Source organism: Cervus canadensis, chromosome 21 (genome assembly GCF_019320065.1).
Source record: "Cervus canadensis isolate Bull #8, Minnesota chromosome 21, ASM1932006v1, whole genome shotgun sequence".
Classification (NCBI taxonomy): Eukaryota; Metazoa; Chordata; class Mammalia; order Artiodactyla; family Cervidae; genus Cervus; species Cervus canadensis.
In genome coordinates, this window is record NC_057406.1 from 9835061 (window position 1) to 9895664 (window position 60604).

At 56.2% G+C, this 60604-nt stretch overlaps 4 protein-coding genes across 9 annotated transcripts; 2 read left to right on the plus strand and 2 right to left on the minus strand.

Annotated features, from left to right (window-relative positions):
• The first annotated feature begins 351 nt into the window (after positions 1–351).
• SOX10 (SRY-box transcription factor 10) lies at positions 352–10884 on the plus strand. The gene is made up of 4 exons (XM_043439833.1): positions 352–572; positions 1090–1610; positions 6427–6695; positions 8939–10884. Exons 2-4 carry the CDS (start codon positions 1174–1176, stop codon positions 9640–9642), a joined length of 1410 nt encoding a protein of 469 aa, XP_043295768.1. The 5' UTR covers positions 352–572; positions 1090–1173; the 3' UTR covers positions 9643–10884.
• A 3543-nt stretch (positions 10885–14427) lies between these two features.
• Positions 14428–22980, minus strand: POLR2F (RNA polymerase II, I and III subunit F). Its single transcript, XM_043439838.1, has 5 exons — positions 22849–22980; positions 22282–22351; positions 19423–19553; positions 15101–15172; positions 14428–14618 (listed from the first exon to the last, which is right to left on the minus strand). The coding sequence occupies exons 1-5, from the start codon at positions 22866–22868 to the stop codon at positions 14528–14530; spliced, it is 384 nt and encodes a 127-aa protein (XP_043295773.1). The 5' UTR covers positions 22869–22980; the 3' UTR covers positions 14428–14527.
• Positions 22981–23045: 65 nt separating this feature from the next.
• On the plus strand, positions 23046–31221 carry C21H22orf23 (chromosome 21 C22orf23 homolog). Of its 3 annotated transcripts, none has more exons than XR_006264121.1 (7): positions 23046–23218; positions 23520–23631; positions 24554–24616; positions 28505–28687; positions 29865–29996; positions 30135–30320; positions 30468–31221. XR_006264121.1 is itself a non-coding variant. In XM_043440158.1 (7 exons), exons 2-7 carry the CDS (start codon positions 23529–23531, stop codon positions 30537–30539), a joined length of 654 nt encoding a protein of 217 aa, XP_043296093.1. In that variant the 5' UTR covers positions 23046–23218; positions 23520–23528; the 3' UTR covers positions 30540–31221. The 3 variants fall into 3 exon arrangements, 1 of the variants encoding a protein (XP_043296093.1); XR_006264122.1 differs by having other exon boundaries at positions 30168–30320; XM_043440158.1 differs by having other exon boundaries at positions 30220–30320.
• An 807-nt stretch (positions 31222–32028) lies between these two features.
• Positions 32029–59701, minus strand: MICALL1 (MICAL like 1). 4 transcript variants are annotated; one of them, XM_043440155.1, is made up of 16 exons: positions 59193–59701; positions 54905–54953; positions 54295–54436; positions 49922–50010; positions 48715–48857; positions 47070–47515; positions 44855–44912; positions 43809–44167; positions 42037–42452; positions 38724–38858; positions 38045–38171; positions 37814–37904; positions 37586–37659; positions 35054–35168; positions 34835–34881; positions 32029–33775 (listed from the first exon to the last, which is right to left on the minus strand). In XM_043440155.1, the coding sequence occupies exons 1-16, from the start codon at positions 59336–59338 to the stop codon at positions 33654–33656; spliced, it is 2559 nt and encodes an 852-aa protein (XP_043296090.1). In that variant the 5' UTR covers positions 59339–59701; the 3' UTR covers positions 32029–33653. The 4 variants fall into 4 exon arrangements, with proteins under 4 accessions (XP_043296090.1, XP_043296089.1, XP_043296091.1 ...); XM_043440154.1 differs by having other exon boundaries at positions 49922–50013; XM_043440156.1 differs by lacking the exon at positions 59193–59701 and adding an exon at positions 56118–56949 and having other exon boundaries at positions 49922–50013.
• Between the last annotated feature and the right edge of the window lie 903 nt (positions 59702–60604).

Below are 60604 nucleotides of genomic sequence, written 5' to 3' on the forward strand. Positions count from 1 at the left end.
AGAACAGTCACCTGCCTTCTCCTCTGCCAGCTGCCCATTCCGACACCTGAGACAGAGGTTGGGGGTCCCAGGTGGGCCCAATTTTCCCCCAAGGGATAAGTTGTGACCCTGCCCACCTGCCTCCACAGGCTATCCCAGCCTGACCACCCCCACTCCGACACCTTCCCAGGATGGGCCTGGGGGCAGCCAGCAGCGCAGGGAGCTGGGGTGGGGGGGCCTGGCGGAGGAGCCCAGAGTGTTGGGGATGAAGGAAAGCGCTGGAGGCTCCACCTTCTGCCCTTCCCTCCCTCCCTCCCCTCCCCCTCCCCCCTCTCCCCCCTCCTTCCTTCCCCAGCCCTCGGCAGCAGCTCAGCGCTCAGTCAGTCTCAGGCTGTCCGGCCAGGGTGGTTGGTGGTGAGGATTCAGGCTCCGTCCTGACGAGGCCCGTGGCCTGAGGCTTGGGGGCCCCCAGCCCCTCCCAATCAGCCCACCAGCGTCCCCCACCCCCAGCCCCCGAGCTGGACCGCACACCTTGGGACACGGTTTTCCACTTCCTCAGGACAAGCCCTAGACTGGAGGAGAGGTCCGAGGAGGTGAGTGAGTGCGCAGCCCGCTCCTCCCTTCCCGGGGCCCAGGCTTGGGACCCTGCGGTGGGGCGTGGGGCGGAGAGAAGCTGACACAGGCGTCTGCCCCCAGCCCAGTTCCTCTTCTAGTCCCCCGTCGGGGGTCAGGCGGAAGGGAAAAAGGAAAGGTGAGCGAAAAGGTGGGAAATTCCAGGAGCCAGGATTAGAGCAAAAGAAAGAGTCCGTTTTTCTTCCTTTCCATCAACAAACCTCCACCCAAGAGGAGGTTTTTCTTTTTTTAAAAAAAAAAAAAACCAAACCCGAACCCACCCACAGCAAGAGGCGGTTGGGACCAGGTGGGGGGAAGACATGGAGGCGGGAGCTAAGAGGCCGAGCCCAGGTCTGGCATGTGCGCGGGCCCCAGGGGCTGCGGTGGGTTTAGGGGCAGCCGGCCGGCCCCACCTTAGGGCTGTGCCTGAGTCGCGTGCCGGGCCGCCGTCGGGGCTGCGCGCACGCCGCCCATTGCGCCCTCCTTCCCGTCGTCCAGGTGAGCGTTGGACTCTTCGCCAGGACCCCGGCGGCGGGCCCCGGGGAGGCGGCCGAGGCGGCGGCGGCGGCGGCCGGGGGCGACATGGCAGAGGAGCAGGACCTGTCCGAGGTGGAGCTGAGCCCCGTGGGCTCCGAGGAGCCGCGCTGCCTGTCCCCGGGGAGCGCGCCGTCGCTGGGGCCCGACGGCGGCGGCGGCGGCGGCGGCGGCTCGGGCCTGCGAGCTAGCCCGGGGCCCGGCGAGCTGGGCAAGGTCAAGAAGGAACAGCAGGACGGCGAGGCGGACGATGACAAGTTCCCCGTGTGCATCCGCGAGGCCGTCAGCCAGGTGCTCAGCGGCTACGACTGGACTCTGGTGCCCATGCCGGTGCGCGTCAACGGCGCCAGCAAGAGCAAGCCGCACGTCAAGCGGCCCATGAACGCCTTCATGGTGTGGGCGCAGGCGGCGCGCAGGAAGCTGGCCGACCAGTACCCGCACCTGCACAACGCCGAGCTCAGCAAGACGCTGGGCAAGCTCTGGAGGTGAGCGACCCCGACCCGCCTCCGGGGAGCTCCCGCCAGGCCCTCTACCCGCGGGTGGAATGGGGCGAGGCGCTCACGGCCTGGGCCCTTCTCCTGGGGCAGCCACCTCCTCGATGGGACTGGACGGCCAGCTGAGGGATCGGGCCCGCCCTTTCCCCAGTACCCCCTTGGGGTTGCGCTCCCGCCGATCTCCAGCGGCCTAGGCCCCGCTCCCCAGCCAGGGCACCGGGCTGGAAGGCGCCCCCTCGCGGTTGGAATTCTGCCGGTGGCAGGAGCTGGGGCCTGGGCTTCTGAGGAGTGGGCAAGAGTGAAGGTGGAAGGGAGAGAAGGCTGGTGGAGGCATCCACACCATAGTGGTGCACTAACCCCATTCCCGCAGGTGCCACTCAAGGGTGCCACTGCCCCCTGGTCAAAGGGGATGCGAGGGAAACGTCTGGGAAAGAACTGAAGGCCTGGCTGGAGAGGCAGGGAAACTGAGGCAGCCAGGTGGAGAACTGCAGGGCTGAGATGGGGGCAGACAAGGAATTCAGGTCCGGGTCTTTGAAAGGGTGAGGGATGGAGGCCAAGCAGGCCGCTGCCGGTCCCTGTCCTACCCCAGCCTCCTCCTCTGCACCCTTCTGAGCACCCCTCCTTCAGGCCCAGGGCTTCTTCATCCCCCAGGGAAGGGGACGTGTGGAGAGGAGACTCCCCTTCCCACCGGGTCCCAGAGCTGCCAGGCTGGTCTCTTCCCCTCCCTCCCTCTCCCAGTCCAGGCGCCATCTTCCTTTCCAGGGCCCCACCCAGGATTGAGTAACCTCCTACCCCTCCAGCCCTGGAGCTGAGAGCCCTGGCCAGGAGGAACAGCTGGCCCCTTTCCTACCCCGGGTCCCTCAGAGTCCCAGGTTCTCTGGAAGCAGCTCAAACTTTGGGGGAAGAACATGCCCTTGAGAAGGAAGTCGGCCTCACCTCTGGTCTGGGGTTTAGGCTGTTCCCTTGGGAATACGTTGTTGACCAAGGCAACGCCACCCCCTCAAGAAGTCCTGGGCAGCTCAGAAAGAGAACAGGGGTTCCAGAAGGTGAAAGTCTGCAGAGGTTATCTGATTCCCCACTGGACTGTCCAGGAGATAGGCCCAGGAAGGCAGAGGGACTGCCCAGGCCATGTAACAGCTGGTGGCGGAGCTAGGGCCAGAACCAGGTCCCCTGACGCTTCAGCCAGTGGTCTTCCCACACACCATCCTCGGTGACAGAAGTGGGTCACACCTCCCCTCTACGACACGGTCCGGAGGTTGTGGGGTGAGGGCAGAGGAGAACAGGAATGAGGAGCATCCGAGCTGCAGAGAGTGTCAGGGGAGCCTGCCACCCCTCCCCTTGCCGGCCCCAACACAGTGGAGCTTGGCCTAGAAGGCCAAAGGCTTAAGGTGGTGGAAGGAGCAGGAAAACCCCCAAGAGACCGAGAGGAATTCACATCCAGCCCCCTGGGCCTGGCCCTGGCCATGTGTTTGCTAAAGGCCTGGTGCTTCTTCCCCACCCCCCTCAGCACTTGGCTCACCCCAACAGGCCCTGGGCTCAGTGGTCAAACTGCTGCATGGACTCAGAGGGTCTAGCCTTGCCCAGGAGCAGAGGTCGAAGCCAGCTCCTCTGCCCAAGGTCCATCCACATCATGGCAGGGTTTAGCCCAAGCCAGGACCCTTGGTGCCATGGGGCAGAGACGAGCAAGTCAGAGACAGACAACCAGGAGGGAGGCAGACAGGCAGACAGAACAGGCCTTGGGGACCATAAGCAGACCACAGTGTAAGCCCAGTGAGGGCATCAAAGCAAGGATGGACAGCCCCCCACCCACCGCTCCCCCACACTGTTGCCAAGGATATAAGGTTGGACCCTCCATCGTCCCTGTCTGTCCCTGTTTCCCCAGCCCAGAATCCCAGGTTGGGCTCCTTAAAGGGACTTGTTCCTGACCACCCCTCACCTCAGGCTGTGTGCACAGGGGCCCAAGGTGACCCCCAGCGGCCAACCTGAGTTGGGGGGGCAGGGCAGGCGGGAAACCAGGAAAGCAGGCACTGCTTACTCAGGGCCCAACCCCAGCGGTGGAAGGGTGACCAGACAGTGACAAGGATCAAAGGCTATGCCAACAGGGGGTGGGCTGCCTGGATCCTGGGTGGGGACCCCGGGAGACCTCTGAACTGGGTTAGGCTAGCCTGCCTCTCCAGGGGCTTCTCCTGAAATCTGCACCCCACCCCCACCCCCGACACCGGCTCATGAATCTCAGGCTATCAAGAAGGGGGATGGCTAGCTGGGCAGAACTGGCAATCAGGGGCCCTATACATGAAAAGAGAAAGACATGCAGACAGATTGTGTGGGACGCTGGAAGGGGGTCGATCAGACACACCAGCGTCCAGGTCCTGGCTCGCAAGTGGCTAGGGGAGTGTACCAACCACTAACCTTCAGTGCCCGCCCAGGAAAGGCCTGTTAGATGTTGATCTCATGGTACTGGGGGAGGCGGTGTATTGATTGACCCACCTGGGGAGAATAATTAGAGCCAAGAGACAGAAAAGGTGGGGTCACAGGCTGGAACCTCCCCAGACCCTTAGGTAAGCCCCCACGGGAGCAGGTAGAGCAGAGCCAGTGTGCCTCACCGTGGAGGTGCCCCCCTCCAGTTGGAGATTCCAGTTTGGGTGGGGAATCAGCCCACCGCCCCCCCTCCCCATTCCAGACCTTGGAGACGCAGAGGTGAAGAGCAAACCAGGTGTGTAGTTAGAGCTGTGGTGACACTGGAGTCAAGATGAAATTTGGGATTGGGTTTCTGTGGTAGGGGAGGACGGGTTTGGGGTCAGGAAAGAGCCTGAACAGAGCTGAAACTGAAGGTCTGGGTGCAACTGGGGTTGGGTTTGGGGGTGAGATTGGTGTTGGGCTCGTTAGGACTGGGGTTGGGGCTGGCAGACCCCACCCTCACCACCTCCCCCGGGTAGGTTTCTCTCCAAGTTAGGGCGCTGCTGGGAACTAGCGCTGGGAGGCGCCAATGAGTGCAAGTTGGAGTCTTCCCTCTCTTCTAGCCTGTGCCCCCCACTCGCACTCCTTGCCCCCTGCCATTTTCTTGTGGATTCACATCTGGTTGCCAGTGGGCAGAGGGCACAGGGAAGGTTTGGGGTGGGAGAGGGAGTGCAGAGTCCCCTGCCATCCTGGGAGCCTCTGTGCCGGGGCCACGGCTGGTTGAGGTGCCCCCACGTGCCACCTCCCCTCCTCACCAGGCATCCACCTTTGGGCCTTCCCCACCTACCCTGGGCTGGCTGGGGGCGGGGGAGAGGGCGCAGCTGGGGTCAGAAAGGCTGCACCCCACTCCCAACCCCTGATGGTCTGGGGTCCCCATCCCATCGCTCAGCTAGTGGGGCCCTTGGAGAGAGCTGGGCTGGGCTGGGCTGGGCTGGGCCATGGCCCGGGGGGAGGGCAGCCGAGCAGGCTAAGCTGGAGAGGAATGCCGCTGCCCGCTGCCCGCTAGGAGGTGCCTGGTATGACCACCCCCTCCCATCCTGGGCAGGGAGGGCCCCGCCTTCTCCTGACTGGGTGAAGAGGGCACCCACGGAGGAGGGGGGTGCAGCTGGAGAGAGAGGCCCTTTGGGCTAAAGGACAGAGCTGCTCCTGGAGAGTCCCTTATGTCTGGGGGTCCGGGAATCTGTTTCTTTCCCTGAGCCCCTCTTCGAGGCATCCTTCCTGCCCTCCTCACCAGAGGCACCCCAGCCCTGAACTCCCCTGACCCCAGCCCTGGCTGGAATCAGGTGGGTGGATGTACAGTCTACAGGGGCTGCATTTCACTGGCTGGGCTCAGACTGGGGAGAGGGTCTCAATGCCCCCGTCCAGGGTCTTGGAAGACAGGAGCTTCCTTTACCTTCTTTCCCTCCCTGGACAAGGAGATACGATCGCCCCGTGAGGTGGGGGTCCGTACGTAGTGAGGGGCACACGCATCCTGCCCGCCTCGGCCCCACCACGCTGGAATTCACAAAAATGACTCCAGAGTTGAGGGGTTCCACCGCAGGTCCTCTTGCCCACCACCCCACAGGCAGCATTAGAGTTGTACCTGTTTCTCAAGGTGCCGCCCCCATCCCCCCAATCCCCAGGTCCCATGCACAGTGCTTCACGCCATTATCTTGGCCACTCCCACACCTAGAAGTAGGTATTATCCTCGTTCTGTAGGTGAAGAAACTAAAGCTCAGAGAAGTGACTTGCCCATGGTCACATAGCTGGGAAGTAGCAGACACTGGGCTCTTCCTCCTGTTTGCACACCTCCAGTCCCAGGGAGCTCACCCCCTAACGAGGCAGCCAGCTCCACTTGCAGACGGCTTTGAAGAAAGAGTTTTTGGTGGCTCAGAGGGTAAGGCGTCTGCCTACAATGCGGGAGAGCCGGGTGCAATCCCTGGGTCGGGAAGATCTCCTGGAGAGGGAAATGGCAACCCACTCCAGTATTCTGGCCTGGAAAATCCTGTGGATGGAGGAGCCTGGTAGGCTACAGTCCATGAGGTCGCAAAGAGTCGGACATGACTGAGCGACTTCACTTTTCAAACTGACGGATGCTCTGTGCCTCTTGTAAGCTCTATTCTAACCCCATCCTCAGGGACTGCCTGGAGCGGCAGGGTGGTTCTCTCACACGCCAGTCCCTGAGAGGTTTGGGGGCAGAGATGGCTGCCCTCTGAGGCTGTGGTGCTTTGGGCTCACATCCTCCAGTCCCTAGACCAGACAGCGCGACTCCCACCTGGGACCCTGCCCGCCAGTCTCCCCCAGCCCCCCGGGCCTCATTTCTTCCAGGGCAGGCACTCACGGTGGCCCCTCTGCGCTCTCCCCACCCCAGGCTGCTGAACGAGAGCGACAAGCGCCCCTTCATTGAGGAGGCCGAGCGGCTGCGGATGCAGCACAAGAAGGACCACCCGGACTACAAGTACCAGCCGCGGAGGCGGAAGAACGGGAAGGCGGCCCAGGGGGAGGCGGAGTGCCCGGGCGGGGAGGCTGAGCAGGGCGGGGCGGCCGCCATCCAGGCCCACTACAAGAGCGCCCACCTGGACCACCGGCACCCGGGCGAGGGCTCCCCGCTGTCAGACGGAAACCCCGAGCACCCCTCAGGTGAGCCTGGGGCTGGGAGGAGGCTGTGGGCGGCGGGGAGAGCCAAAGGCTGGAGCAGGACTTGAGACTCGAGGCTCTGGGAAGGGCTGGACAGGCTGTCGTGGCCCAGCTGGGCTGCAGGGGCCCACTGGCAGTTCAGAGCGGGCTCAGGTGTCGGGGGAGGCGGCTGAGCAAGAGGGCTCTGGCCAGGACTGCTAGGAGGCGGCACTGGTTCGGGGTGAAGAGACCCGTGAAGGAGGCCAATGGAGGCCAGTGGGCCAGTTACACCAGAGAAAGGTGGGACAGGACGATTCTGAGAAACGGGAGGGCAGAGCACATTGCCTCTCCCCCACCTCCCAGTCTGACGGGGGAGACACGGCATGTGATGCTGCACGGAGAAGCCAGACGCAGGGCCTCCTGTTTCCTTCTCATTGGTGATGAGCGCAGCTCACGTTAATTGAGCACTTACTGAGTGCCGGGCACTTTGCTACTTGCTTTATGTATGTTCACTCATTCAGTCCGTCTAAACTGTGATGAGGCAGCCACACTGCCGCTCAGACCTCAACTGTGTGGCAGATCACTCTCATGCTACAGAGTAGACTCTACAGAAAGCTGAGGGTAACTTGCCATGTAGCTGAGGGCTCCAGGGCCTCTGCGGGCACTTGTGTTTGTAGCATACAGAGCACCATGCTTGGGGCCAGGCACATGGCAAGTGTCAGTGAGCAGAGCTCTGCCTTCAGAAGACACACTCCAAGTCCTCCTTTGTGCCAGACCTGGAAGCAGACACCAGGCGTCCAAACGGGACGCCACGGTCCCTGGAGCCTCCTGTCGCTTCCCATGGTCCGTGGTCCCTCAGGAGCCCACATCCCTTCTATAGAGGGATGAGCAGTGATGAAAACACGTGAATTAAGTACAGGAAGAATCAAGGGCACGTGAAGCCCATGCAAGACCCAGAGGGGGCATGACCTTTAGGGAGGAGTCACCCCCCGTCCACCCAGTCAGTCTCCAAAAATATCCAGCTGCCCACCAGACTCTGGCCAAGGAGAGCTTCCAGAAGGAGGCGATGTCCTCAGCTGCTTGGTATCATCTCTGTTTTACTGATAAGGAAACTGATAAGAGAAGATAGGGGGTCAGCCCAGGGTCACACAGTAAGTGACAGAGCAAGAATTCAAACTCAGAGTCCAGATCTTTTCAGCACAGGATTCAGCACTGCCTCTGGTCTGATGGAGGCGGCATAGGCCTGCCCTCAAGGAGCGCCTAGCTTGCTAGACCAGCTACTCCTCCTCCCCGAGCCCTTCCCCACGTCCCCAGGGCAGGGCAAGCGGCTTCCTCCACTGGTCTCCTGAGTCCCTCACCCATCCTCACCACAGCACCTGTGATGCTGCCCTCCAGCCCTGGGTGGGTCCCTGGATCCCCCCCACCAAGACCAGGAGCTTGTGCAGACAGGAACCATTTGACTTGTTTTGTATTCCCCTATGCCTGGCAACCGTGCCTGGCACTTAGTGGTGCCCCCTAAATGTTTGCTGAATGAACCTGGGAAGGGGCAAATGGGCAGACGAAGGAACGGGGTAGCACAGGTCACTCTCGTCAGTACTTTCCAGGATGGGCAGGGAGAAGGCAACTGGAGGGATAGTGGGGCCGCACGGTGCCTGATGGGAGCTGAGAGCGTGGTTGGGGGCGCTGGGTGGGAGGGAAGGTTTCCTTGAATAAAGGGCACTTGAGGTGGCCTTCAGGGCCCGGGGTGGCAGAGGTGTACAGATGACCCAGCCAACATGATAAGGGCCAGAGAGGTGAGCAGGGTGGGCAACCAGCAGAGGCCGAGTGTGCTTAAGAGAGAGCGGGCGAGCCAGGCCTACGGGCCAGACCCCATTGGGCTGCACAGCTGAGGAGCGCCGGGAAGGCACCCGACTTCAGCTGGTGTGAGGAAGCTCCTTCCAATGGGGAAAACGGAAACTTGCTCAAAATGAAGCAGGCCTCTCCAGGAGGGGGTGGGGGCGAGAGAGGGGAGTCCTATCCTGGTAGGAGAAAAGACTCATTCCTAGGACTGGGGAATTTCATAAATGATTGGACATCAACCCAAGATCATTACATAGCCAAATGCCACCGCAGGCCGCCCTGAACATGTTAGAACGAACAAGGCCATGCCGTGATGGATCCTCAGCCTCCTGGAGGCATCGCGTCTGAAAGTGAACCATCAGCCGCTGACCTCTGTTCCTGCTTCCTCTCTCTCTCTTTCTCTCTCTCTGTCTCCCTTCACCCTCTAGGCCAGAGCCATGGCCCGCCCACCCCTCCGACCACCCCAAAGACAGAGCTGCAGTCAGGCAAGGCAGACCCCAAGCGGGATGGGCGTTCCCTGGGGGAGGGCGGGAAGCCTCACATCGACTTCGGCAACGTGGACATCGGTGAGATCAGCCATGAGGTAATGTCCAACATGGAGACCTTCGACGTGGCCGAGTTGGACCAGTACCTGCCGCCCAACGGGCACCCAGGCCACGTGGGCAGCTACTCGGCAGCTGGCTACGGGCTGGGCAGCGCCCTGGCTGTGGCCAGTGGACACTCTGCCTGGATCTCCAAGCCTCCAGGCGTGGCTCTGCCCACGGTCTCGCCGCCTGGCGTGGACGCCAAAGCTCAGGTGAAGACGGAGACCGCGGGGCCCCAGGGGCCCCCGCACTACACCGACCAGCCGTCCACCTCGCAGATCGCCTACACCTCCCTCAGTCTGCCCCACTACGGCTCCGCCTTCCCCTCCATCTCCCGCCCCCAGTTTGACTACTCTGACCATCAGCCCTCAGGACCCTATTATGGCCACTCGGGCCAGACCTCTGGCCTCTACTCGGCCTTCTCCTACATGGGGCCCTCGCAGCGGCCCCTCTACACGGCCATCTCTGACCCCAGCCCCTCGGGGCCCCAGTCCCACAGCCCCACACACTGGGAGCAGCCGGTATATACGACGCTGTCCCGGCCATAGAAGGGGGCCCCACACCCCTGTCACCACCCGTCTCGCCCTGCCCTTTCCCCCAGCCCTCGCACCCTCTTCCTCGCCCATCTCAGGCCCGGTGGCGGCAGAGGAAGAGGCTGCAGAGGCTGACAGCTGAGGGGAAGGCCTTCTGTCTGGCTCACTGCCTTTGATGACCCCACCCCATCCTACCCAAGCTCCGGCCCAGGCACAGCCCTGGGCTACTCGGCTGGGCAGAGGAGAAGGAGGTAGCTTGTTGCCCCTAAACCGAAAAAGGAGGGGCTGTACCTTCCCCCCCAGGAATGACCCTCAATCCCAGGATCTGAGCAGGCCCCGCCTACCCTCCTCTGGGAGGGTGAAGCACCCAGGGTCGGTCGGATGGGAATCGGAGGCCTGGCCACCCCTGTCCTGTGTTTCCTCTTCTGCGAGGAATAGGGGGTCTGACCTAACCCGTGAAGCCAGGCCACGTGTCTGAAGAGCAGGGCCAACCAGAAACCTGCGTCAGGGACTGGGACGGGTTCCGTCTGCCCCTTAGGGGGCTGAGGACAGCTTTGAACCACCTCGAGGGAGTGGGGGTGGGATGGGGGCTCAGAGGGAGGTCTCCTCAACCCTTCAGTGCCCCCCTCCCCTCCTGAACACAGGAAGGAATTGGCACAGAGGCCCTCAGATCCATTTCGGTGCCAATAACCTCGTTCTTTGTCTGATGGAGCAAAGGGCCAGGTCCCACTCCAGGACAACCTCCCGACTTTGAGGCACACCCCGGACGTGAGCAGGCCGGGACCCCAGGAAAGGATTCGGAGACAATTCACAGAGCCTTCCTCCCGGCTCCCACCAGCCCCCCGCCCCCCAACCTCACCAGGCTCTGTGGTCCTTGCGCTCTCAGCCCCAACTCCTTGGGCTTCCCAGAGAGTTAGAGCTGCTCAGGCCCAAACCCTCGGCTCCAAGGGGAGACCCAGGGCCCAGCACCCTGGTTGCTGGCAGCAGGCTGAAGACACTAAACTCCTGACATGTACATGCTGCCCTGGCCTTTTCCCCTTTGCCTCCCAGTGGTATTTGAATAAAGTATGTAGCTCTCTTCTGCCCCCATTTTCCTATTCTGCAGCCCTCCACCCCCAAGTCCACATGTAACTCATTACCGCCCCCCCCTTATTTATCTCAGTAGCTCCCTCTATCCCCCTCCCCTCTGCTAGGTACTCCAGCCCCTATTAACTCTGCATTAAACATTCCACATAATAAAATTAAAGGTTCCGGTTACCTGCTTGGTGGGCCTGACCTGGTCTCTTATCCCTGCACCCTGCTTCTTCAAATGCTTTCTGGAAGTGCTAGAGGGTAGAATGCAAAGGACAGATAATCCAAAGGTCCCCTCTCTCTTGCCCAGTGCAGTAGCTCAGGACAGCTGGCATCACAGTGGGGTCAGCGGGTGCTCAGAACTGAGGCCTCAGACTGGAGCTCTGCCCCCAGCCCAGCGGTGTCCACACTGCAGGTGGGCCACTTGCCGGCTCAGCTGGGACTCAGCATGAGTGCCTTCCAAGCAGCCCGTTCTCAGCCAGCAGAGAAGGGGCCTTGCAAAGACTTCAAGGAACAAGTATGTGAAAGGTAGATCAGGTCTGAGGTCTTGCTGTCTGCAGTCAGTAGGCCTGGTCCTTTAGGACGGGTGAGTGGGCCTTCTCTCACTGTACCTTCCACTTGCGACCTCCCCCAGCAACACAAACACACACAGGTCCACACCAGGATCTAGCAGCTGCCCATGTCTAAGTATAAACTAGGATGGCAGACATACCATCTAATCCTTTGGGGCTTCCCTCCCAAAAGCTCTTTGCTCAGTAGAATTCCAACCTGCACTCTGGGACCCAGGCTCCTCCACCTCAGGGACAGGGGAAATCTTTTCTCTACGCTCCATCAATGGACAGCTCTGATGGCTAAAGTCTCCCCTTCCACCCAGTTCATAGAGACACTAATAGCTCCCATGTACTGGGTGCTCCCTGGCCGAGTGCTTTATATCCTTCTGGCCTATGAGGGAGTGAGCCCAATCGTTATCCCCATTTCCCAGACATGGACTTGACACTTTGAGAGGTGGGTGCTAAGAAGTGCTGGTACAGAATGTGAAGCCAGCTGACTCCAAACCTTGCACCCTTAACCATCGTCTCTTCCACCTGCCCTATTTCCACTTGTAATCTGAGGCCGTGCTTCCTTCACGGCTCCAGACCAGCATCCCCAGATCCAGTATTCATTTCTTCTATCTGTGAGCTCCAGCCCCTCACCTCCTAGTCAGGACCTCAGGTGGGGGAGGGGGCACCAAGAACTAGCCCAGTCCTCCAGGGTGGGCAGACCGCCACCTGGAAGCTGTGTCCTGCAAGCTCTTCAGGCCACTTTGCCAAAACCGCTGGCTCCCATGAAGCATAGTGGTAACTACAAATTCTTCCTCTTATAGATAAAACCTGCAGCCAAGCTGGACCACCCTGAACTGTATACAAGTGGTTTTCTGCTGCTTGGCTGTCCTTGTATTGTAGATAAATGCAGGATTTTTTTACTGGTCTTGAACAGATTTCATCTTTTTGCATTTGACCATTTCCCCACCTATGTTAGATCCTTTGAATTCTGAATCCCATTTATAGCTCTCCTGAGCTTCATGTTTGAAACTCAAATATCCTCATTCAGGTTACTAATGAAAAAAGATTGGAATGAGAGGGTACAGACCCTGTGTCCACCACCGAAAACCTCTCCATTCTATCATCTATACTTGGAAAGCTGTCCAGACAATTCTGAATCTAATTATGTCACCCTGAGGTACTTGCTTCTCTATCACAGTCACACAGACTGCCTAATGCCTTGTTCCAATCAAGATTCCCTGTATCTGTGGCATTCCTCCAACCAACCAGGCTGGTAACCATTGGAAAAAAGAAAATTTGGTTCACTTGGTGATATCCTTAGAAACCCCATGCTAGCTCCAGAATCTTTTTATTACCCAAGTGTTTTCAAATATGCAATAGCCTATTCTAGAATTTCATTAGGGGGTCAATCAGTTATGCGCTCCTACTTCTTACAACCTCCCTCTGCCTCTATTGAGAAGCAGGACATTAGTCCATTTCTAGCCTGTCCAGTGTTTCCTATGTGCTCCTGTGTTCTCTGGGATTGTGGACGTGGAGCGGGCAGGGCAGGTGGGAGGGGCTACATCAAAAAAATGAAATCACCACCTGCATGACCTCAACGAGACTGGAGAGTCACTGGGGACACGGGAGGAGAGGGAATGGCCCGCAGAAGTCAGAAGACATGGCTTGTGCTCATTCCTTAGACCTGAGATTCCAGATGAGCTCGGGCCTCAGTGAAGTAGTGGCTCCGCAGTAAACAGAGAAGGGACAGGTGTATCTGGAGAGGGTCGAGGAGATGGTGCCCTGGCCGGGCCAGCTGAGTAGCGAGGGCCTGACTCTGTGAAGGGGGAGAATGGAAGGGGCAGGTGGGAGGGTAAACACCCCTTTCTCCATCTCTCCTCTACACCCTATCCCCTAAGGGTTAACCCCCTCCCTCCCCCAGTCCCTCTCTCCTCCGCCACCCCAGCCCCATCTCCCTTTAATCACATCTGATACTGAGCGGCCCAGCAGGAACAAAGAGACCATTTAGAGAAACGGGGCCGAGAAAGTGACCCCCGCACTCTGGGGCGGCCGCCTGGATGCCAGCACAAAGGCGGCATTTCAGAGCTGAAATTTCAGCACCCAACTTGATTAAAGGATTCCACAGGCTTGGAGGAGGGTGGAAGGGGGTGCGAAGTCCACTGCTCCCTGAATTAACCCTTCTCCAGAGCAGCCAACACCCCTCCCGTGCCTGGGGATGCTCGTCACTTCCACCCTGTCCAGGGTGCACCCGCCCCAGGGGCCTCGCCACTTGCAGAGGTCAGGCAAGCCTGGCTCTTCCTCTTCCTGGAAGTGGGGGCTGGCAGCAGACTGAAGGTCAAGGCTGGAATATTCAGGGAGATGGGTTTCCTTCCCATCCCTATTGGTGTCAGTATACATCCTCTCCTTGTTGTCTGCCCCCGAACCCCAAGGGAGGGAGGAGCCAGTGTGATCAACTGGATTTAATGTCACGCCTTGAACCCAGAAGCCCTGCTGCCCTGCCCACCATTACCCCAGCACCCATCCTACTGAAGGCCCTGGAGGGATCAGGGTCTCCACACAGAAGGGAAAGGAGAGGGTATGGGTGTGGCAGACCAGAAGGGTGGGTCATGGAGAACAGACTGGCGTATGGGGAGTGGTCTGACAGGTGGGGAATGGGAGGGGTGGTGCGGCTGGGATGGGCAGGTGTTCGGCCCTTGCTCCAGCTGCTGACTTGCCCAGTAGGGCTCTCTTGGGGAGGGCAGGAGATCACTGCGTCCCCAAGCTTCCTGCTGGGGGCACTGGCTCCTGAAAGGGGATCCGAGCCCATGATAAGAGGCTCGAGGCAGGTCCTTAGGAAAACAATGGGTGGCTTGATGAGACCTGCTCTGTGATACTCCTGAGAAGGGAGAAGCCCCTGCAGCCAGTCCCCACTGGAAAGGAAATTGGGGGTTTCCGTGGCAACCAGTTCCCTGGGCACAAAGGCTCGTCTGTCTGCTGGGAAGGCAGCCGAGGTGTCTCCTGCAGCAGCCTCTGCTCTGGTGGACTGCTACATGGAGGGGGGCATGTGGGGGAGCCCAGGGGGTCAGGGCCCTGGTGCTTCTTAAAGAGCTGATGGTCCCAGGGCCATTGGGATGGGCACAGCCTCTAGGCAGCAGGGCAGTAACAGTGAAGACGGAGGTGGGCCTCACAGGCAGCAGGAGGCAGAGGGGGTTGAAAGTTGAAGAATTTACTATTTACACGTATAAAGACTATAAAAAGACTATGAGACGAGCCACGGGCGGAGGCCCAGTCCGGAGGCTGACTCCGGCTCAGTCGGTGATGATGAGCTCGTCGACACCCCAGTCTTCGTAGCTCCCGTCAGGCAGGTATCGGCGAATGATGATGGGGATCTTCCGGGCCCTGTGACCAGGGAGAGATAGAGGTACGTGAGGATGTGCAGCAGAGGGACAGCAGGTGCAGAAGGCAAGGGAGGAGAAGCCTTAGGAGCATCCTCTTGAGACCATGGATGTACTTTGTAGCAAAGGACTTTCAGCCAAAAAAAAAAAAGTCTCTACTTCTCTGAGTGTGGGACCAAAATCTACAAGGGGCCTGCCATCCCACGGCTGAAGGCAGAGGCAGAAAGCAGGGGGATGTTGGTAAGGCCAACTGCAGCAGGAAAAGGGACGCTGGGACAGACAGGGACGGTCCATGTCTTGTCAGAGTCCTCCCCTCCCCCTTTGCCTGTCCCCTCCTCCCCCTTGAAGGGCTGACTCCCAAACTAAGGGTCTACAGGAACAAGACCACACATCCTCAGCAGGGAAGTGGGGGAGGGTGTGCAGCAGAGTACCCAAGGGATGCCCCCCAGGGCTCTGCAGCCATGAACCAGGATCTGGGTGACTTACTTGAGCTCCTTCATGGCGATCAGTAAGGGATCTGTCTCCCCCTCCAGCTCCACCATCACGGGGGCACACATCCTGCAGGTGTAAGGACAGGTGTGGGGAGATTACACACACAGGAAGAGGGCCCAGCATGAAGCTGGGGAGAGTTTCACAAACAGGAGCAGATCAGCACCCCAGAGCTCACCTAGAGAGGGCACCGAGAGGGGACACCTCCCAAAAGTGGCAGGTGCGGAGCAGTGGTTCAGGGGCGCTGACAGCGAGGGCCCTTGAGTGGCAGCTGGTAGACTAGGCTTCAACTGTGCCTGAAAGACCCTGAATCTTTCTCCCAATCTCAGCATCCTCATTTGAAAACGAAGACAAAAAGCCCTGCCACTCCTACACAACAAGAACGCTAAAACAGTACTGGCTAATAAGCAAAGATTCACTAAGTGCCATAGCTGCTCTCCACCCTCCATGTAGATTATTTCATTTGTAGTAAGTACTACCGGAGAAGGCAATGGCACCCCACTCCAGTACTGGAAAACCCCATGGACAGAGGAGCCTGGTAGGCTCCAGTCCACGGGGTTGCAGAGAGTCGGACACGACTGAAGCAACTTAGCAGCAGCAGCAGTAAGTACTACTGCTACTTCCGTTTTACTTAGGCACAGGGAGGTCAGTCATTTCCCCAAGGTCACACAGCCAGTGAGTGGCAGAACAAGATTTGAACCCTGAAGACTCCTCTCTACTGTGCTGTTAACACCTCCCATTAAAAACCTGGTGATCCACAAACTGAAACCAGGTACTGTGAATGGGACAAGCATGCGCTTTCATTAGTGGGTCGTGTGACATTCATCACGTCCACTCCCCCGGCCAAGGACCTTCCCCAGGGCCCATGAGACTCCTGAGCCCACGGCCACAGCAGAATATCCCACACAAAGGACCACATGTGCAAGAGCTCACCCTCTGACCACCCGACTCAACCCCCAGCCCTGCCTCAGGGCCTAGCTCGCCTCATTTTCCTTCTCTGTCTTGGCAACACCCCCTGCGAGGGTCCTGCTCCTCCAGCCTTGACACAAGGTCTGCGGTCAGGCTCTCACCTGCTTACCTCTCTTCCTTGAGACCCCGAGGCCATCAGGCAGGCAGAACCTCATCTGGCCCCCGCTTACCTTTGCAGTACTTTCCCATGCTACCTGCCTCCATTCACCCCACATTTTCCTAGACAGCCACACCAAACCCCCACAGTTTCCTAGACAGGCCCTGTTGTTTTCCTTCTGCATTCTCACGTGAGTGCTTCCTCTCCTTATAGGCCTGTGAGAGGCTCAGACGTCTCCACCCTGAAAAGCACAGACTGAAGCCTCAGGGCCCTGACTCATTTTACACACACTTCTTTCAACACCACTGTCACTAAACTGTGACTACCCATCTGAAGTTTTCCAAATGAGACCTGCTGGTCCAGGACCCCAAGTTCTATTCTAGTGCAACACTTGGCCCACAGCAGAGGGTCTAAAAACAGACAGACCAGTTCCAGGCCCATCTCCTCTAGGAAGTCACCCTTACTGATTCCAACTCAAGTTTACACTAATGGACCCCAAACCTGATGATCATCCAGGAGAGCGTGCTAAAAATACAGGTTCCCAGGTCCTCCCCCAGACCCGCTGAATAAATTCTCTACTGAAGGAGCCTGAGAACCTACATTAGCAAAGCTCCCCTGGTGATTCGGATAACCAGCCAGTCCGAGAGCCACCAGTTTACAATAAATGATCTACTAATTCTATTGCTAAATATTCTGATGTCTGTTACTCCCCAAAGCCTGAAAATTCCCCAAGGGCAGAAACTGAGTTTTTAACTTTTTCTATATCTTCTCTCAATAATTATTTAAACTTCCCTAATTATTTAATGTTTTAAAGAATGTGGCAAAATGCTTTCCCTGATATGCATATGCCTTCTTTCTTTCAAGACATGAATAATTCAAGAATAGTCATTCATCCAGCCCTACTACATACACAGGAAATCTGAGAGTGTGCCCTCAACGTCTCCAACAGGGGTTCCAAGTGGCAACCTTCCTTGGGAAGCAGCCAAGGGGTCACAAAGAGTCAGCTACGACTCAGTGGCTGAGCAAGGCACAGCAGAGTTGCAACCATTCAGCCACCAGATGGGGCTACTGAGCTGGAGTGAGACTTCGTCCACAAATATCCAAGAAAACATGTTTCAGGGTCTACTCCTAAGTGCAGGATCGCAGGCCCGTAACTCAAGACAAGCTCCAGCCCTAACTGCCCAAGGCTTACAGCAGCTGCAAAACCACCAGACAGCGACTGAGCTCTTAATCTGAAGGAGTGCTCCAGCCCAACAAGGCTGGACAAGAGTCTTACCTCCAAAGGAAAACAGGATGCTGGGCCTTGTATGGAATGCCTGCTCCAGACTGTCCACCAAACGCACGCCCATCTTCTAAATGTCACTCAAGGGACCAGTGACATGTTTTCCAGTCTTGTGCCCCAAGCTACTTGCCATTCTTCCACCACAAACCACACATGCCAGCCTCCACTTTCCTAGTGCTATTTCTGGCACCTAGGATACCTTCAAGACGACATCACTTTATTCCCTTCTCTCCTTTTTTGTTTCTCTTTTAAAGCATCAATCTCGTCTGCCTTGGGTTCTGGGTATTTAGAAGAGGTCCCTCTTCCCTACTAGTCAGTAAACATCCAGAGGATTAGGGAATTGTGTCTTTAAACCTCTTTACATCTCCAAAAGGCAAAAGCACAATATCTCATTTGATGCTGAAAGACTTTAACTTGCATACAGTCTATTTGCTTAAAAAACAGTTTACGAATTATTCTTTTTGCTGGGTCGTGTTCAGCAGACATATTCATGTTCATATTCATATTCATACCACCCAACCCGCACTCTGCAAGGATGGAAATGTCCTCTAACTGTTTTACCTATCACAGTAGCCACAATGGCTACTGGGCACATGAAATGTGACTAAGGAGACAGAAACACTGGGCTCCTACCTAGTTTTACTTAACTTAAATTTAAATGGCTAAATGTAGCCAGCAGTGACCATCCCTGTGGGGCAAGCCTAGAGGGTCCTGACCCCAGCAACACTGAAATCACCATACGGAGTGTGGCTCTCAACTCACCCAGACCAGCAAGGGGTGCAACCAGGCCGGCAGGAGGCCAACCGCTGCCAATCGAGTGAAGAACAACGGTTTCCCGCCCCAATAAAACCCTCCACTGAGTGGTCACCTTCACTCCACAGATAAAAGCCCAGTGCTGTTTGAAAACTTGGGCAGGGGGTGGGGGTGCACAGATTGAGCATCATCGCTCCCCCAGCATACGTATCGCCCCACAACTCCGTGGCCCCAGCTTTTCTTTCGAGCCTGTTTCCCACTCCTCTCTTCTCGAAGCACCCCTCCTCCAGGTGTCCACCATTTCTCCCAGCAGCTGGTGAGAAGTCTGAGACAGGGCTCCTTTCCTCAGCCTCCTGTTTCCCTGGGGAGGACCTGCCACGAGAGCAATAGTAACACATCTGCTCTCTGCGTCCTCCCACTTAACTCTCACCAGAACAGAGGAGGAGCTCATCTGACAGGGGAGCCTGGCGGGGAAAGCCAGCACCTGTGGCCCAGCCTCTTCAAGAGCCCCTGCTTCCTCAAAGCCACTGCCCTCAGGGGGGCTGCTTTAGGGTCTGTTCTGCACAAGGCCCCTGCCCCCGCAGACACGGCCTCTGACGCCTGCAATGCCTGTGGCTGACGGGTAGACATGCAGGCATCGCACATTTTGACCTGACCTGACTTGTCTCCTGGCTGGCTCCTGAATCATGTTGTTCTTCAACAAGTTCCCAGTAGGGGAACTTGGGAGAACTTGGGAGAGAAAGGAAGGGTTGCTAATTTCAAACCCCCACACCCCCAACCACTGCTCTGTGCTTCCACGTTCCCAGCGCGGCCTCGACGTGGAGGGCTCTCTCACTCCTCTGGGCTGGTCCCAGTCTTCTTGAGTCAAGAACCACCTTAAGCCCAGTGAAAGCTGCTGCAGCACCCGCAACTAACGAGCCCACAAGGGTCTGGGTCTGATCTTATTTCATTTATTTTGGCTTCCCCACCTGACAGGCAGTCATCACACTCTGTATTCTTACTGTTACTCTTCTACTGCTTATGTCCTGTTCCCCCAGTGGACCACAGACTCCCTGAGGACAGGGGCCTAGCACAGTGCCTGGCACACAGGAACAGCACCGCCTTTGTTTAGCCTGTGAGAAAGGGAAGGGTCTGTTGTCAGGCTGGGCCATTACCAACAGCTTGGAGGCTCCCTGTGGCCTGATCAAAGGACAAGATGGTGAGGGAGCTCATACTCACGCAATCTGAAGGGCTCGGGTGCCCAGCACGCGGGCTCGTTCATACTTGGTCATATATGGTGTGGTGATTCGTTTCTGGTTGGCCTGCGGTCGCTCTCCAGAAGGGAGAATCTCAACATTCTCCTGGCCCTCCTGGACACCAAGGCAGAAAAGACAGAAAAATCTCAGGATGCATTATTGGGGGTGAGGGGCAAGATGACGACAACAGTGATTGTAAGCACCTCCACACTACTGCTTGCTACATGCCAGTGACCATGCAACTGCCTTAGTAACACCTCACTCAATCCTCACAAAAACCTTATGAAGTGGGGATTATAATGCTCATTTTAGAGGGTTGGACAGTCAGCCAACTTGGCCAAAGTCTCAGAGCTAGTGAAAGAGGAATCGTGATCAGGAGTCCAAAGCCAGCCGCCTCATCCAGAAGGAAGAGTTGGCCCCATACAAAGAAGTCCTTGAGCATAGACAACCTTACCCGAAGCAGGAAGAGGAACAACACCCCATCTTTAAATATGTATATATTTAATAATCACTTATTAGGCATCTGTCATGTGCCAGACATGATAAAGGTGCTGAGACGGAAAGAGTTTCTGCTCTCAAAGAATTCACAGTCCGGCAAAAAGACAAGAGTAAACAAAACACGAAGTGCTATGAAAGTGTGCCAGCGTGCCACAAACTACACAAGAAAGTGAGGGACATCTACCTCATCCTGGGGTTAGGAATACAGTCCAGAGATGAGACCTGGGCTAGTCTAGAAGGATGAGTACGAGCTGCCAAGCTAACAAGGAAGGAAAGACAGGGCATTCCAGGCAGGCTGAATTGCATATGTGCAAAGACACGGGAGGGAGAGAACGTACTCAGCCTGGACGCCTAATTGTGGGGTATGATTAGCACAAAAGGTGCAGACAGGGTTATAGACAGGAGAATAAATTCTGTAATATAAAATTAAGTCAACAAATATTTACTGAGTGCTTACTATATGTCAGATAGCATTCTAAGTGCTTGACACAGAGCAGTAAGACAGATAAAATTTCTTTCTCCCATAGAGCTTTACTATATAATACAGTGAAAGTGAAAGTCGCTCAATCGTGTCCAACTCCTTGTGAGCCCCCATGGACTATACAGTCCGTGGAATTCTCCAGGCCAGAATACTGGAATGGGCAGCCATTTCGTTCTCCAGGGGATCTTCCCAACCCAGGGATCGAACCCAGGCAGGTCTCCTGCATTGCAGGTGGATTCTTTACCAACTGAGCCACCAGGGAAGACCAAGAATACTGGAGTGGGTAGCCTATAGATTCTCCAGCAGATCTTCCTGACCCAGGAATACAGTGAGATGAACAATAAATAAAATTAGTAGTAAAATGTGCAGTATGAAAACAGAGAGAAAAGACAGAGAGTGTCCAAGTGTTGATGTTGGAGGAAGGGGCAAATGCAGTGATTTGAGATAGAATGGTCAGGGAAGGCCTCACTGAGGTGATATTTAACACAGACCTGAAGGAGGCTGAGGAGCAGATTGTGTGCATATCTAAGGGAAAAGGAAGAGGGGACAGCACAGTCAAAGGTCCTGAGCTGGAACTTCCCTGGCATGACAGGGACACCGAGAAGAGAGAAGGTCACAGAGGAAGCAGGTGGTCAGATCATGGAGGACGTTATGCATGTTTTTGGCTTTTATTCAGAATGAGATGAGAAGCGACCAGATGCAGGTTCTGAGCAGAGGAGAGATAGAGTGACTGAAGATTTAAAAGGATCACTCTGGATACCCTGTTGAGAATATTTCGTAGAGGGTAAGGGCCGAAGCAGAGAGAACACTGAGGAAGACCAATAGTAACCAATCATGTGGGTAGGAGAAAAAGTCAACTCTGGCAGCAGAAAAGCAAACAGCAGACTCAAGGCAGGAAAACCAGTAAAAAGTTTCTGCAGTAATGCAGGTGAAAACCAATAAGGATCTAAACCAGGCTGAGGCACTAGGAATAGAGAAATGGGAATAGGACTGAACTACATGGAGGAGGCAGAATCAACAGGAGAGAGATGGAAAGAGATCAGAAGGATAGAGAAGAAGGTTTCTAACTCAGTGAACAGGTAACCTCAGAGTGCCAGGCAGACAGGAAAACCCAAACAAAACAAGGGATCCCTCTCTCCAGAAGACACAAAGCACTTCTTCCTCCACCAGTCATATAGCACAGAAAACCCTATTTTATCTATGATGCCAGTAACTCATCCACCAAGCTGCTCAAGCCAGAAACACGGGAGTCATTCCTGTCATGTCCCACTTTCTTAGCCCCACATCCTATCCACCAAAATCTCTCGAATCTGTTTTCTCATCACAGACACTACCAGCACCCAAGTGCAAGCTACAGATGTCACCTGGATTGCACCCTAATTGGGCTTTCTTTGACTCTTATTCCTCCCAACTCATTCCTCACTGGATCATGCCACTCCCCAGCTCCCCAAAACTTGTCAGCAGCTTCCCACTACCCCTAGCCTACAAAATCTTGCCTGATCTTGGCCCTCACCTCTCCAGCCTTATCCCAGGTCACTCTCCCCTTTGCTCTTTATTTAGCCTCACCCTGCTGAGCTCCTGGTACATAATAAACATTCAGCACATGTCTGCACAATGAATGAAGGGGCTATTTCGACTCTGAGTCAACTAACTGCCCCAGAAGCCATGCTCTGTGGTCCAAGAGGACAAAAGCCTTTGGGCCAACCCTGTAGGACTCTTCCACTACCCAGGACTAAATCTCTCCTCATTCGAACTGGCAGTACCCTGACCACAAATGGGAGGCAGAGGCATGCAATCGGCCATCACTGGCGGGGCTATCTGGCAGCTTGGGCTGCAGAGGGGAGCCCAAGGCTCAGTACTGACCTCCTCGGCATTCTCCAAGTCATCGAGCCCTTCATCCTCCTCCACGTCATCAAAGTCGTCTCCATCAAAACTGCACAAGTGTAAGAAGCCCGTTAGTTAGAGCATCACTTACTAGAATCAAAGTGGGCAGAGATCTGAGTCTCATGTGATACGTAGGAGGCTCTCAATAAATATCCACCTAACCAGTGAATCATCCAATAAGTCAGTCACCTGACGTCCTCATCTTAACTATGGGCCTCTTCTAGAAAGAGACCCCAGCTGAAGAGCACAGACTATACCTAATACATTTCAACATTTGGTACTGACATAGAGCCCGACTCAGTGGAAGTTTGCTGAAAGGTACTTTTTTCACTGATCCTCTCTGGACCCTCAAGCCGGGGCCTTCTCCGCGCCCAGCCTCTGGCCGGGTCTATGCTCCTAGTTCCCAGCCTTTCCCTTCTCCGGCTCTGCGGGCCCCCTCAGCACCCCCAGTCCCCTCAACCCCTGGCTCAACTTCCTTCGACCCTGGCTCCCACTTCATCCGCCCCTTCTGAGTCTTCGCAAAAGTCACTTAGCTCCCTCACTCACTTGTCCTCGTTGTCTGACATGACGCCCGCGCAGCAGCCACCGGGTTCCCCGACCCAGACCCGCGCGGAGACCGGCAAACAGCGTACCTCCGCCTCGCGCGCTGCCAATCGTACTCTACGCCTGCGCCGTGACCTAGAGGTAATCACTTCCGGGAGGTAGGCGGGGCGAGAAATATGTACATGCGCGGTGCGGTTTGCGTTACCATGGTAGCCGGAGCCGCTAGCTGCAGGCTCTAGTGGCTGAGATCTCAAAAGTATTTCTGCGAGGGCCCAGGCGCGGCTGCTGCTTCAGAGCCTTGATTACGATCTCCGGAGCCCAGCTGCCGCTCTCTGTGGGGAGAGAGGCCACCCAGCCCGGGTCTTACTTTAGGGTGAGGTTTCCCGTTTGGGCGTATCACACAACGGGCACGGCTACCCTCACGCCCCTTTCCTCCCGAGGGGGCTTCCCTGCCACAGGCGCCAGGTCAGGATGAGGTCTCTGTTCGCGTGTGTATATCTGCCAGTGGATCTGTTCAAGGTGGAAGGATCGGGCACTGTCGCGATGTTGACAGGCGGCATCACGATTCTTTTGCGACCCGACACCTGCTCCCAAACTTTGGGTGGTGTTGAGGGTGTGAGAAGAGATTGGATCTGGGAGACAGGGAATGTTTCGTTGGGTTTTTCCCTCTTCAGAGCCCTCCCATGGCTTCCCAGGAGAGTGTGGAGACGGTGACTAAAGGAACAGGGTTCTGGCGCTGTCCCAAGCCGACCACTTACACCCCAGGGACCTGCGAGCTGCTCAGAGGTCAGTGGTGCATTAAAGGGCACAAGAAGAGCGGTGGTCACAGTTACCCTCTGTTTCTCAGTTCTCCCCTACATTACTTATGGCTTAGTAATTGTATTTTCAGTTTACAGATAAGAAGCCTGGAGTTCAGAACGGTTCAGGGGTCTGGGTCCTACAACTTGGAAGTGACTCAAAGTCAAAGAACTAAGAATTTCAGAGTGGTTAACTCCCATGAACCCCTTAGATCACACTTTCAGTTTCCCCAGGGAAGACTTATTTCCTCTCCACCCATCATCACCACAGTGGAACCAACTGTTATGTGTCTGCACACTACCAAATACCTTTTCCTTCACTGGGCTTAGTGCAACCTGTAATCAGATACCTAGTGTGTTCCATTGAATTAACGTTGAATTAACATTCAGTTCATGAACTCCATCAGGGCATGATGCCTGTTTTGGCTCACATTTGTAGCTCCAGTCCCTGGCACAAGCTTAATGAATACTTGTTCATTCACTCATTCATTCACTTAACAAAAAAGTTTTAAAGCCCACTGTGTGCTTGAGACATTGTCCCAGGTGCTGAAAAAACAGCAATAAAGAAAAGAAATAAGGAAAAATTATTTTTCCCTTGGAGCTAATATTCTAGTAGGAAAGTAACAAATAATAAGTAAGGTATATAGAACTTAGATGGTGATGAGTGGTATAGGGGAAAAAAATGTAGAAAAGGAAGGGAATTCCCTTGTGGTCCAGTGGTTAGGACTCAGTATTTTTACTGCCGGGAGACCCAGGTTCAATCCCTGTTTAAGGAACTCAAATCCCACAAGCCAAGTACTCAGGTAGCCAGAATGGGAGCAGGAGGTGATACAATATTAAATTTCAGTGGGGTGAGATGAAGGCATCTGCTTGCAGCCCAGGAAGCCTCACTGAAGTGCTTTGTCTTGCAGTGATGATGCAGGAATCCAAACTGACTAACTTCCAACAGCGCCACATCATGGACACCATTAAACGTAAGAGGCTGACCAGAGAGGTTTCTGGGGGAAAGGAATTCTGGGTCACATTTTAATGCTTTCTCCATGTTGAGGAGTAGGGGACCTAATTTTAAACACACACACACACACAAAAACAAAATTTGAATAGTATTTCTGACCCTTGCTCTCGGGGAATTGACCTTGCAGGGTCTTGGTCTTTGCTTCTTCCCAAGACATGGGTCCCAGCCCATGAGCCACTCCTGCAGTCCGGCTCTAGCCGGCCTTCCCAATAGGGCACCAGCCCATTTGAGACTTCCAGCCCAGTCAGACAGTCCAAACGCTGTCAAGTCTGCAATCTCTCCCACCCTCTTACACACATACCATATGAGCACTCCAGACGAGAGGCCTGTGTGTGTCTCATGCATGGTTTTATTCATTCATAGCTTAGCTGGCAGAAACACGATTAATGGCAGGCTTCCAACATAGAAAAACCATGCAAAACCTTTCCACACTTCACCTCTGACCACACACTATATTATTTGTTTTTAAGGAAAACAAAAAACTGAATGTACATGGACATGGTAACAAGGTGCCCTCTAAGATCTTTTTTTTTTTTAACAAACAAAACAATCTTTTATTAAACCATTTTTACTTTTATTTTTGCAAGTACAATTATTTAACCTGAAGCATTGAATATGATTTAACTCTAATCACTTGATCTGGCCTCTTGTTACAAAATGGGGTTTTATGTATCTTTTTATTTTACCCTCAAAAACTTACAGTTTAGGGAAACTGCTAATTGTGGAAGAAATAGAATCAGATATTTGAATAGTACTATGCACATTAGAGTGCTCCCCTGATAGCTCAGCTGGTAAAGAGTCTACCTGCAATTGCAGGAGATCCCAGTTCAATTCCAGGGTTCGAAAGATCTCCTTGAGAAGGGATAGGCTACCAGTATTCTTGGGCTTCTCTGGCGGCTCAGCTTGTACCTTCTAAGATCTTGAAAACAACCTTGCTTTCTGAGATTTAACTGAATCAGCTTTTAGGGGATCAGAACAGAGATCTGTAAAGTTACCTTTAAGAGGATACCAGAAGGTTCAAGCTTGCCAGGTTTCACTCAAATCTACCAATAGCTATTGCCTTTCAGGAAAGAAGGTGCCTATCGGGAGGCATCTGGTCAACCACAGAAACTGGGATGGGAGAGTCAGAGAGACAAAGACTGACTGCCCAGCACTGGCTGGGGGAGGGAGGCTCCATCAGGTCAGTTCAGAAGTCAGATCTCCTTCTTCTTTGTGGACAAGGACAACTCAGGCTGCCAGAGCCTAATACCACAACGCAGCTGAGTCACATAACTCAATCTCCATACTCAAGTCATCTACTAATCATTTGATGTCCCCTACAGATCCCCTGGAGAAGGGAATGGCAACCCACTCCAGTACTCTTGCCTGGAGAATCCCATGGACAGAGGAGCCTGGTGGGCTAAGTCCATGGGTCCCAAAGAGTCAGACACGACTGAGCAGCTAACCCTTCCTTCCTTCCTTCCAACATGACAATAAAGAGAATGTGCTAGGAATTCCATTAAAAGTAAATACCTGGAGACCAAGGATTGAGCCTGCCTTGTTCACCACTGTACCTTGACTCCTAGTGAAAGTGAAGTCGCTCAGTTGTGTCCGACTCTTTGCGACCCCATGGACTGTAGCCTATCAGGCTCCTCCATCCATGGGATTTTCCAGGCAAGAGTACTGGAGTGGGTTGCCATTTCCTTCTCCAGGAGATCTTCCTGACCCAGGGATTGAACCCGGGTCTCCCATGTTGTAGGCAGACCCCTTACCATCTGAGCCACCAGGGAAGTCCTTGACTCCGAGGTGTTCAATATTTATTGACAAACTAATTGGATTAGTGGTTACGTCAACACAAGTCACCAGTTTGCCTGGCAGTTTTTTTCTCCTTAGACATTTTCTCTTTAAAATATTGCCTCCAAGCATTGGTATTGAGTGTACTTTCTTCTCCTAGATTCCCCTCTCTTCTCTCTTCTTAACCAAGTCCTACTTGTTTGTTTGAGGCTTAGTTTAAATTCTTTTGCAAGCCACAAACTCCTCTCCTTCACCTGAACTCCCAGAATTGCTTGGGCTCTAATTATTTGCTGAGACTGAGCCAAAAGAAAAGGTGGCATTTGGCATTGGACAGGTAGAAATAGCAGAGTATGAAGAACATTCTGGAAAGCACAGCATCTCTTCAGAGAAGAGAGAGAAAAACCATGGTTGGCCCTAGATAGAGGGCATGAGAAAGGAAAGGCAACGGGAAACAATGGCAGCTCCATCCTTCGGGTTCGTCTGGGCAGACACATCAAAGTCATCCTGTCCCCTCTTTCCCTTCCTCCGAGACCCCACATCCAACCCACGAGCAGTCCTGTCTGCTTGACCTTCAAACCATATCCTGACTGTGATTATTTCTGCCCTTGATCCCCATGCGTGCGTGCTCAGTCACTTCAATCTTGTCTGACTTTTTGTGACACCATGGACTGTAGCCTGCCAGGCTCCTCTGTCCGTGGGATTCTCCAGGCAAGAATACTGGAGTGGGTAGCCATACTCTCCTCCAGGGTATCTTCCAGGCCCAGGGATCAAACCTGTGTCATTTATGTCTCCTGCATTGGCAGGCAGATTCTTTACCACTAGCACCACCTGGGAAGCCCTTGACCCCCAACTCTGTATTTTCTTTTTTTATCTTCTTTGTTTTTTTTTTTTGCTTGCACATCTTGAGGGATCTTATTTCCCAGACCAGGGGTCAAACCTGTGGTCCCTGCAGTGGAAGCAGGGACCACCAGGAAATTCCCAACGCTGTATTTTCAATGGCAGCTAAAGGGGTGACTCTTCTGCTCAGAACCCTCCAAGGCTTCCCACCTCACACACAGTAAAAGCCAGTCTTTCCAGAGGCCTATGAGGCCCCGCCCGTCTCTTGCCCTCCCTGACCTCTCACCTCTACTCCCACGCCACCCCACCCCTGGCTCAGTCCATTCCTGGCACCCCAGCCTCCTGTCTGTTCTCAGATGCTCTGGGCACATTCCCACCTCAGGACATTCACTTGACCCATCCTGCCTAGAATGCTCTTCCCTAAAATATCAACTTGGCTGGGCTCTTACCACTTATGGGTCTTTTCTCAAATGTCACTGTGTCGGTGAGGCCTTCCTGGCTGCCCTATTTATAACCGTGAATCCTGCTCTGATACACCCTGTGGCCCATCCCTGTACTGCAACCTTACTGTCAGCATCACCGCTGTTATCATCATCTAAACCCTGGATGTAAGTACTGTGAGGGCAGGGCTTCGTCTGACCTCTTTACCCCGTGTCCCGGGCCTGGCTCATAGAGTGCATGCTCAATACTCCCTGCTGGGTGATGACAGAGAAGGCTGGAAAGAGACGGGAGGTAGACAGGATTCAAATCAAAACAGAGGTTGGGGGGCACTCCCTGGCAGTCCAGTGGTTAGGACTCTGAGCTTTCACTGCTGAGGGCGCAGTTTCAATCCCTGGTCAGGGAGCTAAGATCTGCGTGGCACGGCCAAAAGAATAAAGACGTTATAGATAAATGGAGTGATTTGGAAAGATGTTCATGGTAGATTGTTAATTCAGTTCAGTCGCTCAGTTGTGTCTGACTCCTTGTGACCCCATGGAAGATTGTTAGTCTATTACTGAATAGAATGCAGTGTGATCCAATCTTTGAAAAATGAATCTTATACATGCCCATATATCTTTGAACATGATTATGTAAGCATCAAAAAGAATGGGCTGAGACCACCAAATTGTTACCACCACTCATTGTAGAGGGGAGGGTATGGAGGGGAGATGGGAAGACTCTTCCGTACCGTTTGACTTATTTTAACAGGTAGGGACCACTTAGGTGGGCCCCCTGACCCTGACCCTTCCCTCCCCAGGAGGAGACACTCTCCCCCTGCAGTGCAGCCCAGCTTCCAGCCAGAGGGTCTTGCCTTCCAAGCAGCCAAGCTCAGCCATCTACCTGCCTCCCATCCTGGCAGCCCGGTCCCACCTCCGGCCTGCCAGGAGGTGCCAAGCCAACGGGGCCTACAGCCGGGAGCAGTTCAAGCCTCAAGCCACCCGTAAGTAAGGGGCCTCGACCACAGCCCCTCTTCTACTCTCCCAGGGGCTTGAGAGGGGCAGGGAGACAAACAGCCCACAGGGTGCTGCGTAGGCGGCTAATCAAATTCTCAGGCTGTTTATACCAGTGCTCTCAAACCTCCCCACATGTTAGCTTGGAGGCATTCAGTGTGTGAGGGAAACCATTTAGCTGGTTACTTTGTATACATTTTCCCAGAATTCTCTTTAACAGTTAACTGGTTTCCCCCCCACCTCTGATGAATCTTTGGAGGTCAGGTGTCACAGCTGTTGCTTCTCAAGCTCATATGGGGCCTGGAACCCCAGGTTCCTCTGTGCCCCAGCCTGTTTCAGAGAGCAATCACATCCCCCACTTTCCACTTGGCACCTGATGTGACTCTTGGCCCCTCCATACAGCCTCCCATCCGGGCTATACTGCACAGTCATTGAGTTTCCTTAGCCTTGCTCTGCACCCAGGCAGTCTGTGGGTTTGTTTTTTTTTTTTAAATAATTTTATTTATTTATTTTTGGCTGTGCTGGGTCTTCATGCTGGCTTTTCTCTAGTGGAGGCAAGCAGCGGCTAGTCTCTAGCAGCAGCGGGCAGGCTTCTCGTTGTGGTGGCTTCTCCTGAGGAGCACCTGGGCTTTAGGAGTTGCGGCTCCCAGGCTCTGAAGCACAGGTTCAGTAGCTGTGATGCACGGGCCTAGTTGCTCCGTGGCACGTGGGAGCTTCCCAGATCAGGGATAGAACCCCATGGCTCCTGCATTTAAGAATCTGCCTGCAGTGCAGGAGTGCTGGGTTCGACTCCTGGGTCGGGAAGATCCCCTGGAGAAGGAAATGGCAATCCACTCCAGTATTCTTGCCTGAAAAATCCCGTGGAGAGGAGCCTGGCAGGCTACAGTCCATGGGGTCGCAAGAGTCGGACACGACTTAGCGACTAAACCACCACATTTACCGCTGAGCCACCAGGGAAGCCCAGAGTGTGGGTTTTGATGAAGCTCTCTTCTGGGTTCTTTCAACACCTTCCGGCCTACTGTGATTGACCAGTGCAGAGGCGGCCCAGGGTAGGAGGTGCTGGGTTTGCAGAAGCCCTACCATGTTCCCAGGCACCCTGGAGTGAGCATGCTCCAGGAATTGGGGGTGCCCTGCCCACCTTACCTAGGCCACATCTGGGCCCCACAGGGGATCTGGAGAAGGAGAAGCGAAGACTCCAGAATATCTTTGCCAACGGGAAGAAGCCAGAGGAACGGAAAAGAAAGCCCCCTCCCGTGCGACAGGAGGACCCAGCCCCTGAGCTGGACCGCTTTGAAGAACGTGAGTCCCTGAGGGGCCAGTTATGCTGGGGAGGGGAAGGGGGAGTGTGTGTGGAAGAGCCCGGGAGCAGGGGAAGGGGGGAATCCCTGAGGGCCATCGAGTGAGAAACGGACCACAGAACTGCTTCCCGTTCCCAAGAGAGGCAACCTGCCGCCCCACCATCCCTCCCAGGAGCGCGGGGGCCCCTGTTGTCCTGTACACGGACGACCCTCTCCCTGTCCAGTGGTGAAGGAAATTCAGGAGAGGAAAGAATTCCTGGCTGACATGGAGGCCCTGGGGCAGGGCAGACAGTACCGCGGGATCATCCTTACTGAAATCTCCCAGGTAGGAAAAGCACCAGGGAAGGTGGACGGGACGTGAGTGGGGGGACGAGACGTGAGCCGAAGTGAGGGTCCACTCGGGCCGTTTCGGGGGTCCCGCTCTAGCCTCACATCTGCCCTGACACCCAGCTGTCCCCAATGCCCTTTGCAGAAACTACAGGAAATGGAAGACATTGACCACAAGAGGAGTGAGGAACTTAGGAAAGCTCTTGCCACCACTTAACCTACCACTCACCCCTGCTCCCCACCCCAAGGAGGGCGGGGGAGCCCACCCCCTTGCCAAGCAGGGTCACCCCCACGTCAGCCCACCCACTCTGCCCTTCAGCCATGGAAATGGTTGTATAACACTGCCCCCACCGACGGTACCCTGGACACAGCACCCTAGAAAATGGACCACATCTCAGAAAATGAGCTGATTCTCCTCCAGACTCTGCCCAGGGATCTGGGGTCAGCTGAGCCTCTGAGACCAGTCACAGATCCAGACACCCACACACACACATACACACACGCACGCACGCACGTGCACACACAGTGAAAGCAAGTCCAGGTCTTAACCACCTTGGGTGTGTGTCTAACGGTGTCCACTGGGGCCTCTTCCCAACGCTTGGCCCACTGTGTGTCCCTGTGTCCTGCACATTAGGTTTTCTGAACTTAGTAATGAATATGATTCCTTTCTTCCTACCCGTCTTAGGACCTACTTATTTGACTTCTTACAGTCTTGGACAAATATTTAACCACTATGATTAACTGGCTAATAAAACACATTTACTGTAGGTCATTACACACACTATTTTGTTTTCAGAGGGATAAGGCTTATTTGCTCAAGGAGTCAGAATTTTTCAAGCCCAGTTGGTTTCTAGCTGTTTTTTTCCAGTAAAAATGGAACCAAGGCTCCAGGAGCAGCCCACGGGCGGGTGCTGTGCTAGGCGCCGGTGTCACTCCTGACTGATTCCCTCAGTAAACACCGGCGATGGTTCATCATCCCTGGTAAAAACCAGGGCTCACCCAGAGACTCCAACCAGAGGCATTTAACCAACAAGTGGCCTCCTCGGGATTCAGAGTTAGCTTTCGGTCTTTCCACCACCAAACCCACAACCCATAGAAAGAAACCCAAAGGGGTGGATGCATCCAGACTGAAGGAGCCCTGCTCCAGAGATCCACCCCCAGCCCGTGTGTCTGAGCCCGCCCACCTTATCTCCAGCAGCTCGCCTGTGAGGCCTGGGTGCTGAGATGTCCACCCACAGGAGCTGCGTCCCAGGCCTGGCACACAGCATGCAGCAGTCCCCACAACTCTGACAACCACAGGCCTTACGCTCTCCAGTATCCTGTCATTTTCCCGTCCCCGTAAATCAAAGTAGTTCAGAAATTTCAACCAAGCCTCCCACTTGGAGGGATTCATATAATCCTCTCAGGCCACATGACCCCAGTTGGGGTTTGCAGAATAAATATAGTCCTGCAGCCGCAAACAGAGAGGACCAGCTCAAGGGCTGGGGCTCCGGAACATTCCATGGGAAGCCTGCGTCCACACCCCCTCAAGAACCCCAGGGCTCAGGACACAACCTGAGGAGGACGGCCATCCTCTACCTCGAAGGCCACAGCATGTGGCCCAGAGGCAGCAAACCAGAGAACCCAGGACCGAGTCAGCCCACTCTGACACGGTAGCATGTACCCTTGATTTCAAGTCAGTTTTACAAAGTACACACACGCTCCACTGGATTTCCAGTTTCTTTTGAAAAATGCAAAGATCTGGCCCCACCGGGCCCACATCCCACAGGCTACAGTTGACTTGGGTGAGGGACAGCCTCCCCCTCTAGTTGCGGTGTAGCTACCCCAGTTCACCCCAGTCCCCACCACCCAGGTGTCCTGACGCCAAGGCAGCCTGCCGGGGCCGCCCCGCAGGACACACCCAGCCTGGGTTCACACGTGTCACCTGCCTGGCCCCCGAAAAGCGCTGGAGCTGGTGAGCCCAGCTGCAGGTCAACAGGCCCATCAGGAAGGAGACGCTCGGAGGTGGCACTGGTCCCTGAAAAGGAAGGCATCCTGCCCAGGGGCAGGGAGAGAGGGCCAGGGGCCCCCAGCGGTGGACAGCCCCTCCACGCCTTCCTGGGCCAGCGGAGATGCAGGCCAAGAGGCATGGCGGAGGCAGGGAAGAAGGTAGGCCTGGCAAGGGGAGGGCGGCCCAGGGCTGCAAGGCACTGGCAGCTGAGGTGGTCTCTGTTTATTGTCGGTGAGGAAAACCCTCTCAAGTTAATACAGTGTGATCTTTTCCCACAGGCATGCTGAGGGAAGGGCCCTAGAGGCACCCCGCAAATAGCTTATAGCAACAGTGCTTTGCCCCAAGAGCTGCTGGGCACGTCCCCTGGGGCGAAGGTGCTGGTCCCCATCGGCTCCTCCTCTCCCACAGCCGTCCCGGGAGGTGAGCGGCCATCAGTCCTTCGGAGGCGACGAAGTCGGAAGGGAACAGACAACAGGCGCGTGTGAGGAGACAGGCTGGCGCTGACCCCCCGGGAGCGGCTCCGCCGCACCCCAGCCCTGGGGTGACGGGGAGAGTCTACAGGAGGGGCCGGGGCCATGGTGTGTGGGGAAGGGCCAGGGTTAGCACCTACGGGCAGCACGCCCGCCTCCCCCGCGGCCCTCCCTCGGGGGGCTCAGCCCTCGGGCACCCCACCTGCCCCAGCACCCTGTCCCGTGCAGGGAGACCTCCTGCGGAATGAGCGGAGGTGAGGGAAGCACCTCCTAGGACTTCGAGGAACAAAGGGAGGGGTCTGTCCATCAGGCCCCTTTGGGTCTTAAGGACATAGTAACTAACTCCAACTTTAATTAAGAGACTTCATAAATAGAGCTCCTGAGTACGGAGAAAGAGAGGCAGGGCCGCCTGCCCAGACAGGAAGACAGGGACTCAGACCCACGATGGGGTGGGGGTAGGAAGGGGCCGGTGCGGCCGAGCCTGGCTTGCCAGGCTGCCCAGAGGGCAGGAGCCCCAGGCCAGAGGGCCCATCATGGGCAGACCTCTGTGGGTGGACAGACCCTCCACTCCCCTCCACATGTGGTGCAGGCGTGAAGCGGGACCAAGGGCAGGGAGACCCTGCTCGCTCCTGGGGTCAGTCACAGCAGCTGGAGTCAGGAGATCCAGGCTGGGGACTCAGAGGAGAGGGAAAAACTCTTTGGCCCAGACCAGCCAGAGGACCCTGAGGAGGGAGAGGCCATCATCCAGAGGCTCCCTCCCCTAAGTCATCTTTCCTCTCGACTGATTCCGAAGGGACACAGAAGCCGCCCCCCCCACGACCTGCAGAGCGCAGCCAGTGGGGGTTGGTGTCCCGGCTGGCAGTCCACGCCGTTAGCTCCTGTCTCCGGGGCACTTGCTCTTGGTATCACGCTTGTTTCCTAGCAGCTTCAGCACCTTCATGGTCTTGAACTTGCCCTTCTTCTTGCCCTCGGGCTCAGCCTCCTTCTGGAACTCTGCAGAAGGGAAAGGGCGGTCGATTGGGGCGGGCCGGGGGACAGCAGTGATGGCCGGGGGGCGGCAGTGACGGCGGGGAGTGGCAGCCAACAGTCTCGGCCCACCACCACCACCATGTCGCCTGGAACCGTGGACATGTCCCTTTATCCTTTTGCATCTCCAGTTCTTCACCTCCAGGACAGGAACCCACCCCTTCCCAGCATTTCGGCAGGGATTGGGAGATGAGCACTCATGAAGGCAGTGGGGGAGCCCTAGAGCACGGCTGACATTTTATCTCTAAAAGCTTCAATTCCCCTGCAGCTCTGTGGCTTACAACACAAACAATGACTGTCAGAGCTAGAAGAAACCGCAGAAATCATCTGGCCCAGTCCCTCACTTATTATGGACAAGGAAAATGTGAGTTTGAAACAGATTACCACCAACCAAGCTCTTTGTGGGTGCCAGGCCCTGGCTAAGTGCTTTATACACGTTATCTCAGTCATCCTCAGCACCTACCCAGGAGGTGGGTGCCTCTGTCACCCCCATCCTGCAGACAAGGAGAGTCAGGCCTGGAGGGGTGAATTGCTGGCGCAAAGCCACCCAGCTGGGACGAGTCAGAGCTGGGACCAGAATCCAGTCTAACTGGAGCCCAGACGGAACCGCAAGGCCACAAAATGAGTCACTGGGGAAACCAAGATTAGGCCCAGGCCTCCTGACTCCCAGTCCAGTGCTCTCTCAACGATTCTAGGCACTATCTTCTCCAAGGGTGAGGGGGACTGCTTTTTGAGCCCACAAGACCCCTCCTGAACCAGCTGTGGATCTCAAGGAGGAACGCACAACTCAAGGCAGACATGCCCTGGGAAATGGCCCCGTATGTCACCAACCTCCCTGTTGGTACCATGGCATCCCACACCTATCTTCCTGGCCATAGGTTGGCCTGCCTTGCTACACATGGCCTTCTTGGCAAAAGAAAGGCTTGCACACACTCTCCCTGTGGGTGCCCCTTCCAACTCTGTATTCAACCGGCCCTCCCACCCTGCAGGAGTTCAAACGGGTCAGAGCCCCAGGAAGGGCCTCACCTTTCTTCTTGATCATGGCCTCCAACATCTTATCTTCCTCTTCCTCCCTGAAATGAGACAGGGAAGCTGAGTGTCCCACAGGAGGAAGGGCCAGATAATCTCTCAGGCCCCTCCAGACTCTCTGAGTCCACACAGGCTGAGCACGGGGAAGCTGGGATGGTTGGCAGTGAAGGTCTCATTCCCAAGAAAGCCCCGGGAACCCTGCCCCAGCCACGTCACCTCTGCCGGTCCTCGTCCAGGCAGTTGATGATGGCGTTGCGCTGCTCGATGAGGGTCACGAGCTCTTGCATCAGCACCTTCTCTCGGCCCCGGTCCTCCTCTGTCCAGTCCTTTTCTGCTCAAGGAGAAAAGTCGGGGACATGAGGCCCAGGAAGTGAGGAACCAACGCCTAAGTGCTAAGGGTGGCAGCAGACCAGCCCCACGCTGGACACCATGAGGACAAGGAGGAGCCCAGATGGGTGGGGATTACAGTTTTTGGAGAAATGAAGGTTGTTGCAGAAGAGACCAAGAATACCAGTCTGCCTACCAGAGAAACTCTCCCGGGGGGGCTCCGAGAGGACCAGTACAACACAGGCTCTGAGAACAGAGACCAGCATGGGCCAAAGAGTTTTCTGTTTATGTTCACGCGTGCAAGCAACCAGTGTTCACCAGGTGGTTCTTGGGGGAGGCAGGATTCGGGCTGGGCCTGCTGAGAGTTTCCAGTGGTGGGCTGGCCAGAGTCGGGAGATGACAGGGAACCCCAGGGGTCCTCGTAGAGCAGAGGCAATGTGACCCAAGAGGCATACTCGGACATCCATCTAATGCCATGAAGGAGGGTGGGCTAGAAGGGACCCTGGGGGTTGGGAGACCTGCCAGGAAGTGTCCCTGATATCTCAAACACCTGCTGCCCTCCCCCCTCAGTCTCCTGATTGCAAGAACCCAGGCCATCCCACAGAACCACACCCTCAGAGACCCACCTGCTCCTTGGTATTCCTCTGACCCTGCCCACAGACTTCCAGAGGACGAATGCCCCCACATTTGACCTTCCCTCTACAACATCTGCCACTACAGGCCTCCTCATCTCCTAATAACATCCTGAGACCCCTCAGCCATGCCCCAACCCCGCACCACCGCCTCTTGCCAAAACTGGACCAATGGCCCAGCATAGTTCCAGGGACAATGTGGGTTTCAGAGTCATCACCCCAGTTCAAAGCCTACTCTGCTGTTTCTCGAATCTGGGACCTGGGTAAGTTATGTCCACAACCTACATGGGGGGAAACTGAGGCTCAGGGAAGCTAAGTCTTTGACCAGTGTCACACAGCAAGGGTGGAGCCAGTGCCTATTTCCTGGCAGCCCCAGGTCCCCAAGCTACAGCCCTCACAGTGTCTTACAGATCTCCAGCCCACCTGGGGCCTTTAAACAGGTATCACCCTCCAAAGGCGACAGTCAGGACAGGAAGAGAAGCCCAGGGTGCACTGCCATCTCACACAGGACTGAAGAAGAACATAAAAGACCAGGGCCAGGCTGGCCTGGAGAACAGAGGTGCGGGCCCCTCTCTGGCCACAAGGTGTCGCTGCGGCTCCCTCGGAGTGGTGGCCACGCCCCAGCCTCCGGAGATTTGGGAGTGACTCATAGAGGGCAGTGGAGGGCTGGGACATTCTGTGACTTCCCCAGGGGCATTCCTGACTCTGGGTCTCATCCAGCCTCCCAAGCTGCGCGGTCAATGGGAAAGCAGGGCCACCATCCCAGCCAGGAGGAGGGGCTGCGTGTGTGTAGGCACAAGGCCAAGTCAGAGACTCGGAAGGAAGCCCGGCTCCACCACCAGGGGGCAAGACTCAAACTCTCTGGCTCTCCATTTCCTCATCTGTTCAATGGGAAACAACGATTCCTAACCACCTGGGCCAGAGGAAGTGGTCAAAAGCCCTGGCTCCTGCTTCTGGACGCACCACAGTCCTGCGGTCTCTCTCAGCCCACAGCTGTGCTTACCCCACGTCATGGAGAGACCCCAACTCGGTCACATAGTAAGCATCAGACCCTCCAAGGGCACAGCGCATTTCCACATCCCATCTCCTGGTCCTGAGAACACCCACCCAGGTGGGCACCTCTGTTCCTGTGTCACACGTGGAGCCAGAGACTGCGTGCCAAGCCCGGGATGCACAGCTAACACACATCCTAAGGACACCAGCAAGTTCCCGCAGCACACAGGACGGTGTGGCTCCACGCCCAGCCCCTCCCCCTGCCCTCCTCCACCCTCAGCACACCCCATCCCTCCCTCCCAGAGTCGCTCTGAGCCACACCGTGCAGGGGGGCCTCCCCGCACCAGTAGAGTCCTGCCACGCTCTGACCTAACGGCCATGAGCCCAGAGCTGCCCCAGGACAGACACACGCTCTCCATCATTCATCGAGGCAGCCTGGGGCCCTGGAGACTGACCCCCCCCAACCCTACACCCCAGGACCTACCCACCCACACCTTCCAGGGGAGGAGTGGGCCAAAAAAGGTCAGTCTGCTCCTGGCCTTGGGGAGCTCTCTGCAGGCCTGTCATCCGACACACAGGTGTCACAGCCTCACGCGGGTCCCCTCTCCCGTCTTGGCTTGAGTCTATTAATCCCCTATTAGCACCCAGACAGCACCTCCTGCCATGTCCTCTGGCCCTGCTCCCACAGTCTGCCCAGGCCTCCCCATCAGGGCTCTGTCCGTCCTGCCCCAGCCCACTGCTCCGTGTCACCAGGCCCCAGGGCCGGTGACCGGGGCCGGGGCGTGGCCGCCGTCACCTGGCTTGTTGAGAAGGCACCGGAGCTCGTACTCCACGTCGGCCTGCCGCTGCTCCAGGTTCTGCTGCTTGAAGCTGGAAGGTGGGAGGAAGGTGACTGTTAGTTCTGCCCTGGCTGCCTGCCCTGCCCTGAGCTGATGCGGGAAGAAGGTGAAGATTCTCAATCCTGAGTTCTGTGGATTCAGAGTCAGGCGGAGCCAGGCGGGAACGGAGGGGAGGCAGGACTCACACGTAGATGAGCTCGGACTCCCGCCGAACCAGCAGATGCTTCTCATGGATGAGCTTGAACCAGTCCACAAGCATGTCATCCTCACGGCCTTCTGCAAGCCAGATGCTCACTGAGGCCAGGGCTGGTGACAGTCCCCATCCTCGAAGGAGCCATGGCAGCCCCTACCCTGGGGAAGAGGCTTCCCCCACCCGAGTCCCCCCACCACCGCCAAGCCCCCCACAGCCCCCACACCGTTCACTCCACCACGCAGCTTCTCCTCCAGCAGGACCCCACGGTGTTCCAGGGCATCCAGTTGGCGCTCAATGGTGTCTATTTCTCCATGGATATCCTCCTCGGGGATGTACTGGTCAGACTGGACCTGCCCAACAGCGCCCAGTCACCTGCGGTCAGCCTGCCCTCCCACCTGTCTGCTGCCAGGAGCTTCCCTCTGGCCAGTGCTGGCCTCCCAGGCTGTGTCCCACACCCCATGCCCTGGGTCCCAGCGCCATCAGGCACGCCCAGAGGGTGACACAACTTTCTGCTTCTTTTGGCAACTTCCTCCACTCTTCTGCCACTCCAGAAAGGACACCATAATATGAGAAAGTGACCCAAAGGAGAGAGAAACCGAGAACACTCTAAGCTGTTTAAGTAGAAGTATGTCATGTGAACGCTTTGATCCTTAAACTATTATTAGTAACAGTTTAAATGCATCACCCAGTGCTTTTGGTCAGAGCAGCTGATCTACTCAAAATTCCCCCTGGCTGCACTTCAGATCTCCCAGCTGGGCCTCCCAGGCACGCCCCCTCTCCCACATCTCAGGGAAGCTGCCCCGACGGACCACCCTGTCGCAGGGTGCAACAGGAAGCCTGAGGCTGCCAAGGGAAGGGGCCCGAGCCCAGGCAGCCAGGTATCTGGGGCTCCCAGCAGATACCTTGCGTTTGATGAGCGGGAAGCCATGTCCTGGGGCAGGCGGTCTCGCTGGCTTCGAGCCCTTGGTGGCCTTCTTTACACTTGGGGATGCTGTAGGTGATGGCTTCCGGTTAAATGGATTCTCCTTGCAGGAGGACTAAAGGCAGGGAAACATAACAGAAGATATTAATAAGTCAGGAAGGGGCAGTAGGACCCTGGGAGCTTGATCACGTGGGACCACGGAAAGAAGGGCGGGTGGGAAGCAGGCAGAGAATCTCCCAGCATCCAGTCTGAGGCACCCAGTCATTCAACAAAGACTTCTACTTCCCAGAGCCTCTCATGTGCAGCTGCCACACTGGATACTTGTCTACATGCTTGTCCAATTCTCACAACCACTCCGCAAAGTGGGTCGTGTCTGCCCACTTTACAGGTGAGTAAACTCAAGTTTTGAGGGGTTAAGTAACTGGCTCAAGGTCACACTCTTCCCAAGGGCCCAAGCTGGAGTGTGACTTGGTCTGTTTCAGGCTGGGCAGCCCTCCAGCGCTGGGGACAGCGGTCAGGACGTGCAGTTTAGGGCAGGACGAAGCAACAGTAACTCACCCAGGCCTCATAAATACCCCTTTCCCAGCAGGGATTACAGGGCTCAGCGCCTTGCCTGGGGTTGCCCAGCCAGGAAGTGCAAAAGTGGGATCCCGCTTTCAGTAGAGGGAGGCAGCCCCTGCCCCACCCAGGAAAGGCCCCCATCCTGTGCTGCCTGCCCTGGGAAGATCTCTGTCCTCTCTGAGGCCAGCAGAGCGGGCAGGCCTAGCACGAGAACAGACCCTGCCAGCCATGAGGACAGTGCCAGCATCTTCCCACCACCTCCCCCAGCTCATCGGAAACAGGGGTCACTGAGGCCATGGAGTGCTCCCAGGAGTGCTGACCTGGCTTTCCAAGAGCCAGGGGAGGAGCAGGGAGCAGAGGACGTCTCACCCCACCTGTGCCAGCCACTCAGGTGGGAGAAGGGGAGTTCTTTGAGGCTGGAAGTTGCTCTGGGAGCTGACGCAGGAGTCTAGGTGCGGCCAGGAGACAGTCTGGTCCCCATACGGCAGCACCCACCCAAGGGCCTTGTCTCCTGCCCTCACTATCTTAGATTCCCCCCGAATCCTAGGGTGAGGGTAAGGGATGGGGCACCCCAGAAGGAAGCCCTCTTGGGGCTCGGCCCTCACCCTCCACAATCACACCTGGAGCGGCTCAACAGGGTCAGAGAGCCCAAAGGCCCCATGTCTCTCAAGGGTTCTCAGCCATAGAACTCCTTCAAACCAACCTTTCACACACCCCAGGGCAGGAAACGGGCAGTTGCCTGTAGAGGGGACGGGGCAGATTCAAAATCAGCTCTATCCTCCACTTCCACAGCAAGGAACCTGGGACGCCTCAGAGCATCCTCAGGCCCACAGAAAAGGTGGGACCTTGTCCAGGTCACACTGCAGGTGGTGACAGTCGGACTGGGGGCAGCCACCCAGGCCAGAGAAGGTTAAATGACATTTGAAAGGTGCACAAACCAACAGCTCAGGCTCCTCTGCAGACTTATCCTCTGTCAGGCTGGTCAGACCAGGACTACAGCCGGCCTGGAGCCGCCCTCCACCCCCGGACCCTCAGGGGACTGCAGAGTGAGGGAGAAAGTGCAGGATCAGAAGCTGGTGGTAGACTTCCCCGGTGGTCCAGTGGTTAAGAATCCATTTACCAATGCAGGGGACTCGGGTTCGATCCCTGGTCCAGGAAGATTCCATATGCCTCGGAGCAACTGAGCCTGGGCGCCACAACTACTGAAGCCCACACTCTCGGGCCCGCGTGTGCAACTCCTGAAGCCCACGTGCCTAGAGCCTGTGCTCGGCCACAAGAGAAGCCACTGCAATGAGAAGCCGGCACCTGGCAGCAAAGAGTAGCCCCCCGTGCCTGCAACCAGAGAAAGACTGCGTGCAGCAAAGAAGACCCAATACAACCAAAAATAATTAATTAGTAATTTTTCTTAAAAAGAACCTGGTGGCTCCGGAACTGCCCTAGTGGTTCAGCGGCTAAGACTCTGCAGGGGGGCCCAGGCGTGATCTTTGGTCAGAGAACTCGATCCCACATGAAGCAACTAAGAGTTTGCATGGCGCAACTAAAGATCCCACGTGCCGCAGCTAAGACCTGGCACAGACAAATAAAAAAAAAAAGAACCTGGTGGCACAAAGGGACTCTGGTCCTTTAATTAAAAAAAAAAAAAAACAACAAACCTGGTGGCGCCAAGTGACTCCGGTCCTTTAATAAGTATTAAAAAAAAAAAAAAAAGAAAAGAGCCTGGTGGTGCAAAGGAGAGACCTCTTGGTGAACTAGGCGCCCAGAGGAGTGTCCTGCCCCCCGGTGACCCCTGGTTCTTGGTGGGGCCCTGAGAAACAAGTGTTCCACCAGTCACAAAGGTCATCTGGAAAACGAGCTGCCGGGGGTGGGTGCCCACTGCAGCCCCCAGAGGGGACGGAGTGTGGGGCCGGCCTGGGAGGGGGCCTGGGGAAGGGAGCGGCAGCCAGGGCTGTCTGTACCCCCGCAGTGGCCACAACAGAAGCACCCAGTAAAGCTGTTTCCTGGGCTCTCTACCTGTTGAGAGCTGACCCCTCCTCTACAAGTCCACCCCACAACAAACTCCACACAAGGCGGAGTCATCGCCGCACCCCACCCTCCACTTGGCTGTGAGCACCTGGTGACAAGGACCACCACAGCCATCACCCCGGGAGCCCAGGCCAGCCCGTGCACACAAGAGCAACTCAATGTACACCATTAGCCCTGTTCTATAGGAGGGGAGACTGAAGTCTCTGGAGAAGGAACACGACCCCAAGAAGGGCGTCATCCCCTCCCCTCTGTGCTCTACCCCAGGTGGAAGGACAATCATCTAGGCCTGTCTCCCTGAGCAGACAGGGAGCCCCTGGAGGGCAAGGACAGGGCCTCAACACTGCTGTGCCACAGCCTGTCACAAACAGGGCTTCAGTGAACGGAAGGCGGATGGAGGATGTGTGGGTGAGTGGTGGCTGCTGTGTGGTCTCAAACGGGCACATGCATGGGCTTGGCAAGTAAATAAGAGCTGGCTGCCTCAAGACATGGAAGGTCGGGCAAGTGGACAGGTGAACAGATGGATAGGCAGTCTGGCCAGTGGATGAAAGGATGTTGAGAGGGACCTGTACCTCAATGTATGGAGTGATGAACGGCCAGATGGGCAGAGTCAAGGTAACCCCACAAGTCAGGGCCAGCAATGATGGAAGGCTCTGGACATTCCTGCCCTGAGACCAGGCCCACGTCCACTAGACAGGACAGCAGACACTCACCTTCACCTGGAGCTGCGGGGATGAGGTTCCAGGGGAAGGCGCAGGGCTCTTGTCTCCACCCAGTGCAAGGGGCGTGGGGGCAGTGCCACTGCAGGGCTTGGCTGGCGGGGGACCCGGGCTGCCCCTGGTATTGGGGGCAAGCCCAGGGCTGGCTTGAGGCGTCTGGTCCACGCTGGGCTCCACCAGCTCCCCGGAGGAGGACAGGGAGGAGTTGGCAGAGAGGCTGGCAGGGGTCCCAGGGGTGCCAGGGGCGTGGACGGCAGGCTCTGAGGAGCTCTTGGGCACTACGGGTGGTTCCAGGAGCTCCCCACTGGGGGGCTGGCTGGAGCTCTCGGACGACAGGCTCTCCACGCTGAGGGCTGGTGACGGGGAAGCCGAGGGTGGCTCCGAGCGGGACAGGCGGGAGGCGTGGAGCGCTGCACAAACCAAACCGCGAATGAGTGCCGAGCGAGGGGGCAGAGACAGGCCCTCTGGCCTCGCCTGACACTTCGCTCTCGACAGAACTGCAGGTGGCCCAGGAAACCCAAGTCCTCCACATCCAGGCAGGCAGGCAGGAGCCTCAAGGATAGCAAAGGTGGGACAGGACCAAGGTCACTGGCAGACAGATCACCCAAATTCATCCCGCACACTCTGGGCTCTGGCCTGCGCCTCGTGCAGCTGTAGCCCTGGTTTCCTTATGGCTCTTGCTTCCTCCTCTAGTGTGGCTGCAGCCTCCACTTCCCCTCCCATGTCTGATCTGACCCAAAGAAAGCCCAACTGAAAAGGCGAAAAGGCCTCATGCTGAGCAGAGGTGGAGGGAAAACAACAGGGGAGGAGGAGTGGGCAGCTCTAGCGGTGGCCGGCTCCCGGCCAGGCACTGCCCTGCGCCACTTTCAGCCTCATGGATGACAGACGCCATGCCTCAAAGTATCATCTGTGCTTTCCAGGTGAGATGACAGACTCGGAGAAAAGGGCTGGGATTGGACCCAGCTGTGTCTGACTCAGAGCTCATCCCATTGGCTCCCTCCCCCATTCACCCACCACCTCCAATCAGCCGACCCGCCACGCTCAGCTGGAGGGTCCCAGGGCCCTAGCGGGGGTTGGGGGGACCTGGACCACTTGAGCACTGGCCTCCCGTCATCTCTAGCATGCTCTCGGCCCCACTGTCTGAGGGGCTCCCACTGAGGTCTCCAAGGCAGCTGGAGCCCCACCGTGATGGAAGGGGACCGGGCATTGGGCCCGAGAAGACTGCAGGGTGGTGAGAGGGAGGGCCGGGCGGAGGGAGGCACAGCGCCCGGGACCTGGCCCACCACCTCCATCTTCCGGGGAGACTGAGGACGCACACAGGGGAAGAACTGCTCAGTCACTAGCGCCCGCGTCACACAGGCGGGTCAGAGCCTCAGGCACCTGGAACTGGAGGACAGTGACTGGACCGGCAGGACTGGAGCTAACCCTGTCACGCGCCTTCCCCAAGCCTGACTCCGTGTTAATAAGCATACCAATTTAATTCTCACAACCGTCCTGCAGGTGGGTTATGAAGGGTTGAGAGTAGAGTTAAGAGCCTGGGTTCAAATTCTGCCTCCACTGCTTAAGTGCTGGGAGGCTGTGAGCAAATCACTCATCCTCTCTGTGCCTCAGCTTCCTCATCTGCAAAATAGAGGACGCTACCTCCCCACGGGTTTGCTCTGATTACCTGAGAGCACACACGGCACCTGACCTGGAGGGGGTTCCCGCGGCAGCCCCTGCCCTTCCCGGGCCCTGGGCTCCGGGGAGCCCCCAGGAACGGCACTCACCGAGGGGGGACGTGCTGGGTGCTCGGGGGGCAGGGCGCTTCTTCGTCTTGGGGCTGCTCGTGGGGGTGATGCCGTACCAGGGATGCAGCGACTTGGGTGTGGACTCCGGTGGGGTCGGGGCAGGGCCAGGGGCCGGGCTGGGTGCAGCGGGGGCCTCCTCCTCCTCCTCAAACGGGTTGTACGGCTTGGGCTCCGGGCCCTGCGGGGCCGCTTCATCCACACCCCCGTTCTCCACCTGCCTGCCTTCCTGGCCTGGCGGTGGCCCGGGACTGCTGCTCGGGGGCAGGGGGGCTGGCTTCTTCTTTGGCTCTGCCTGCACCAGTGTGATCCACGGCGGGTCTTTCCTGGGGGCTGGCGTCCTGAATGGAGGCCATGAAGAGGTAGAACACATAAGCAGGCAAGGAGGGGCAGTGTCCTTCTCTCCCCAGACAGTGCGTCCCACAGCGGATGGGTAAGACACAGCACCCTTCCCCTCTCCCACCCGAGCCCGGTGGGGCCCATCTGGGCCCAAAGCCCAAATGGAAAGCAGGGGGGCACCTCTCTCTTCCCCTCCCTCTGCCTCTCTTTGTCTCTCTCCGCCCTCCGCCACCCCGCCCAGGGACCATATAGTGAAAGCACAGCTCCCAAAGAAGAGCTGGAAATTGAGGTTCCTCGCCTGTGACGTGGGGTTCCAGGGGGGTGGAGGCTCTGAGTCTGGCATACAGTGGAGCTTTGCTGGGTCTTTCTATACTCTGCTACTGATTCTTAAAACTACTCTAGGAGGCATAGGCCTCCCACACTCCAGAGGCAGCGGAGGCTTGGGGAGATTAAGGGACCCCCGAGGCAGCCTGCTACCAGGCCCTGCTGCCCCAGGGAAAGGGGTCCCGGGGGAGCCACACAGAAAGGGGGTGTGGCCACAGGCTCCTTCCCACCAGTGAGGAGCCCCGCCCCTTCTCGGGAGGGGGCGCTAGTGGGTCACAAGGCCTTATTGCCAACCCAGACCCCTGGAGGTACTCCCTTCCCTGCCCCCTCATCAGGGCCCTGAAAGCCCCTTGGAGCCGGCATACCTCTCTGACAGCTTGGGGGTCCCTCTGGGCTTGGGGACGGGGGGTTCTTGCAGCTTCCCTAGGTGGGAAAGGAGAGTGAGACAGGCCTTCATGGGCGGCTGTGAGCCAGGCGGTGGAGTGGAGCAGTCAGGGAGCCAACCCCAGTGCCTGCCTCACCTAGGGGTGCCCTTCCATCCCACCCGGCGGGTCGTGGACTCCAGGTGGCCATGGCAACCTCCCCTGCACCCTTGCACCTCCCCAGCCCAGTGCTCGGGGAGATTAGATAAAACACCAAAGGTAACAGGTAGAGAAGGTCAAAGCCACAAGGCCAGGACACCTGGAGACCACCACTCCCCCACCCCGTGCATTTCAGTTAAGGAGGGGGAACCCAAGTGCCCCTCTGACACTTCCCCAAAGTGGACAGGAAATACTGTCTCAACTCAGCGCGAGGTCACCTCCTCCTGAAAGCCTCCCCTGACTCCCCAGTGTCCTCTGTGAATTCCACAGTAGCCTCTGCTTCTGTTTGTTTGTTTTTTCAGGAATGTTTTGACTCTTTATTCCTTCATGTAAATTTAGAATCAACTTGTCAATTTCCTCAAAAAAAAAAAAAAGCCTACCAAAAACCAAAAACCTCAAACTTAAATAAAAGGGTAAAATATAACATGAAGTGGAACAGAATTACACAGTGCATGTTACTTTTTTAAATAAGGTATACAATCTGTGGCATTGAGTACATTCATCTTATACTTGTGTAATTCTTTTAATATTTTCTCATTAGAAAGTGAAGTCGCTCAGTCGTGTCCGACTCTTTGCAACCCTGTAGACTGTAGCCTACCACGCTCCTCCGTCCATGGGATTTTCCAGGCAAGAGTACTGGAGCGGGTTGCCATTTCCTTCTCCAGAGGCTCTTCCCAACCCAGGGATCGAACCCGGGTCTCCCACATTGTAGGCAGACGCCTTACCGTCTGAGCCTATATTACCTGAAAATAATGTTTGATTTCTTTCTCATTCTTTTTCCTGGTGTTTTCCAGCTGACTAGGACCTCCAGTACAACGAGGGACAGAAGTACTGACATTGGGCACTGTCATCCAAGTCCCAGACATTCCTTTCTCCTGTCTCCTGCTCCTTCCTAGTCCCTGGAACCTCCATCAGTGAAATCACTGCTATCCTGAATGCTCCCTTCACATTCTTGTGCTAACAACCTGACTGTCCCCTGAAGACACAGCTTTCCCTGCAACCTCTCAAGTCAGGCTGTGTTTTCTCCCATGGCCCTAGTACCACTGGGTGTGGGGATGGGGCCAGGGTCCTCCTTGCCACCCCCCATTGCTTCTTTCTGTGCACCCCCCTTTCTCCCCTCAAGTTTCAGCTCTGAATCTCCTGTCATTGGATCATACCACCACCCACTACCCCTTATTACTGCGGCGGTTTAGTCACTAAGTCGTGTCCGACTCTGCGACACCATGGACTGTAGCCTGCCAGTCTCCTCTGCCCTGGGATTTCCCAGGCGGGAGTACTGGAGTGGGCTGCCATTTCCTTCGCCATGCTCCTCCGTCTTAATAGACTTCTTACATTCTACCGAAATTCTTGTGTCTGCCTGTCTCTCCCTTGAGACCAGCAGCGCCTCCGAGGCACAAACAGGTCTGAACGCCCAGCTCAGGAACCAGTCTCCATGAGCGTGGAACAGAGCAAGCCCCAGAGGGAGGAAACCAGGGAGCCTCCCTCCCCCAGGCCTCTCCCAATAAGAGCTGCCCAGCATGTCTCGGGTTGCAAAGAACCTTGTTCCTATGAGCTCATGAAGCCCAGGGAGGTCACGTGGAAAGATTTTACGGGTGGGGTGGTGAGGCAGAGATCTCTACTGCAGGGCAGGAGGTCAGGTTGGGGAGCACCCCAGGGTACACCTAACCAGGGACACAGCTTCCCCCGCCCCCCAGCAGTCCCTGCCAGACACCCAGATGTAGACAAACACACAGGCTGGGCGTGGGGGGAGGTCACCTGAGTGTGGACACAGAATCCCAGACACATCCCATCCCCCCAGCACGGAGAACAGAGCGTGCTCAGAGGGACCTGGGTAACAACTTGCTGCATGAATTAATAACCTCAGTGCCACAGCCGTCCCCAGCATATCTGCCACACACAGGCACAGACAGCGTGCCCCACGGATACTCCCTAGCACAGGTACGTTTAAACGCCAGGCACACCCCAGGGAGCCCCCAGCCCCAACGGGACCCCCGCTCACCGTTCACCAGGCCGCTGCCGCCTCCCTGCTCCACCAAGTTCTCCTGCTGCAGACTGGACCGGGGCCGGGGCGTGGGGGGCGTCGGGGCTGTGCTCTCGGAGGCCTTCCTGGGGGCGGGTGTGGGGCGGCTGGCTGGGGGGCTGGCCAGCTCCTGTGGTCTACTGGGAACCCGGGGCTTGGCGGGGACCTGGGGTCGGCCCTCGGGGCTGGCCTTGGGCACATCCGCCTCGGCCCCTACAGTCGCCTTCGGGCTGGGGCTGCCCCCCTCCACTTCCTTGGCTTCTTCTGTAAGTTGCTGCTGCTTTGGCTGTGGCGGGGTTCCAGGCCTGGCCCCTGACCGCCCACTGGCGCCCAGTCTGGCACAGTGCTCTGCACATACGAAGGTGCCCTCCTCTGGCCCATTCCTGTAAGCTCCGGGGAGCAGGGTGCTGGAACACCGCCGACACCTGCCAGGGAGAAGAGGGGTGGGCTCGGGAGGGTCAACTTAGCAAGCCCAGGGTGCTGGCTACCCCTTCTCCAGCAGCCAAAGCTGTACCTTCCCCTCCTCCTGGCTGCCAGCCCAGACCCTGTCTCAATACTCATAACTTGCCAGCGGAAAAGGAAAATGGTAACTGTCAGAATCATCGTAGAACAATAAAACCACGTGAAAGCAACACCATAAGTTGTGAAACATGCCTTCAGTTTCTGCTGCAAGAGGAAGCAAAGGTTCCCCCCTCAAGGTTCCATCCAGTATGCAAGCCACCACTCATTACTGGCTCAAAAAATCAACTTAGTGGTTTGCAACCAACCAGGTTTGTTTTGTTTTTCTATGAAATAGGATAAAGTACAATGTATCAGAGTGTATCACACTTCTTTTATGAACCTAATTCCAGGTGTGTATCTATTTACGCACATTTGATTTCATGAATGTACCTACAACTGGTCACGGTGTCAAACGTGCCTTACTAGTGGTTACCATAAAAAGATTTTAAAACACTGTCCTGACAGCCAGACATGACAACGTCAATGCAGTGGTTCCTTTTCTCCAAGATTTTGGCCCTCATGACACCTCAGTTCTGCAATCAAGTGCCTGGGTTTCAGGTCTGTGCGCGCACACACACACACACACCCATAGCTGAATACTTGCTATAACTCCCATTCACTGGTTTTCATTGACTATTCAGTTTTCTTCACTGATTTTTTTTTATAACATGTAAAACGTTTCCATACATTCTCTAAGCTATTTATATATTCCCTGCCTCTTACTCAAGTTTCTTTAAACAGTCACTTCCCCGGGGAACCACACATTCAAAGCAAGTTGTTACTATAATTTTTTTAACTGCTTTCTTTTTAGAAAACACAAATGCAAAATAAAAAGGAAGAAAAATCTAAAAGTAAAATAAAATTTTAAAAAGTGCTTTCTTTTCTCCAGGCTTTTAAAGCATATTCTGTACCTTGATCATCATCAGGTACTTAGTCTCGAAGAGCTCTGGCCCCGTTTCTGTCTCTATTTCTGGGACTGAGCCAATAGTGTTCTCCCCTCGCTAGTTCGTTTGTTCATCAGTAAAACGGGGATAAGAAAGATGCTCCAACACGAAGAGCCTGGCAAGGGGCCTGGCACCCCGTGGTGCTGAATCTAGGGGCGCTCCCTCCCCCACCCACTCACCGGAAGCAGTGTCTGTGGTACAGCTTGCCGTCGGCCAGGTAACGTTGCACCAGGTGCACGTGCTGCTGGCAGGCGGCGCACGTGCTGCTGGGGGTCCGGTGGGAGCCCTGCTTCGACAGGCTGCCCGGGGAGCACTCCTCACCCTGCAGGGAATGGGGTGGGGTCAGGGTCGCCAGCCCTTTGGTTCAAGAACATTCCCTGTTTCCCTGCTCTCTTGTGGCCGTCCCCCAAGCGTGCACAGTGCTAACCGCTCCATCAGAGCCCCAGAGGGGCAGAGAATGAGAGACTCACTGAGGAAGACCCCTGAGGAAGCCCAAAAAAGGAAAGACTTGCTCAAGCTCACTGAGTCAGGATGGAAACAAAAAAAATCCTGGTTTCCAGTTTCTGGGGCTCTCTCTGCAAGAAGGCACCTTCTGGCTGTATAAGCCTTTCTCCAATCCCTGCAGGTGAACCTTCCCCAACGGGTGACTGTCCTCCGAGGCCCACCTCGACTGCTTTCTGTCTCCCCAACCAGAGCCAAGTAGATTTAAGTCTGTTTCTCAGCTTCTAAGCACCGTGACCTTGAGCAAGCTGCTTCCATCCCTGGGCCCTGGGTCTGCACCTGCCGAATGGAATTCTATAACCCTCCAGTCTCAGCCCCACGCATGCTCACTGGGCACCCACCCTGGGCCAGGCTCCCTGCCCCTCAGGAGCTCCTCCGGCAAGGAGCAGATGGGAGCAGGTGGGGAAAGCCCTTTGCATACTGGGAAGCGCTGTCCAGATGTGAAAGGCTGGGGTCACACCATGAGATCTTGGAACTGACAGCGTGATCCCCAATTCCCAGCTTAGAGATCATGGACAAGTGGCCAAACCTCTCGGGGCTTCAGTTTCCTTCTCAGTACATCAGGATACATAATACCCACCTCCCAGGGTTGTTGAGAGGAGTAAGCGGAATCAGGTTAGGAGGTTGACAGTTCGGTCTCATGAGAATCAAGGGGAGAATCTGCTGTATTGTATGTGTCAGTCTTGCCAGTCCCATGATGGAGGATCAGTGCCCTGGATGCTCTGTGCCCCTCCTGGGTCTGCCGTCCCCTGCCCCTGCCCCCTGCCCTGGCCAATGAACCTCTACTTCCAAAGCCAGCGGGAAAGGGACTGAGAACACCCGCTGAAGTCAGTGGCAGCTGTCCCCTCGCCTCACCCACCCCCCACTCCCCCAGCAACTGCCTACCTGAGCCCTGTCTCCCGGGTTCACGGGAGTAGATGCTTCGGATGGTGGGGAAGACAGTGCCAGACCCTTTCTGGGTGATGAGACACCGGCTGCTGAGAGACCAGAAAGGGGCCCTGAGGCAGCTGGAGACTCTGGAGGCCCAACCTGGCCTGAGCTTTGGGCTCCCCGGCCACCACCTGAGGTGAACCACCCGAGGCAGTGGGACCAGGCTCCCACTTCACACGGACACAGGGGATGCCTCCACTGCCAAGTAAGTGCGGAGGGCAAGGTACCCAACCACGCCGGGCCTCCAGAGAGTGGGATGGTGAGTCCCACCACCCAGAGCAGTGTGAACAGCAAGGCACAAGGACAATCACAGGACCAACGGCGCCCAGTACATGAAAGGGCGGTGGCTTCCTTCCCACCAGGCTTAGTGGCTGAAGGAAAGGAGGAGAGGAACCACATGATGCCAGCCCGAAGCTTCAGGAAGGTGGGTCGGCTCCCTGGGCGCTCCTGAGGAGCTGCCCTGCCTGTGCCCTGGTGGCCAGTTGCAGCCCTGAACCCTGCCTGCGTGCCCTCCAACCAGAAGAAACCCAGCCCTTACCCCACCCGCCTCCTCCAAGGCTGCCCGGTCATTACTTCAGCAAACCTCCACTGAGCACCTACTCTGTACCCAGGGATTAAAATAACCCCCTAAATTCAGAGAATTGTATACAAAGAGAAAAAAAAAGTCAATGCTGCTATATGATAATTCTTAAAAATAAAACCCAGGGAATTTCCTGGTGGTCCCGTGGTTAGGACTCTGCGCTTCCACTGCACAGGGCACAAAATCCATCCCTGGTTGGGGAACTAAGATCCCGCAAGCTGTCAACCAAAAACAAAGTCCAAATTCCTTACTGGGGTCACAATCCATTAACAGACCCTGAAATCAACTGAGTGGACTGCAACCAGCATATTGTAAAGATGAATTAGAAGAAAATATCCGCAGGCATCTCGTATTGTAAGGGGAGAATCATTTCCTGAAACTTGTTTCAGTGACATATGTGTACATGAACATGGATTATAATGGGAAACACATTTCTCACCATGAGTCATGGTCAAAAATTTGGGGCCCACTCTATTCCCCACTGTACCCCCTACTGTCCTCACCTCCTCCTTCCCCCTCACTCCCCTGGAGCACGCAGGCCCCTTGCTGCCCCCTTGCCTGGAATATTCCTCTCCAGATCTTCACACAGCCTCCTTCTCCTCCTTATTCAAGACTTAACTGTCACCTCCTCAGAGAGGCCCTCCCTGACTACTCACCAAAAATAGCCACTTCCTCCTCTCATTGCTTTTTATACCATTACCTTATTTTGTTTCCTTATCCGGCTCATCTGAAATTACATTCACTACTTTGTTCTCTCTCTCCCTCGCCCATCCTTCAGACTGCAAGCTCTCTCCCTAGCACCTCGCAGGGGGTCTGGCACACAGTAGAAGCGAAAGAAATATTTATTAAATGAATGAATAAGTGCCAGGTGCTGGAGTCAGGCAGCTGTGGACTCAACAGAGATGGTCTACAGGGGAAAGAAGAGTAATCGAGATACTGTGACCAGAGTCTTACACGTTCACCCCGGGGGATGGAGCTACAAGAGCACCTGGAGTACATCAGGGCGGGCTGCTTGGAGGAGGCAACATGTGCAGATGAGAGGATGAGTAGGAAAGAATGTGCCAGGGCCTGGGAGGCGGGGAACAGGGACTAGAGGATCACCAAGAGGAAAGACTTTAGCAGTAAAGGAATGTGATCTATTCAGAGAATAAGAAACTCAGTATGACTACAAACCGGCGCAGTAAGTGGCCTAAGCTAACTGGGGAGAGGCCCTCAGGAGCCCAGCTAAGAAACTGGGCTTCATCCTGATGACACCACCCTGGTCACCCTGGGGTGGGGTGGCGGTGGGTACCCCTCCTCTGATTCCCTCAGCCACTGGGCTTCCTTTCCCTCACACATTGGTTCCAGATTCCACGGCGGCTCCTGGAGGTCAGGGGTCAGCTGATGTGCCCAAGGTCACCAGCCCACACAGAGCTCCAGCATGAGATGAACAGGCAGCATGGCACGGTGGTATCTCGGCCACGGCCAGCTTCCCAAGGTACCCAGTGCAGAGACAGTCAAGCCTGGGCAAAATTACCCTTGAAGTCCCTCCCCTGGGCCAGAGAGTACAGAACACGACCATCTGGGGGAGGCTAAATGCCAGCTTCGCCTCCAGGGCTGGAACACCTCCCTGCACCTCCTCTGGTTGAGCAGCAGGTGGGATAAAAATGGTCTGCATTTAGGGGCCAAGTTGCATGGAAAGCACAAGCTGTGCCTTTAGTAACAAGAAATCCCTGCAGGCCCACAGGGTGCTCTCGCCCAGGCACAGCACGGGGAGCTGGGTCACCTGAGTGACCTCACCCCCAGGATGCCTGCTGAGGACCCAGGAACAAAGTGGGCACCATCAAAATAGTATTACCAAGGGTCCTCCCCACCCTCCCACCCACCCCACAGAGTCCCAGGAGGTGGCCCTTCAGAGAAAAGCTTAGTAGAGGGAGACTGGGATTCCGCCACCAGGAACACTCCAGAAGAAAAGACTGAACTGTGATTCTAGGTGAGCAAGCTAAACTCTAACCAATGGATAAAAATAATAATAGTAACCTTGGGTCCTAAGAAGGGCCAGACACAGGTTCAAGCTTCCTCACTTACTCCCAACAACCCTGTGAGGTGGGTGCTGTTCTTTTTTTTTTTTTTTAATTTATTATTTACTTATTTGTCTGTGCCAGGTCCCAGGTGGCTCAGTGGGTAAGGAATCTACCTGCAATGCAGGAGACATGAGTTTGATCCCTGGATCAGGAAGATCCCCTGGAGGAGGAAATGGCAACCCATTCCAAAATTCTTGTCTGGAGGATTCCATGGACAGAGGAGCCTGGTAGGCTACAGTCCATGGGGTCGCAAAGAACTGGACACGACTAAAGTGACTGAGCACACACACATGGATCTTAGCTGCGGTACGCGGGATCTTTAGTTGGTGACATGCAAACTCTTAGTTGTGGGATCTAGTTTCCTGCCCAGGGATTGAACCCAGGCCCCCCGCATTGGGAGTGTAGAGTCATAGCCACTGAATCACCAGGGAAGTCCCCTGGGCGCTATTCTGTCCTCACTGCAAAGGGGACCCTAAGCTGAAAGGTGACCCTGTGACCCATGGTCACCCAGACAGTAAAAGGCACCATGCTGCCTCTCATCAAAGACTCAGCAGTTGAGAAATACTTTCATTTTGATTTCTAGTCAAATACACATAATGTTATTTGTTCAATTATAATATTAATCCCTAGCATTACGGGAAAGATGAGGAGTAAGAGAGTATTTTAATTTTTAAATTGTTACGCTTTTTTGCTATGTTCTAAATTTTCTTCAGTAAGCAAGTGTTACTCCAAACAAACAAATAAACAAACAAAAAAAAACCCTGACTTTTTTTTTTAAGAGATGGGTAAGATTGTCCACATGGAGAGCAGAGGCAGGAGGAAGGAATGACATGGCAGGGCCCACAGGACCCGTGACAGCCGTGACGCAGCGCAGGAGTTAGGACACCCGGATTCGGTTTTCCGGCTGTGTGACCTTGATTTCCTGGCTTCCCCTCTCTGAGCCCATGTCCTCTCGATGGAAGGTTAGGGTCCAGGAGAGTCTTGCATGGGGACTTTCTAGGCAGAAGGCTCAGTAGCCACCTGACTCAAGGCAGAGAAACTCCCTTGTATCCCCCACCCCTATTCCCTTACCCCACCTCCCACAATCCCCCAGCTTCTCAGTTCTCAGGCCTTGAAGGTCACTGCTAGGAAAGATGAAGCCAAATAGCCCCACAGGATCACTGCCTGACTGGAGAGAAAAAAACCCAGGGAAGTGTCTGTAAACAGGAAGTGAGGCTAGGAGCCAGAGAGGTGAACTCCCAGACAGCGGATAAACTCACCCTGTGTTGTCTCCTCTGACACTATAGTTTTGTTTTGTTTTTTACTTTTTTGCCAAGACCACATGGCTTGCAGGATCTTAATTCCCTGACCCGGGATCAAACCTAAGCCTCCAGCAGTGGAAACTTGGGGTCCTAACCATTGGCCCGCCAGGGAAGTCCCTCTTCTGCCATTATTTTGCTCAGTGACTAGTTCACGTGTTTGTGGTCTGTCTCCCCCACCAGACTCTGAGCTCCTTGAGGGCAGTGACATTCACAGCTGTAATCCCTGGGGTCCCAGCCCAGTATTATTATACTCATAAATATTTCAGTGAGTGGATGAATGATGTGGTGAATGAATGATGGGCTGCCTGCCTGCACCCTGTCTGCAGCTCAGAAAACAGGTGACACACCCCCAGGGCCCCGCCCCTAAGGATGGCACCCTCTCACCTGGGCCGGAGCCGGCAAAGTGGTTGTAATACTGGGACACGTAGGTCATGATGCTGAGGCAATCAGGGACACTCATGGAGACCATGTCATTGGGATCCAGGAGGGCAGGAATGCCCAGCTCCTTCTCGGCCACTTCAAAGGCCTGGGGTGGAGGCAGATGTCAGGGTGGGGGAAGGTTTGGGGTGGGGGTGGGGGGAAAAGGGGTGGGGATGGGGGCAGGTGTAGGGGAGGGAGAAGGTTGGGCAGGGTTGGGCACAGAAGCAGCCACAGCAGGAAGAGGAAGAGAAGGCAGTGTCAGGGGGTGCCACGCTGCATAGGCCCAGCCTCATTCTGCAGGATGAGGGGGCCAGGGCAGGGGTGACTGGGCTCCCCGCAGCTCTGGCCCCACACTGTGACCTGGAGGTGGGAAAGGGCTGGTGTTCCAGGCACAAGCCGGCCAGAGGGGAGCAGGGGGTGGGGAGAGGAGCAGTCAGGGCCCCAGGGCAGGACAGCTGCTCTGGAAGCCCCTCCATTGGTTCCTGTCCTGCAAGACCCCTGCTCTCCCATACACACACCCCCCACCCACAGCACACAGCCTCATCGTGGGCTCCCATCTGTCTGGGGGACTCACCAAACGGTTATTCTCGAAGACATTGTCCTTGGAAAGTGAATCAAAATCTCTGCAAGAGGCAAGGGGTTGGGGGGAGGGGGGAGCATTGAGCAGTGGGCAGGGCCATGGGGATAGAGTAACCAGTGGAGATGATCTTATCCCAACCAGCCTGGGCCTCAGCAGGGTTCGGGGAGGTATCCGTGGGCTGTCAAGGAGGAAACTGAGGTAGCAAGGACAGGCTAAAAGAGTTGGGGTGGCCAGGTGGGAGAGACTAAGAGCTCATTGTCCCAGGAGGCCTCCAAGTAGAGACTGGAAACCCACCCAGAAGGGGCAGGGCTGAAAAAGTCCCAGCTTCAAGTTTATCCCCCAAGAAGGCATGTCCTGACTCAGTGGCAAACGTAAAATCTAAGACCAAGTCCAAGGCTGGTCACGAGAGGGACATCCATGGATTGCTGACCTCATTCTGGGCTGAGCTCCTGCCTTCGATTTGTTTTCAGCTCTACTTGGCAGGTATTCGCCCCACTTTACAGATGGGGATACTGAGGTCCAGAGAGAGGAAACCACTGTGGGAAACTGCATTTCTCGTCCTTCCACTGCAGGTCACAAACCTGGAAAAGCCACCCCAGCTTCCTGAATCCCTAACCCAGCCCGAAGAGGAATGTTGTTTTAATGGGGCCAGGAATAGAACAAGTCTGAACCAGCCTGGAAATGGTACATTCTCCAGAGCTGCCGGCACTAAATGGCTGTCTGACCCAGCTGGGCCACTCCTGGGGGCACCATCCTTAGGAGAGCAGAGAAGGGTGTCCTAGTTTCTTAGCTGGGACAGGTGAGAAGTGGCAGGGCCTGCCAGGGGACCCTGGCTGTGGGTGTACCCCCTCCCCACCTGCCTGCTCCAGCTGCTGGAGCGGCTGAAACCAGCGGAGGAGGCCCAGCCTGCTTGCTCAGCAGCCTCCTGGGTCTTGTCCTTCTATGGCTGAAAACTGCAGCCTGACTGCTTGAGAGATGTGGGCCCAGAGGCCGCAGCAGACCAGCGTGGCCTTCCAAGTCTGGTTCCCAGGCCCCGCTCTTCCAGGCCAGGCCTTGTGACCTGGGGTGAGTCAACAGTCCTTACGGCCTTTGTGTTCCCATCTGCAAATTGGGGGAAGCTTCATACACCTCCCAGGTTGGTGGGGAGGACCGAGCTGGGTGAAGGCAGGCCTTGCAGACACAAGAGAGCCCTCCTCCCCCTGCTCACCTGCAGGCAGAGTCCATGGTGCCATGAACCCTGGGCCGAGACAGGAGGGGGTCGCTTGCAAACTGTCCCAAGGCCCCAGGGTCGGGTGGACTGGGGAGGCGGAGGGGGCCGTATATGTACTTCAGCTCCATTTCCCACCTCTGGCCAGGCTGCTTCCTCCTCCCCTCAACTGGGTCCCTAATTCCTCCCCCTGCTCTGCCACTGACTCAGAGTGTGACCCTGAGCAAGCTACACACAACCTCTCTAAACCTTGGGGTGAGGGTTAGGGTTAGGATTGTGACACCACCCCAGCTCCCAACAAAAGCCTGTTCTGAGATCCAAAAGAGACAAAAGCAACTTGTCTGGGCCTGGACTGCAGTCTCCCCAGCGGTGTTCCTACAAGGCTGGGGTCACATTTTTGTTCACCCCGTGCACCCAACACCCTCCACACTGCCTGGAACTTAGTAGGCGCTCCATAAACGTCTACTGAATGCATACTGGCAACAGTGTGTGAAAACTGTAAAGGTCCCCACGATGCTACAATTTTTCCTCTGCTTCTTCTCCCTCCCCCACCTTGGTCCCTAATCAACACCTAGGGTTGGGAAGCCTATCTTCTGAGAGTTTTCAAAGGCCTGGGAAGTTCTATTTGGCCATGGGGGAGATGAGGAGCACAAAAATGAAACCCACATGGTCCTTTAAGCCCACAAGGGAGCTTAAAGATACCTGAATTGGGAAAGGGGGGATGGGCCAGCCCCCTCGACCACCCCCAGTAGAGGCCTGGGCCCACCGCTCCAGCAGCCTAAACCACTTAGGAAGATAGTGCTTGCCCTCACCCCTACCCCAGCCCTATTCTCACGGAGGTCTTCCCCTACCCATCACTGAGGTCCTCTCTATGCCTCACGTAGGACCTGGGCCTCAAGTTTTTATCCTGTGCAATGGGCTGGCAGCCCAGATGCTGGCCTGCCTTGCAAATGAATGATCGGACCTGATTCCGGATCTCTTCTCAAGAGGGAAGCCCCCCTCTGCTCCACACCAATGCCACGTCCCTCCCTATGGCCCCACCCACCCTCCTTGGCCTGCAGGAGGCCCTAAGCACTCTGGCCCAGCCACATATCCTGGTTTTCCCCGCCCTGTGCTATGGGCTCCAACAGCGCTGCCTCTATCTCTGCTCATGATATCCTCTCTGCCTGGAAGGCCCTTCCCTGACCCGGCTCCTGTGATCCCCTTGAAGATGAGGTGACCAGGTCACCCCAGCCTGGCCCTCTGACACAGCACTTCCCACGTGGAGTTCTCAGCACTGCTTGCTTATATGTCTATCACCCCCACAGGCCATAGGAGACTGTGTAGGGTTTGTCTCTTGGTTGATTGGAAGCTATTTCCATTACCATGTTCAGTGCCCAGCACAGAGTATAACTCTGCAGACATTTTTGGGAATAAATGAAGGAATAAGAAAGACACTTGCATCATCCCTTCCTGCCTAATAACACTACTTATAATCACTAATGTTAACTGAATGTTCATCATCTTATTTAATCCTCACAACAATCCTGGGAGGTTAAATCTTATTGTCAAACCCACTTTACAGGTGAGGAAACTGATGCCCAATGGGATCTACTAGTTTTCCCCACCTAGGACACGGAGGAGCTGACCGCAAACCAAGCAGCCTGCATTCTGTGGCTGGCAGGCTCAGGTCCGTGATGTAGCTTAGCTTGACACTTGAGCCCTTTCACACACTGGCCCTGCCTCACCACCTGCCCTCCAGTCAAAACAGAAGATCCCTGCAGGCCTCCACTCTAATTTGTGGGTCCAGTCCGGGTGCCCTTCTTCTCCATCCTTCAAGCCCTGGCTCCTAAGCCCCCTTACCCCATGTCACTTGCTCCATGGCAGACAGTGGCCCACCTCCATCTCCACCTCATCTCGTTCACTTCTGCACCCACACCCTCTCCTCCAGGGCCCACCCCAGGGCCTGACCACCACCCACAGGCACTGTACCACATGGTACAGAATAAACTAAGTGCATCTACACTATCGAATCCTTGAGGCCATCCTTCCCTTCCTTCTCTCCTTCATCAAAGCCTCCCGAGTGCTGTCTTCGGGGAGCACAGGTCTGAAGGTGGAACAGACACACAAAAAGTTCTAGACCCTGCCAGGGAAGCCCCATCCGAGGGGCTGTAAGCACGACAGGCAAGGACCATGACTCTAGTCCCCAATTTGCAGATGAGACCAGAAGTACAAGGAACAGCAGGTGCCAGATAAGCATGTAGTGTTCTATGAATGAATGAATGGAAGAGGTTCTAGGGCCCCAGAGGGAGCTGAAACCCCAAGTCAACTGCCCTGGGGGGTCTGGATAAAATCTCCCATGGAGCCTGGGAACTGGGCTGCCGGAGCGAGAAGGGGCCATTTCACACCCTGAAGCAGCCATTTAGGACTGTAGGTCCAACCTTAGGAGACTTCATTCAGCCTCCCTGCCCCACGGAGGACACCGGGGTCATGGGGCACACACCTGGGAGGCAGGGCTGTGTCCTACTGGGGGGAGGGGTATTCCATCCATTCATCTGACCTCTGCTAAGGCAGGGACTCCTCTGTGCCAGGCACTGTGCTAGTGCCCTGGAGAAGAGATGGCCCAGGGGAATCAAAGCAAGGGGGCCCCACAAAGAGAACGGGAACCTCAATGCCGAACGATTAGTGGGCTGCTCAGAGCTCCTGTTTGAGAGTTTAGTTTAAGAAAGGCCCAGGGTCCCGGAGGAGGGCGCGGGTGCCTTTTCAAAAGAGTCAATGCCTCGGGGGCTTCGGCGTCCCGTTGGCGGAAATCAGTGCCCTGTGGGCGGGGCCAGGCCCCCGGTGGAGGGACCAGCACGCGGGGCGGGTTCAGTGTTCCAGTGGGCGGGTCAGGGGCCAAGTGGGGGAGGGGTGTCCTGGATCCGAGGGTCTCAGCGCCCCGAGAGGCGCGGGGGGCCCGCCGAAGGGTGGGCGTCTCGGCCTCTGGGGGCGGCGTCTGCCACCGCCCCGGCTCCGCGTCACTGAGGGGGGCGGGGGGTCCCCAGCAACGAGCCCGCGCCGCCCTGCGCCCCGGCCGCCCGCCCTCCCGGCACTCACAGCAGGTCGGGCCGGTGCCGGTGCAGGATGGCGCAGAAGGCCAGGCCGTCCCGGAAGGAGCTGCTAAGGTCGCGGATGTCCACGCCGCGGTAGCCCTCGCACTGGCGGCGGCACCAGGCCAGCAGCGCGCCCCGCGGCCCCGCCATGAGCCGCGCGGGGCTCGGGCCCGGGGACTTCACCCGCAGGCTCGGCTCGGGCCGGTTTCCGGCTGCGGCTGCGGCTCGGCTCTGCCCCGGCGCCGCTAGGAACTCGGGGCACGACCCGCGGGCGGCGGGCACTAAGGCGGGGAGGAGGCGGGGCCGCGGCCTGGGAGTCCTCGCTCGGGCTCCCGGCGCAGGGTCCTGGCTCGGCTGCCAGCTGCCCGCCCGGACCTGCCCGAGCAGCCGCCGCCCGCGTGGCCCGGCCCGGCCGGCCGCCGCCGCCTACTCACCGCCGTCCGCTCCCCTAGCTGTGGGCCGGCCCCGGGCGTCCCGCTGATCTCGGTCCCCGCCCGCCAGCCGCCGCCGCCCGGGAGCGGGGAGGGGGCGGTGGCCTGGCGCCCCACCCAGCGGCGGCTCCGCCCTCCAGACGCGGACCCCCCCCCCCCCCACCAACCACCACACACACAAGGGCCAGCACCCCGCCGCCCCTCTCCTTGGCGATCCCGGTCACCCACCCCCTCACCGTAGATTCCCCCCCACCCCGCGCTTAAAGAGCTCTGAGATGGCCCCTGAACCCCTCACCCACCGCAAACTAGCCCCTCCCCACAATGACTTCTTCCACCTCCACCACGCTGCCCACTGGGAACTCTCTTCCTCCCATCCTGAGTGCTTCCCACTCTTTGGCCTAAGAACCTGCAAATCCCTCACACTCCCCTGGCCTGAAATTTGGGGGAAGACATTCCCCCCACCTCAAGTCAATCAGGCAGTTCCCCTGCAGACCCCAAAGCACCCCCAGATGACCACCAGCCTCGTTCACTGTGTCCCACCACTCCAAAGCACCCTTGACTTCGAGGTAGTTCTACCACCTCCCCCTCCTCCCCAGAGCCTGAGCGGGAGACTCCATCCCTCCCCCACCCCCACCCTCATCACTGCTGTCAATCCAGTTGTCTACTCAGTGATGATGTACTGAGCCTCACAATGGGTCCTGCAGAGTTTTCCTCGCCCCCTGTGTAGGCTCAGGGGTCTCACCCCTCCCCAGTGGGGCATCCTGATTGGAGTGGTGGAGGATTGGGGTCCCATGGGAAGGACCTATGGGAAGCAGGCCCTTGTCTGGTGGGGCCTTGGGTGTCTGGCCTTGAAACCTCCGAAGCCTCATTCTCCTGCTCCCCCATCAAGACCTGAGTCCACCCTCCCCAGAAGCCTCTAATGACCTCCAGGAGAGATGAATCAGCTTCCACTAGGCTGCCGTGGCGGTGACATCACTGAAGCCGG

Bases quoted from the DNA above. Each gene is read 5' to 3' on its own strand.
- C21H22orf23 (XM_043440158.1), top strand. From the start codon at position 23,529: ATGGCTTCCCAGGAGAGTGTGGAGACGGTGACTAAAGGAACAGGGTTC. The intron at 24,617-28,504 runs GTAAGAGGCTGA...TTCCCTCCCCAG, and splicing joins CATCATGGACACCATTAAAC to GAGGAGACACTCTCCCCCTG. The intron at 28,688-29,864 runs GTAAGTAAGGGG...TGGGCCCCACAG, and splicing joins GTTCAAGCCTCAAGCCACCC to GGGATCTGGAGAAGGAGAAG.
- MICALL1 (XM_043440154.1), bottom strand. From the start codon at position 59,338: ATGGCGGGGCCGCGGGGCGCGCTGCTGGCCTGGTGCCGCCGCCAGTGC. The intron at 47,516-48,714 runs GTGAGTGGGTGG...TCTCCCTGGCAG, and splicing joins TACCACAGACACTGCTTCCG to GTGTCGGCGGTGTTCCAGCA. The intron at 38,172-38,723 runs GTATCTGCTGGG...GCTGTTGGGCAG, and splicing joins TCCCGCTCATCAAACGCAAG to GTCCAGTCTGACCAGTACAT.
- SOX10 (XM_043439833.1), top strand. From the start codon at position 1,174: ATGGCAGAGGAGCAGGACCTGTCCGAGGTGGAGCTGAGCCCCGTGGGC. The intron at 1,611-6,426 runs GTGAGCGACCCC...TCCCCACCCCAG, and splicing joins ACGCTGGGCAAGCTCTGGAG to GCTGCTGAACGAGAGCGACA. The intron at 6,696-8,938 runs GTGAGCCTGGGG...TTCACCCTCTAG, and splicing joins AAACCCCGAGCACCCCTCAG to GCCAGAGCCATGGCCCGCCC.
- POLR2F (XM_043439838.1), bottom strand. From the start codon at position 22,868: ATGTCAGACAACGAGGACAA. The intron at 22,352-22,848 runs GTGAGTGAGGGA...ACACTTGTGCAG, and splicing joins ATGTCAGACAACGAGGACAA to TTTTGATGGAGACGACTTTG. The intron at 19,554-22,281 runs GTCAGTACTGAG...CTTGGTGTCCAG, and splicing joins ACTTGGAGAATGCCGAGGAG to GAGGGCCAGGAGAATGTTGA.